The sequence below is a fragment of the Sturnira hondurensis genome, unplaced genomic scaffold (assembly GCF_014824575.4).
Source record: "Sturnira hondurensis isolate 20B ecotype Veracruz unplaced genomic scaffold, ASM1482457v3 Scaffold0019006, whole genome shotgun sequence".
NCBI classification, from domain to species: Eukaryota; Metazoa; Chordata; class Mammalia; order Chiroptera; family Phyllostomidae; genus Sturnira; species Sturnira hondurensis.
Window position 1 is genome coordinate 7,456,684 of NW_028091637.1, and position 72,089 is coordinate 7,528,772.

At 39.4% G+C, this 72,089-nt stretch overlaps 1 long non-coding RNA gene across 1 annotated transcript; it reads right to left on the minus strand.

Moving 5' to 3' along the window:
- Positions 1-23,044: 23,044 nt before the first annotated feature.
- On the minus strand, positions 23,045-29,950 carry LOC119004109 (uncharacterized). Its single transcript, XR_005070114.1, has 2 exons — positions 29,439-29,950; positions 23,045-23,251 (listed from the first exon to the last, which is right to left on the minus strand). It is a non-coding gene; the product is annotated as an uncharacterized LOC119004109 (long non-coding RNA).
- Positions 29,951-72,089: the final 42,139 nt, after the last annotated feature.

The window sequence follows — 72,089 nt, forward strand, 5'->3', positions numbered from 1 at the left end:
ATTGAGTGCTGGGCTGCAAACTAAGGAGTTGCTGGTTCGATTCCCAGTCAGGGCACACGCCTGGGTTGCAGGCTGGGTCCCCAGTAGGGGGCACTAGAGAGGCAACCACACATTGATGTTTCGCTCCCTCTTTTCTCTCTCCCTTCCCCTCTCTAAAAATAAATAAATAAAATCTTTTAAAAATGTGGCTAATATATTTTAAATCATCTCTTTCCTGACTTGGAGGACACCCTATATTGTTCAGGCCTGCACCTTTCCAAATTTTAAGTATGGTCACCATTAAAATGAAAATTATCCAATAAGGGACATGCTTAATCATATATTATTCAAATTCAATTGAAATCTGGAATTTGTTTTCTTATAATTTTCAAAGACAAAAGTGAGCCATTCGAGGAGGCCATGTTGAGGCTGTTCATTTTCTGTCCTTGAAGCCATGGGCTTCAACTATGGGACTGTGAAGGGATTAGTGACACAGACTGGGGATCCCCAGGTCCTTCCAGTGGTTTCACACTGGCTCCCCTCTTCCCACCTTTTCTTTGCTGGCCTAGCCACCCATTCCTCCCACCGCTCCCCTCAGATGTCAGCACTGGAAAAGTGCAGGGTCCCATTCCGTCCTCATGACATTTTTTCCAGAAGCCATTCTGTCCCCTCACAGATATCATACGTGAAAGGAAACACAAAACAGAAAGCATGCCAGATAGCAGCTGTCCTGAGGGGAAAGTATACTTCCGCACAATGAAAATAAACGAGTTTATATTTTGATATGCTTTGATGTTTTACAGAACAGACATAGATTCTACTTAGGGTTCCAGTGCCCCTAGGCTCATCAAATAAGGGAGACAGGCAGTTAGAGGAGACACCATTAAAAGGGGACATTAATGTGCTTTTTAAAGTAATGGGTTAGACATATAAATTGTTGGAGGAATGTAGTACAAAACAGTGGATAAAATATTTATACATTCCATTGAAGCTTAGCGTCCATTCCAGAGGGAGATGTCCTGGAGAGATGGATCTTCCCCTTTGTTCTGATTCTATTTTTCCAATTGCTCTGAGCAGCTGTTGGCTTCACATCCATTCTGAGGTTGATTAGATCAGAAGGCAGAGGCTTGCCTGCCCGGCATGACCAATGACAGCCATCAAGGTTGTGGGCATTCTGGGCTCGTGGCGTGTCTGTTGAAGTTGTCTGGGGGGTTCTGAGTGCTTCCAAGAGGGTCTCTAAATTTTAGTGCTGCCGTGTTTGTACGTCATGTGTGTCCCAAACAGGGCAGCACGATGTGCCATGCATACCGCTTGTATGAAATGTGCCGATCAAGTTTGAAAATGGCTGTTAGATTTATGGAGCATAGCTGTAATTACATTCACATGGATGCTCTGCTGAAAGCAGAAACGGAGCCTTATTACCTTTGTTTTGCTTGTTTTAACAAAAAAAAAAAAACCCACTGACTTTAAGGATATAAATTGTTACCTATTGAGGAATTCTTCTGACTTGTCAGAATGCTTTAAAGTTTCTAAGACATAGGCTGTAGGCGAGCCACAATGCAGATTCTTTTCTGTCTGAAGGTCAGGCAGGTTAAAAATAGCTAAAAATAATAAGATGCTATGTTATGTGCTTTTAACCACTGTTTCGTTTAGTTATCAAAAAATTTCAAGGAAGGATGATTTTCAGTGTCCATTTTAGCAACGTGGAGACGGAGGCTTAAGGAAGTCTTCCCCTGACCTGGGTCGGCCCTCAGCACATGTTCTGGTCCCGGGTGGGTCTGAGCACACAGCATATGCAGCATAGCTTTTGGTGGGCATTGTCTTCCTTCAAAGGGAACTCCCCTGGGGGAGTCTTGGTCTCCAGGTGACAGTGACTATGGGGATGGCCTGCAATGATCTGGGGCCTCTTCCCTGGAGAAGTAGAAGTGGCCTTTTACCAGCAAAGTGATGCTTTCACAGGCCTTCGTCAAGTCACATGGCTAGTCTAACTCCTTAAAAGCTTTCTCTGGTCAGATGTACCTGCTCTCCAAATATAGGATCCAGAGCCAATGTCATTTACACTATGTCATCAGAAGTAGTCAGCTAAATTATTGAGTCATATCTTTTAGAATTGGAAATGACCTTAAAGTTCATCTGATCCAAAGCCATCACTCCCCAGGTGACGAGGCTGGCATCCAGGGACTTGGATGAGTTTGGCTAAGTCAACAGGTGGGAAGAGGTGGTTTGGATGAGAAGCCACATATATGCATGTCCAGTTCTGAAGTCTTTGACCTGTGCCGAATTGTCAAAAACACACCATACCATTTCCCTCAGCAATGGATAGAGTGTCCTTTTTACACTTTATAGAACTATACTGATATTATATTATAGACATACAGATGGAAGAGCTGGAATATAATATATATGTTTGGACAAAAGTAGGTTTACAGTTGGGAGTACATGAAATACAGAGTTTATTCTTATATTAGTATTTATTAATTAGTGTATTATTTTTCATATGAACAACTATAAACCTACTTTTGCCCTGTCCTGTGTAAGACTTTATTTCTTTTTTTTTTATCTTTAGGGGGGAAAGGAAAGAGAGAGGGAGAGAAATATCAATGTATGGTTGCCTCTCATGTGCCCCCTGCTGGGAACTGGCCTGCAACCCAGGCATGTGCCCTGACTGGGAATTGAACCGCAATCGTATGGTTCCCAGGCCCGCGCTCAATCCACTGAGCTACACCAGACAGGGCAACATTTTATTTCTTAATCTTTACAGAATAAAGCTATTTTTCATTTATGGTTTTAAAATTTATACTGGAAAGTTGTTTATCATCTTTTATCAAGGAGAGAAACTAAGAATGAAGTTGTCTTAGAAAATGTAATGATAAATTATGCTCAGAGGAGACCAAGACCTGATTTGCTTACTTTATTCATTCTCAAGCTACCTCTCTGTAGGAATTGTGGCTGAGAATCCAGAAGCCAAATCTGTATGCGCAGTTTCTTTAAACTGATATAATTGTAACTCCCCTCCCAAAATGGGGAGGAGGCACTGAGGAAAATATCATATCCGAGATATTGACATTTCAAATAACATTACTTTATTTATAAGTGTAGACTCTACCCATAATACATTCTGAGACTCTAACATTGGATTTCTTTTATAGCTCTGAAAACAATTTGATTTATAACCCAAAAAAAAATAACTTTAGAAAACATACCCGTCTTTTATTCCTGAGGAGGCTCAGAGAGACTGCACCTTACACGTGTTTTGTAGTTTCCGGAGGCATTCTGACCGAATATGATGATACGTAGGAGTCCTTCTCGTGCGCCAGGGAAATAATCAGATTATGTAAATGCCTGGATGTATGTGGCTCTTGTATTATATTTACTTTTGAAAACCTGTGTATTCAAATAGCTTTCTACCTAGAAAAAGGTTGTTTCAGCTAAGTGATATATCTAAAGCACGTTTAAAAAATGATGCTGTTTTTGTGTTTGGAAACAGTTAGAGTGGGGTTTGGAAAAAGCAATGAGTATTTCAAGGGACTGAATTATAAAGAAGCAGCCAGAATACAAGATACCATGCAAACTGAATTCAGTCTTCCAATCCCAGTCTCTGGAGATTAGGTTTGGAGAAGTGAATGGAGAGAAGGTACAGGGAACATTTCCACCAATTTGTAATATTGGATCAGGCCCAGTTTAAACTGTGTTAATTTATTCTTCATTAAACCATAGAGATGAATTAATCTTTAGTTTCTTTTTATTAATGAGTAATCAATACCCCAAAAGGGGAAAGAAAGGAATGATTTCTTCTCAAAGAACAGAGCATTCAGGTATCCAAGCTATTTTATCCTTTATGTTTACAAAGCATACCATGACCAGGATAAAAAATGCGTGGCATTGAAGATTTGAGCTTTTTTTTTTCTTTTTCTTTCTGGTTAACTAAGATATCCTGGGTGTGTGGGTTTCAGAAGGATATAGACCATTGGGAACATGCACTAAAGTAATCAATGCATTGTGTGTGTATTTTGGTGGCCTCTGCTCTTTCCACAAAACTTAAGTCAATATTTACAATTCTTTTGATCCCCTCTCCTGCTAGGCTGTCCCTAGCCACCCATCTAAATCCGACCATCCTCTTGCCACCAAACCAGTCTCTCTCAACCAACTTATCTCACTTATTTTCTTCCCAGTACTTATGAGAATCTGAAATTGTGTGGTCTATTTATTTACCTGCTTTTTGCCTACTCCACTTATCCACCACTAAATATGAGTTGAGATTTTGCCAGTTTTGTTCACTGTTGTATTCATGGAGTCTATCTGGTAGCCTTGCACATAGCCACCAAGCAATAAATATCTGTTCAGTGAATGAATGAGTTTGCAATGGAATGGACTTGATCTGAAACCGCTTCTAGGAGAAAGACAGAGTTATGTGAAAGGACGGGTGCCTGAACTCAGAGCTACCGGTTGTTCCAGCACAAAGTGAGATATACTGAGAATGTCATAGCACCTTAGAACCTGCATTTGGTCTCCAGAATAACTTGGGTTCTCCGCATTTCCATGGATCAGGAGCTGTCCTGCTAAGAATTACACAGAGGCGCTGGTCTCTTCTTTGCCTACCTAGTCCAAGCACAAGCATGCAGGGTGGGATGGAATGTTGGTGCTGTGGGGTGCATGGATGGGGGCCCGGCTGGAAGGGGTGCTCCGCTTAACTGTGAGAACCCTCCTGGTGCTGCTCGGGGTTTGCTGCCACCATATTAATTCCCACTTGGCAGATCAACAGTAGATATCAGGTCATATGCTGTGGAATAGCATATTGGTAGCTTTGTAGGAATTTATCTGTAATCAGCAGCTCGGGGGTATTCTTCTATTCTATCATCATACAGTTATAATTCAGCAACCCAATTAACATTTATATTTCCAACCTGAAACATAGAATGCTAAAGTGTCATGAAGGGGTATCTGAAGTTTTTTTTTTTTTGCATGTGTAATATATTTCTAGTGTAAAAAGTGTTTAATTAAGATAGGTAACCATTTGCATCAAAACTGGCCAGTGATCCTATGAAACAAACATAGATTTATGAATAATCATGATATTGGCCCCTTCAAATAAAATTGGAAATGCACTCTTTATTTGCCTTTTCCTTGAACCATTCTACTTTAGACTGTGAAGTCCTAATTCCATCTTTTAAGTTTTTTTGGAACTATTAGATTTTCAAATTTACGAGTCATAGTAGGTAGGGTCCTATGATGGCAGACAACAGAGACTGTCTCTGGCTAACTGCAAGGAAAGCCATTTATTGCAAGGGTGGGCAAATTGAAAAATCAAAGCCCTCTCCAAGACCCCAACTTGAGATATCAAGGAGGAAGAACTAAGGAGGACTCTCTTTAGGGCATCACTGCAGTGAGGAAGAAACACCAAACATTTTCCACCCGGAGGTCATTCAGGACAAACGTTTTTGAGAAATGAATCTGATTGGTTTGATTGAGTCTGATACCCATCCTCACAGGGGTAGATACCATCTTTAAAAAAAATAAAAAATAACATGAGAGTGCTCCTCAGGGATAAAGTAAGATGTATTGCCAAATAAATAAAAAATAAAAAGGATGCTGAGCAGGCAAAAACACACACAGCCAAGGCAGGGAGTTAATCCCATCAGTTTTTCTCATTTTGTTTTCCCAAGCACGGGAACTAGTCACTCATATGAATCACATCACCTTGAGCAATGATAAAAGAATAGACCAAGATTAAATCTAGGTGTTCATTAAGGCCCAATACAGTCAGTGCATTAAAAAGCAATATTAATGGACGGTGACAAGGTAGGAGAGGGTAAGGAAATGGATATTTGGAGGGAGCCAAGCACGACGCTAATGGCTTCGTGGGAGCCTCTCATTCAATATTCATGATGATTATAGGAGGACAGCATTCATAACTTTCCTGGTAGGAAAACTGAGGATCAGAGAGCTCCAGCCACTTCTTCTCAAGGTCAAATAGTTACTGGCGGTACAAATGTGGTACAAATAGTGGTACAAATGTTGTGTTACTGCCAATACAATTCCAAAGGAAAACAGCGTGCAATGGTTAGTCTGTTCCGCTGATGTGATGTCGCCGTTGTCACGGATAATTGCTGTGTAACTCCTCTCTGTTGGATCATCATGTTATCTTGAGACCTAATAAAATGTAAGCATCTCTTTTTTTCTGCCAGTGTTGTTAGGGTGATAAATATCATCGCTGAGGAGCGTTCTCTGTTCTTGGTAAAAAAAAATCTCAGCTCTCAGTGTTTATTTGGAACCAGCCATATTGTTTTTAATTCATTTGTCTTAGGTCGGGTTCCCCAGAAGCAGATCTCAAGGCAGGGATTTGGGGTTAAGTGATTCATTGCTGGACTGTTTTCCAGGAAACAAGCAAAAATACTTTAAAAGAAGTGAGGGAAGCAGAATAGGGAAGGGGAAAGAGTCCAGGAAGTACGTGTTCTTAGGTGAAAATTGACCTCTGTCCTTGTCATCAGAGGACTGTGAAACCCTAGTAAAACTACAAAGTACAGGACAAAAGTACACTTACAGTTATTCATATGGGCACTAGCACAAAAATTATTAAATAATAATATAAGAATAAAGTCTGTGTTTGACATACTCACCCCTGTAAACCTACTTTTGCCCCACCCTGTATTTTTCCCTGGAAAGTGGGGCTGTGGGTAATTATCCAGAAGCCAGCAATTGTGGGCCTTTAGCAGATGATATAAGCACAGAAGCTGGAGGATGGGTTTACCGGCTCCATATAGGGGAACTGGGCCAACCATGAACAGCCTAATCTCATTTGACATCCAGGAGTTGGGTTATTGCCAGGCACATCCCTGTGGTCAAAGGGAGAATAGGTCTTTGCTTTTTTTCTTTCTTTTTTCTCCTTGCAAGAAGTTTCTACTCTTCAGCAAACCTCCTTCCTAACAGCAAGACACAACTCACAGCTGAACCATCTCATTTTTGGCAGGAGGGCATGTGTCATTGGACATCTAAGACAAGGCTGAGCCACTGGCTGAGTTTGGACCTGCTTTCCCTACTGTGATGGTGCAGTGGCTTCGCTAGAGGAGCGGTACAGTAGCATCCACACCAGGCAGCTGTGAGCCATGGCCGTCCTTAGCACACCAGTAGTTTAATGATAAGATCTGGTCAAGGAAAAACAGTGCCTTTTTTGTTTGTTTTCTTAGTTTGCCGATCTAGGCTAAATGTTCATATCTTGATTTTACAGGTCAGGTAGGTAGCTTTTGTTTATGTCACTATATCCCTTTTCCTTATCTGCCCTTCTTGAATTGAGTTTTGTGAATTGATACACTTGGGCAGTTTAACAAAGCTCAGGCTCTTTAATAGTATTTTAGTGTGTGCTAACACTGAGGCATTTCTAAGCATGAGGATTTTTAAGGTGGCATAAATAGGTATTTTCCACTTTCTTCTGTCTTCCTTCCAAAGGATAGCCAATGTGCAGTTATTTTATTATTTACCAAACAAATTGTGCAATGTTCTTCCCATCCTCCTGCCCTTTTTCTTCCCCTAGATTATTGTCTTACTTTAGACCCTTATTTCTTCTTTCCTGGTGTATTCCTTGTAATAGATTGCTATGTGTTTGTCAAAAGCATAGTGGTGATTTACAAAAAAAAAATCAAAGAATACATGTCCCTTTACTATAATGAAAAGGTATAAGAGATCGACTCATTGGGAATGACTTTAAGAGCTGGAGGCTCTTCACAGAGGGCCCTACCGCAGAAAACATGGCCTGGTGGATGAATGAGCTCATTACTGCCTTGAGAATTTACCCTTGTCTGTTCTCAGAGATGTTGAAATGTAAATTTTGAAAGGGTGTGTGAAATTTGGACATTTATTCATATTGATGGCCAAATGACAAGTAGGAAGAAGTTTATGTTTGGAATTTTATAATATTAGGTTATTAATGAACTTCATCTCTTTGAAATTAGTTCTACAGTGGGATATTTTAAATGATTATTACTAACTGTAAAATTCATATAGCACTAGATGGGTGAATAAGAATTACATGTACTTCTAGTCAATCACAAAGATGGACTTTTCACAGAAACTTCATATGCTTTGACAACTTCATAGAGTTGTCAAAGACAACTCTATGATGACCTCATACATGATCATTATGTATTGTATCTAAGAATTGTTAATTACATTTATCAGTAGTTAATGACTACTGTGATTTTGGAATGATATATACAATATTGGAAATAGTGTTCTCTTGTGCATATATTTTTAAATCTTCAGCATAAAACATAAAACCAGTGAGTCTACTGATCCTTTCAAAAGATTTTTAAATAGATGGGGCCAGTCATGCATGGTTTTGTATTTCACACTGTCCTCAAACTCTACCCCTTGCTTCTCTGGCACGTTTCAAGAGGTACAAAAAAAAAATCCAAACAAAAAACACCACCATTAACTTGATAAAAACAAGATTTTTGGTGGTGTAATGAGCCATTTGATTATAGATTGATGTTTTTCTAATTCACCAATATCAGTGTGAACATTATAAATATTAACACTACAACTTTTTAAAATGAACTCTTTGAACAACAGCCAAATGAGATATAATAGTCAGACTCGTTATGATTTGGTTCAGCCAGTTAATTGAAATATGAGACATTTCTCTAAGTAATCTGTGTTAAAAGCGCTTATTGCCTTAGCCAGCTTTTTGCTATTACCAAAGTTAAGAACTATATAAATTATACAAAATTATATGCAGAGGCTAGCATCTGTCCCTGCGGAGACTGGTTGAATTTCCAGATACAAGATAACAGTAAGAGATTATTTTTTTTCTGGGCTATTATTACAGGGTTAAAAAAGGGTTCCAAATCTCTATTTACCAGATTCACTTTCTCTTCTATAATGGGTTTGGTTTTGCTCGGTTTTTAGTTGTTTATTCCGGAGAATATTGCTGCAACGTTGAATAAAGCTAAGAGTGATTAAGAAAACAATTCCAGATTTATTGTTTTTGTATGTTGGTTTGGTTTCACCTACTATGGTTAGAGATTCAGTTGTGAAATATTTTAGAAATTATCAAAATTTTCCATTGGCCAATGCCTAGACTGATTTTAAAAAATACTTCAAAGCAGATTTAAAGATAGGTTCAAATACTTGAAATCATTAACATTTTTAGAACTGAAAGTCTACATCTTCAGAGTTGTTTCCCCCGCCATGTGAGAGTAAGAAGAATTGGTAAGAGAAAGAAAGTTTTTATCACCTAGTTTTGTCCCTAGATATAAACTTCAATTTTTCCACAGTCTAAAAAACAATATCTCTAAAGAAAGCCAACCAGATAACCTTTTAAGAGAATGTGAAAGCATTTCTCTGTTGGACTGTCTGTCTTGGCCCATGATGGAATTGTATCACAGAGAAATTGAATGGCTTCAAATATTGTAAAATTGGGTCATCTTCCACCATCAGGACTGATTGGTAACTACACCAAAATCAGTGAGAGTGGCAAAAGCCATGGAAATAATGGAAGAGATTGGATATGTTTTATTGAGAGTTTGACTCCCCGAGAACTTAAACAGATATTCTCCTTGATCTTTAGTTTGAGGTGAACAGAAATGTATTTTTCAGGCTAAGAATAAGAGGATTACAGGGAGCAAAGTTATGCATTTTCACTTTTTATAAATGGGTCTGGTTTTAATAAATAATAGGGAAACAATAAATCCTTGTAGAATAAAATAAAAGCCACTTTTATTTCTAGCATCCTGTGATTCACTCAGTCATCAGCATGTACTATGTGTCAGGCATTGCTCTAGGAACTGAAGGTAGAGCAGTGACTGAAATAGACATTTCATGTGTGTATGTGTGTATACGTGTCTCAAATGGAAACTCCAAGTCATACAGTAACTTCTTACGTAGCTGTTGAATGATCACAGAGTTGACAGTCTCATGGGTGAGACAGACAGTAAAAAATGTAAATGATACAGCATGTGATATGTTGTTAAGAGCTATGACAAAAAGTGAGGTCTTCATATTGCATGCAGTTTTAGAGGGTATCGTTTACATTCTATTTCACAAGACTCTCATTCCCTGCAACTGTGCCACATGCCCCTCAGATGGAGGGCTTGAAAATCTCGGCGAGAGTGGAGGAAAGAGGGGTGTGTTTCGGTGCAATAGTTGGGTTGCTCAAGGAGGTGACATTGAAGACTTGAGGGTGCTGCTATTTGAAGGAAGAGTGTTCTAGGCAGCAGGAACAGCCTGTGCAAAGCAAAGAGAATGCTTGGTAAGTCTGAGGGCTAAAAAGAAGGCCAGTGTGATTGGACCAGAGATGGTACAAGGACAGTCGTAGGAGATGAAGCCAGAAAAGTAATAGAGAGGCTTGTGAAGTGGGTGTGATATGCAGCCGGCGGAGAGTTTTGAGCAGAGAAATCTGACTTACAATTTTTTAAAAGTTTACTCTAGCTGCTCTGTAGAAAATAGACTATGGGCCACAGAGTGGGCAAAAGCAGAAGGCAGGAGGCCTGTTAGGAGGTTAACGCAGTGAGCTAGGTAAAAACTCACTGTGGTTCAGACCACAGTGGTAGCGGTGGCAGGTAATGTTTAAAGTCTGTATATATTTGGAATAAAGGGACAATTAACTTTATTTTCCTATAAAATACAAAATACAAAGAAGAATAGAAATAACAAAGTTGTTTGGTCCTATTATGTGTGTCAAATAATTTAAGATTGTGATCTTATAGTACCTACTAATGTGTGCATCGGCCCTTAATATACATATGTCATGACATAAGAATAGTCTGTGTGCCTAAATATTAGGTGGGGATATGCTATTTAAAGCAAATGTTATACAGCATTTCATAAATAGGCTATGTTACCCAATACACAGAACAGGGGATCAGGTGGGTTCTGTCCGTGATGGGGTGATGGCTGCCTTCAGAAGAGAAGGGCCTGGCTTCGGTTTGCTGTGCTTTCACCTTGCCCCTTCAGAACTCCTTTGCCTGAAAGATTTGCTGAAGAGTTTATGCACTGAATTTGGTGAGGAAGACAAGAGTTAGCTGGTCAGAGCTGTGTTCTTGGCTAGGCAAAGGTACCCTTGTTCTAACCTAGAAGTTACCCTGACCCCCATCCCATACTCACTGGGCTCTGCTTATCTCAAATACACTTAGATGGGCTGTTCATTAAGGTGTCCAGTATCTTAACAGTCTTCCCAGAGATCACTGGGGGACCCAGGTATTCACTCACCTCTACAGTCCCCACACAGTGGGGATTACTAGGTTCTAAAGGAGTCTCTTTCATATTGATCTCAGATAGTCTCTTCTCTTACCTGCTTGTCACTGTGCTCTGGTTGCCTTCCTTGCCATCTGGTATATTCGTACCATGACTAATAGAATTGTTCTTGTTTTATGGTATATATGTATCATTCCTAGGGTCCTTGTCTGAACTCTAATGTAGGCTTTTTCATAGTTTCATGTTGGCAGTTGTGTTCAAGTGTTCATTTCTCCATTTTGCCTGAGAGTCTCTGAAACAATTTGTGTGTGTGTGTGTGTGTGTGTGTGTGTGTGTGTCTGGGTGTTTTGACTACAGCATCCAATGGAAACTCCAAGTCATACAATAAGTTACTGTTGGATTATTATATCACTTTACTTCCTCCAGGCTTCGAGGCAGGTTTTCATGGCCATTTATGGCATGCGAAATAAATTTTAATCAGATTTGAAACATACTTTATTAATTAGATAGTATTACAAGTTATATGATATGTCTCACTACTCAAAGTTGGGACTTGTCTTTTATTTGGTGTTAGATAAATGCTGTTTAGGTTTCAACATATACAACTCATCCTAGACAAGGCTTGCTTAGAGGAAAGTAGGTGCGAGAAGGAAAATATTAACTTAATTGGACTCACTATGGGTACCACTTGGTATCATAAAGATATTTGCACAAGATTAGGTCCCACTTAAATTTTGCTGTGACCCAAGTTAAGCAAGAGGAAAAGGACCATTTATGTTTCCCATTGGCAAAATATCCATCCACCCATCAATCCACTGTAAACACATTTCTGGGCTGCCTATGATGTATTAGGCACTTGTTCTAGGCCCAAAGAAACCAACAGCAAACAAAACGTAAACACTGATTTCATAGAATTTACTGTCTACTTAGGAGAAAAACAGGAGAAACATTTGTATCCCAGCAGGTGGTTGTAAGTGCCGGAAACATGCATAATGTGAGGTAATAGAAGAAAGAATGAAATGAGGGTACTATGTTATATAAAATTATCAGGGAAAAATTCTTTGGTAATACAGCTTATATGTAGAGTCCTATAGAAAGTGAGAAATTAAGTCATGTGGATGTCTGAAGTTAGCGTGTCTTAGGCAGCCGGAAGTAAATTACAAAGGCTCCAAGGCGACAGGGTGCTGGCCCACGGGAGGCAGCCAGGGAGGCTAGTGTGGCTGGAGCAGAGTGAACGGGGCAGCGTGCTCGGGGGTAAGGTCGGGAGGTCACAGGACCCTGGTCCATGACTGCTTTGCTTCTGGAGATCTTAAAGATGACTTTATCTTCTAGAACTCCCTTTTAGAACAAACATATCCCCAGGGAGAGACAGAATCTTAAACTCATTATCATGGTAATGTTAAGTTTTAGTTGTCTTCTTAGAGATTCATGGAAAACCAATGAAAATATGGTGGGAAAAAATGTCTAGATGATGAATTAAGGAGAAAAGGATATTTTTATTAGGGAACAATTGAATATGATAATGTAGGAGAGAGGGTAACAAACCAGGTGTATTCGATATTACAGGTCGCTGTGTTTTGTCTACCCCAATTAGTTTCCCTCTAATACCCCCTTTCTTTCCTGAAGGGCTCCAGTTTGGTCAGTAAACCATGCTTCATTCCTCAGCCCGTGCTGCCGTTTGCTCTGAGAAAACGGTCCTTCCCCACACTCAGAAGGGTGGTATGTCTTCAGGGATCTAAGTCTGTCATGAAAGCTACATTGCTTTCATGAGTGAATGACTTAGAAAATTGAATGTGACCTGTGCTGCCCAATAAAACTCAAGGAGAAGACTAATAGGTGCAGGGACTCTCAGTAAGGGTTTCTTACACTTCTCGAAGATACAATAGGAAAGGTATCTATTTCCAGATATTGGTGGGCGAGGGTAACGTGGCCAAAACTGCTGCAGCCACTCTGTGACCATGAGGGTGGATACTGATGCACTGAGGATGGCCAGCCACGACGACGTGATTGGTGTCACCTGCTGATGGGCGCTCACCTCTTGCTGCAGAAAGGAGTTGCAGAATCCACACCAAAAGGGGAGATATCCCAAGACTCATAAAAATTATAGATATATACATATATGATGTTATAGTTGCATTTGTAAATGACCATAAGAAACAAGGTAAACATAGCATATCCATAGAGAGTCCTAATATATTATTATATGTTCTCAATCAATGGCATTTTCAAAGAAAAGGATCATGATATGTTGTCAGAAGAAAATATACAAAAATGTAAGTAAAATTTTTATTCAGATCTCAAATATATGGACAAAGAGACAGAGAGAGAAGAAATATTCATAGACTCATAGGAAAAAATAATCAGATACGCTAAACATTAAGAGCAATTAACTCTGGGGGATAGGATCAGATGGAATCAGATGTATGAGTTTTTGTTTTTATACAATTTTACATGTCATTGTTTCACAGTGAAAAAAATTGGAGCTTTTGATAATTAAATAAAAATTATTCATTTTACCTATATCAGAGAAGGATGATTCAGGTACCTCATGGCTCTTCTCTAATACAACATTTAAAGTGTTGGTGTCATTTCCACAAACTGGAAGTCTGCACTCCTCTGTCCGTCTTGGCCCAGCTCCGCTGCTACGTCGGGCTCGGGCCTCCGTTTGAACGCCTCATGCAAGTCAGAGGTCTGAACACCAGAGCCTTGAGGGACCAGGGAGAATCCCCTCGCCATCCCCTTCTTCACTGCATTTCTCTACCTCCGGTGGCCAGCAGGGGGGCGCCACTGTGAGTAGGGGACTGTCAGCTCCAGGGTGGCCTGACCTTCTTCTGGGGCGTCCTGCCCTCGATTTCATGAACTTGATTTTATTCATCAAGTGCTCCTCTTAGGCAGGGCACTGCCCATTGATGATCTACACAAAGCCAGGATGGCAGCGACAGGCCCTCCTCCATAAACATTTGTTTACACTCCAAGGGCCAAGGCAGCTTGAGACTTAAGCATGCAGATGGCATCGCCAGGATTGCCGCATAGGGCAAATTAGGATTCAAGTCAGCCTGAGTCGTACAGAGGCTTGGGAACTTTAAGTTAATTTATGGTGACCTGCAGAGGCTAAAATAAGGCAGAATCTGGACTTTTCCGTTAGTTATGAGACTCTGGGAATGACTCCGGAGACACTGGTAAGACAGAATACGGCTAAAATAATATTTCAGAATACACATCAAGGCACAGTCTTAGCTTCCTCGTGCTCCCCCCTGCCCTTCAACTTGGTGACAAGACATATAATCACTCACTTATATGAAGGCCTATCCAGAAAGTATCCATCCATGCAATCCTAAAAAATAGAGACATTTTATTGAAGAAGATATAAGATATAGGAAACATTGTACATAGGACAATGATACCTCAGTTCCCTTCAAAGTAGGCAATTTGGGACGTCACAAAGTTCTCCCAGTTGCTGTCAGCTACCCCATCCTATTTTCCTGAATCTCATTGATGGTCTGACATCTCTTCCCTTTCAAAGGTGGTTTTAGTTTTGGGAAAAGCCAGAAGTCACAGGGAGCCAAATCTGGGCTATAGAGGGCTGAGTCACCTGGGTGATTGGATGTTTTGCCAAAAAACTCTGCACAGGATTTGATGCATGAGGTGCGGGGGGAGTTGTCGTGGTGAAGCTGCCAATCACCAGTTGCCCATATCTGTGGCCTTCTGAATCACCTGAATAGTTTCTGCAGGGGAATGTCCAAGCTGAATGCAAAACTGGATGCAGAGGCATTGCTGTATTCGCTCGGCCATTTTGAATGTGACAGCCACACAGTACACATGGTCACTCAGTGGGATCTATTGCCCCCACTGAGGGCAGTAGATGAAATCATTATTCCCACATGTACTTACCAATCCACCCTCCTTGGCTGCTAGGTTACCTCGATGTCTCACAAGCCATTCTCCTTATATTAGTAGTGGCTGGATTTTTTGTATACACGCCAGATGTGTTGCTTATTTGTCCTGTGACTGAAAAAGGAAATGAGTGGTGGATGAACTGCTGTATGCTTATATGTGGATAGGCTGCTGGTGTGCCTGTCAGTGTGGTGGTTCCCCAAGTTGTCAGATTTGGGGTTCTCCCAAATTCAGATTGAGGCAAAGGCTCAATGGTTGCAGAGAGTGTGTTTGTGTTGTGATTCCCTGAAGCAAGAGAGAGGGGTGGGGAGAGCTGAAGTTAGGACGTTCCATATGATGGCGTGTTACCAAGGGCACTGCTAAAGAGGTGGCAGAAAAATGAAAGAGCTGAAGTTGGTCAGTGGGCTTCAGTGGCACACAGACATCCTGAGAAGGTGCCACAGGCCCTTCAGAGTTGTCTGCTGGGATTCTGGGGGACAGGAACACTTACCCGCCTGCTCCGGCTCTCCACGGCTTGAGCACTGCCTTGGTGCAATCGCCATGCACCTCCAGGCCCCACTTACACAGAGCAGCTCTTGAAGCCCCCTCTGGCGCATGGTATTGGGGCCTTTGCTTGAGGAGGGGCACCCTATGCAAGGTGAGTGGGTGCTGTGTGCAACCGTTCCCTGGAGTGGAGGTGGCCAGGTAGCATGTATCCAAGAAAAATGTACCTTCAACAGCAGCCCTCTGAAATCGCATTTTTGGAGCCAGAGCTTAAAACTAACTAGGTTTGTCCTGTGTATTTTAATTCATTTGTTGAGTGCCTGTTCTGTTCTACGTGTGCTGAGGAAACAGAAATGGATAGGGTATTTTAAAAATTGCTGTTTGGGGCAGGAAATAATCCCATCACAGTTAAAAGGGTTACTCAAATGAGGTATTGGTAAGATACCTACTATAGTTTCAGGGGGAAAGTTGCTTTTATTCCCAACTGAGGAAGACTCGCTAGAGGTAGGTAACAATCAGGACACACACACATGTGCACAGACATGCAATGTACACACGTGTGTGTATGTGTAAAAACCTATTTCTTTCAGAAGGAGAATGGTTGTCTGCTTTATGTGAATTATTTATCCTATTGTCAGAATTCAAATCTAGAAGCTTGGTAAGATTTACAGAGTGCAATGTGATCACACAATAGACTGGTTTTAGGGACAGTGTATTTATTTCCCTCCCAGTTCACATGTATGCTTTGGATACGTTTGTGTTTTGGGTTTCCTGGTAGTTACTTATGTTCTTTGAAAAAAATAAAAAGCCTCCATGAAGCTTATTCCCAGCTTAGAATTTGTATTCGGCCAAAGAAAACCTTTGCACCTGCCACTGAAATGCATCCACTTCTGGGCCGGAATGTACCAGCTGTTCCCCAGCCTCCAATGGCACACCAGGCCATTCAGGACTGAGAATGAGGCGTCGGATCCCGGGCAGATGAAACTGGTGGGGAAATTTCAAGTCGACAGAATGCAATTACCCAAATTGAAATTAGGCCAGGGGCATATCGGGAGGCCCTTCCCATCTGTTGGGGAAAAGGATCACCGGATACTGAACAAGGGCAACTGGTCAGGATCTTCATTCTAGGAGTCATTTCAAAGGCAGGCACTTAAAAAAAAATACTAAAGGAAATTTGTACCTGGAATAAAATTCATATCTCTTCAGTGGAAAATAAATAACATTAAAGGCTTGAGAAGCTCAGTCCTTTCCTGTTCTTGGAGGGAAGAAATGTTTATGGATGGGAGCTTAAATATTTCGATATCAGTCTCTCCTACAAGGACATAGTATAATGGACAATCAGTTATCTGGGAACTGGCAAAAAAAGATTTCCCAAACCAAACATACCGAATCTGATACATTTATCCTCGGTTATGATAGATAGACCCTTTCATTACAAACTTGTGGAACAATGCTGTCCAGTTTTTCTAGGGGCCTTGACACAAGTGTTGTTTCTTTACAAAGGAACTAAACTGATCTTCAGCATTTGCAGCAAAAATAAGTGAGATGGGGCTGGGCAGTGGCCTTTAAGAGCTATTGCATGTGGGACCCACAGTACCTCTAGGCAAAGCCATCCCCAGCCCACAGTCCCTGTCCCCGGCAACGTGCACCTCTCTCCGAGGAGGGAATAGAAGAATCTCAGTCTCCAAGCCCATATGCCAAGCCAGTGCAAACCAAAACACTGGCACAAGCTCTCCACAACCCTCGTCAGGGAGGGACAAAGAGTGAGGTGCCCCGTACCAGATCACAGTTTGATGGGAGCCCATCACACTGACTAGCTGGCTGACTTCCCTCTGGTGCGCTCAGTAATGCCCCCCTTTTGTGGACTGAAAACTCAGCATTTCCAGCCTAAGGGAGGAATAATGAGAGGCGTCTCTGGGCCAGATGTCTCCTTTTCCCACTGCTGATGTCCCTGGGTTTCTTTGTGCCACTCCCCAAGGCAGGGCACCAAGGATGGGGAGTCTTCTCTGTGCCCTGCCTGCAAAGGGCTGTTTCCTGTCTCAGTGCCAATCCTGAAAAGCACCCACTTCCCTTCCCCACGGGATGTAGAAAGAAAGGAAAAGAGATGAGCTTGGTTAGGAGTCTCAGGCAGCATCAAAAAAAATGTGCCTTTGCAGGGATGGTTCATGGGAAATTTCTTTGCCTGCCAAGGCAGCAATTCCAGGCACCCTGAGAGAAAGGCCTTGGCCGGAGCGGGTGAGACAAGATCGCATTTAATGTAGCTGCCCGCCGTGGGAGGAAAGGAGCCACAAGCGGGCCACCTACATGCTGAATTATAGCATCTCTGTCCCCCTCCCTGCCCCACACAGATAATGACACCATTTACCTGTCACTGTGGCAATATAATAGATCAGAAGTCCCAAAGTCCCAAGGGCTTCCCACTAGTTTCAACACCTTTCAGGGCCAAACCGTCCCAGGGAGTCCCCTAAGATGAGGATAGCCTGACCAATGGCCCACCCTAGCAAAAAAAGGACAGTGCTCTTAATTCTCAAGAAGTGTATTTGGTTGCACTTGCTGAATTCTGGCCTGAGCTTTGCCATTTTTTCCCACTAAGTGGCCAGTACAGATTTCTTCTTCTTTTTTTTCCTTTCTTGATCATTCATAAGTAACAAAGTTTCTCTCTCACAGAGGAAAACAGAAAGCATATTAGTTATGCTGATCTCAAGCTCTGCTAATGTTAAAAAACTGGATATTATTATTTAGAGGTTTGACTTGATCTAATTACCTTTTACTTTTACTAGCCCCTATATAACAAGCTACCTTCTGCCCATTTATGTGAAAGCTGGTTTTCCGAAAGGATGCAAATTGGCAGAGCAGGGAATGAAATAAGCACTAAGGTTTATTTCCTCCTAAATAATTCTCCTCAAGGTGGGTAAACTTTTAGTAGTTAAATTGCTAAAAATGAGGATTCTCCACTGCAAGAACAAATCTCCAAGTGACAATTATTTGTCTGTGTTCTTAGCATTTATGAGTCTCAGTAAACAGTCAGGGCATTTATGTTCCCCCCATTACCTTCGGCCTTAAACTTCCTTAAAGGAAAAGGAATAATTATGTTTTCTGGCTGCATAATGAACATAAACAAATGAACATAAGCATACTGGGAGCCTGTGGGTGGGACGGATGGTGCATCTAAACTTCCAGGGATGTGTTTTTTTTTTTGTTTTTTTTTTGAGGGAGGGAGGCGGGGGAGAGAGAGAGAGAGAGAGAGAGAGAGAAATTGGTTATTCCATTTATTTAAGCATTCCATTGGAGATCAAACCCACAACCTTGGTGCATAGGGGCCACACTCTAACCAACTGAGCTACCCAGCCAGGGCTGAATGGCTTTTGCTGAATGGTACCAGCAAAAGTGTCAGGCTACCTGTATGGCTGTGATTTAGTGCTGTTCACGGATATACTATTTCTGGAAGAGAAATTATAATTTGTATGGCTGTTTTTGGAATAGGGGCCTCCAGTACACAAATACTGAGAATGGCTGGAAGTCACATGAAGACACTGGCTGAAGAATGTCAGCCTTGTGCCACTGGAGTGAACCTTGCCATCCATGCAGGGGCCCTCCCTGGTATCTCTGTAGCTTAAAAGATGCAGTCTCAGATTACTTTGGCAAGTGCGTCCTGGCATTGTAAAGCATCAGAGGAACAAAACGGACCCCAAGTGACCGAGTGACAACCTGCATTTTGCACAGGAGACAACTGAGCCCCCCTCCCCACCGGGAATGGATTTCGCCACAGCCAATGTGGATTTCACTCACAGCCAAGAAGCCGCCACCTCTTCCTGGCTTTGGGTTTGGTACTCTTAAATATCTTCCCTGGGGTCAGGGAGGTGGCACAGACAGATTAGAGGATAAGGAATACACACAGAAAACAGGGTGAGTTAGGAAAACTAGAAAGGTACATTTGCGGGAATTAAGTTTTTCCTTTGTAGTGCATGTGGGTTTCATGTTCTTTGCCTTGCAAACAGAAAACACATCATTGCAACGTATTTACCACTAGTAACGTGCAAATGGAAATGAAAGGAAATGAGACTATTGTATATTTTCCGGATCAAGACTTTTCAAACTGTCTGTCATGGAAGACTGGTTTTTGTTCTCTTCTAACCAACCCTACCTTTTTTTTTTTTTTTTTTTTTTTTGCAGAATACACTAGAAATTCTTAAAAAAGTGAAATGCAAGAACAAATAAAAAGAAACAAAAAAATCCAAAAACCAAAAACAACAAAACAAACCCCCACAGACTTTCAAAATAGAAGTCCAAACTTTTATTATTTAGAAACAAGAGATATAAAATTCTTCTGAAAAGTTCCCGTTAAGTGGCTAGACACTTGATTTAGGTCCCTGAACTTACTGGTCATGGCCAGGCGAGAGTCTGCCGGTCTGCCTTTGTCCGTGGACCAAACTTTGGGGAGCATGGCCTTGATCCCCTTTCCTCTTGTCTTTTGCATGACTGCCTTGATATCACAAAAGTGATATCAAGGGTGATATCAAGGGTGGGGATCCAGGCATCTGTCCTACTTGACAGGCACTTTATTGTGCTGAATAACAGTTTTAGAAAAATGTTTAAGGTTTCCTTAGTGCTAAAAAAAATACAAAAACAATCTTACAATGACAACAAAAACGGAGCTCCAGGAAAACTGTATGGGTTCATACTGAGACGAGAACTGTGGTTGAACCCTCTGAAGGGAGACTTAATTTGGGGACTTCTTGGTTTAGCTGGTTTGAGTGTAAAGGGGATTAAAAATATTAAGCATGGCTAGTTGCCATTCAGTTTGAATTCTCCCAGTTCTTGTGTCCCCGGAAAGGCCCCTAAGCTGTTCAGTGCAGCCATGAGTGGTAGGCTTGCCAGACTTAGGAAATAAAAACATAGAACGCCCAGCTAAATTTGAATCTCACATGAGCAAAAAAATACTTCGAATAAGTATGGTTTCAAATAAGTAATACTTCAAATAATACTTTGAATAGTAAGTATTTCATGAGTCATTCCATATGCAATATTTGGGACATACTTATATTAAAATTTGTCTGAACTTCACACTTAACTAAACTGGGTATCTTGCATTATCTCTGATAATTCTAATTAGTAGCTTTCAGCTTGGACTTGTGCAAGTCTGGCTTTTTGTAGGGAAAGAAAAGTTCAGCCGATCAAATCTGGTCATATCGACCCAACTTCTGTAGCTATTGGCAGTTGGAAGCTGGATGGTCAATACGAAGTGATAATATTCCTTATAGGAAAATGTGTTTTCCATCTGACAAAGCATCTATTTGTCTTTTCCTGCTTGGAGACCTTTAGTTAGTTTTTCCAAAGCTCTGGTTCTTTGATGGGTCAAGGCATGGCGGAAGGTAAGCTTGTCAGAAGGTCCAGTAGAATTGTCCAGCTACATCGGGACATAGTGGAAATCTATGCATGGAAATATACAGGGAGACATAGGTAAAAAAAAATAATCCCTATTCTTACAACATGTTGTAAGAAATGTTGACAGGGATGCATCAATATTTTTAGAGATAAATTTATGAGAAACATAGAAATACAAAGGCAGAATTACTTTATGTTAAAAACAAAGTCTGGAATACTCATGCAGGTTTATTTTAATTCTTTCAAAGATATATCATGGAAGTTCTTATTCTTTCATTCAATGAGAATGTTTGTTTTTCAGTCTTAAATGAGAGTTTTGACAGTTTTGATGTAGAATTAATGCTCTTAGATTTTAAAGAAAGATTTAATTTTTCTTAAATTGATGTATGATCCAGGTAAGAAGGAAATGGCTGATTCAAATATGCATGTAATTGATTTTCATCCTGTCACCTCTGGGTGTTTCAGAATTTCCTGTCAGATAATAATAGAAACCATACCTAGAAATATACCCATATAAAATTTATTTTAAAATTGTGCTTAGTTTAAACAATAAAATATATGCTCCTTATTTATAAGGCAAACTGGAAAATATCAATATTTATCAAAAAGAGAAATAAAAATCACCGATAAACTCGTTGCACAGAAAAAGTTCTGCTGTTGTTATTTTGATGTAGTTCTTATATTCCCTTGTCTGTGTGTTTATAGTTTATTATTGGAAGCATATACAATGTTGTGTTCTTATTTCTCCATTAGCTATTCAACTTAAGTTTTTCCTAAATTGTTAAAATGTTTCTTAAGTATCAATTTAATGGTTGAATTGTATTCTCTAGTGAGTTTATTTAATGAACTAGAGTTGGACATTCAGGTTCTTCCAATTTCTTATTCCTAAACTTCTAATGAGGATCTGTTTTAGATTCCTAGAATTAAAATTACTGGATTACAAGAACGATTTTTAAGGCTATACCTTTTGTTAAGCTGTACTAAAAAGCATTATAGCTATTTATTAGGAATGCATTAGAGTGTCCATTTCACCGATCTCCATTGCTACCATATTCCTTTTATTTTATTGTTCTGTTATATTAGGGTTCTCTAGAGAAACAACTAGTAAGATGAGTGTGTATACATACACAGAGAGAGATTTGTTTTAAGTAATTGGCTCATGTGATTGTGGGATGAGCAAATCTGCGCCCCTCCCGCCCCCCAAAATAAAAGCAGGTTTGGTTGGCAGGCTGGAGCCTCAGTGGGGAGTTGATACTGAGTCTTGAGTCTGCAGGCAGTGTGGAGACAGTACTTCTTTCTTCTTGAAGGAGCTCATTCTTTGTTCTTAAATACTGATTGAATGAGGCCCACCCACATTATGGAGATTCATCTGCTTTCCTCCAAGCCTGCTGATTTAAATGTTAATTATATCTAAAAAATACCTTACAACAGCATCCGGACTAGTGTTCGATCAAACAACTGGGCGCCGCAGCCCAGCCAGGCTGACACAAGCTCACCGTACAAAGAGTGTTTGTGGAATTTGACGGAAGGCCCTCCATCCTCTTTCTCTCCAGTTGTCTGCTGTTCAACACCACTGGTTTCTCTGAAGACACGCTGACTTATTTAAGACTTTCATGTAGACTGGACGTTTTCTGTTTTAAATGTAGAGATGATCTTATCCAATTTTGGTATAAGAATTTATAATCTCTATCAAATGATGGTTACAAAAAAGCCTGGGTTTGGGCCTTGTACAGATAGATATGAGCCACAAGCAGCCCTCCACCATGTTAGAACTGGGTGTGAACTTGGATTGGGTAGTTAAAGCCCCTCCTTCTCGATCCAATCAGCAGTCAAGTCTGAAAAATCCTCCTACATTCTAGGTGGTTGTCAATTTTAACTGAGGAAGCGTTTACAAACTTCTTTTATTGTGTCACGGATGTAGCAGGCCTGGTGTGATTTTAGGTGAACATTTTATTCAGTTACTTAACAAACATTTTAAAATTGTATGTCATGTTCCATGGACTGTTCTGTGTGCTGAGGGTACGACAGTGACATGGTAGACAAATTCCCTGCCCTTGCGGATCTTAGGTATTAGTGGGACAGATATTCAAACATAGAAACCACCAAGTATAGACTCAAAGTACAAGTACTGTCTTATTAGACAGGGTAGGTTAGGTGGTACTGTGGCCTAGAGACCAAATCTCCACAGCATCATACAATAAAGGTTTATTTCTTGCTTGTAACGTATCAGTGGCTGGTCCAGGTGACTATTCGAGGCAGTTGCGTTCATCCTTCCCAGATGCTTTCTCTCTATCAGTAGGTCCTTCGGTCAGAGAGGAATGGGCTAGAGACTCAAATAACAACAGTTTAAAGCTTTTAAACATATTGCTCGACTTCATATTTCATTGGCTATGGTAAGGCATGTGGTCATGCCTACTTTCAATGCAGTGGAGAAGTGTGTCTTGGTAATCCTGGTGATAAAGGAGAACCAGATGTGCCTACGTAGTATTAAGTATGATGAAAAGAAAATGAATATAGAAAGTGAGAGGATATTATATATTTTTGCAGAGATAATAGAAACAAACATGAGTAGGTATATTATTGCTTAGAATTACAATAAAGTATGTAGTTCAGAATAAAACTGAGTCAACTTAAGTAAAATTACTTAATAACTCTTGCTACAAATTGGTACTCAGATATAAGAAAACACATTGGGTCATTTGTGAATTGTTGATGTTTGATAGATACTGAGTTGCCAAGTGTACTTGAGGACTAGGATGAGAACATTTATATTAGTATTCTCAATTATTTAGGCATATAATAGGGACTCAATAAAACTTTTTTGAAGTTATTAGTGCTCATTGCTTTAAACTATTTTTGCTTTTATACTTGATTAATCATCTTGAATTACATGATTATATTCTGAAGCTTGATATTTTTCCAAGGCCTATTTTTTCTATTTATTTAATTATTGTTCAAGTACAGTTTTCTGTCTTTTACTTACATCCCCCCCCCCCCCCCCCGTGCTCCCCACCTCCCTCCCATTTCCACCCCTGCTAGTTTTTACCCATGTGTCCTTTATACTTGTTCCTGTGAATCCTTCCCCTTGTGTCCTAAAATTCCTTCCCCTCTCCCCTCTGGTCCCTGTTCTGTATTTCAGTGTCTTTGGTTATGTTTTGCTCGCTTGTTTGTTTTGTAGTTTAGATTCCTGCTAAAGGTGAGATCATATGGTATTTGTCTTTCACCACCTGGCTTATTTCACTCAGCATAATGCTTTCTAGTTCCATCCATGCTGTTGCAAAGGGTAGGAGCTTCTTCTTTCTTTCTGTTGCATAGAATTCCATTGTGTAAATGTACCATAATTTTTTAATCCATTCATTGACTGATGGGCACCTAGGTTGCTTCCAACTCTTGGCTATTGTAAATTGTGCTGCTGTGAACATTGGGGTGCATAGGTTCTTTTGGATTGGTGTTTCAGGGTTCTTAGGGTATAATCCTAGTAGTGAAATTACTGGGTCAAAAGGCAGATTCATTTTTAGTTTTCTGAGAAAATTCCATACTGTTTTCCATAGTGCTTGTACCAGTCTGCAATCCCACCAACAGTGAACTAGGGTCCCCTTTTCCCTAAAACCTCTCCAACACTTGTTTGTTGCTTTGTTTATGATGGCCACTCTGACTGGTGCAAAGTGGTATCTCATTGTGGTTTTAATTTGCATCTCTCTGATAGCTACCGATATTGAGCATCTTTTCATGTGTCTCTGGATCCTCTGTATGTCCTCCTTGGAGAAGTATCTGTTCAAGTTCTTTGTCCACTTTTTAATTGTTTTTTTTTTCTCTTCTTAGAGTGGAGTCGTGTAAGTTCTTTGTATATTTTGGAGATTAAACCCTTGTCTGAGGTATCATTGGCAAATATGTTTTCCCATACAGTTGGTTGTCTTTTTATTTTAATACTGTTTTCTTTAGCCATGCAGAAGCTTTTTATTTTGATGAGATCCTGTTTGTTTATTCTTTCTTTTATGCCCCTTGCTCTAGGGGACTTATCAGTAAAAATGTTGCTGCGTGAAATATCTGAGATTTTCCTGCCAATGTTCTCTTCTAGGGCTTTAATGGTTTCACGGCTTATATTTAAGTCTTTTATGCACCTTGAATTTATTTTGGTGTATGGTGTAAGTCGGTGCTCGTGTTTCATTATTTTACATGTAGCTGTCCAGTTCTCCCAACACCATTTGTTGAAGAGGCTGTTTTTACTTTACTTTATGTTACTGCCCCCTTTGTCGAATATTAATTGACTATAGAGAGTTGGGTTTATTTCTGGGCTCTCTGTTCAATTCCATTGGTCTGTGTGCCTGTTTTTATGCCAGTACTGGGCTGTTTTGATTACAGTGGCCTTGTAGTACAGCTTGGTATCATGTATTGTGATCCCTCCTACTTTGTTCTTCTTTCTGAAAATTGCAGCTGCTATTCAGGGTTGTTTATGGTTCCATATAAATTTTTGAAGTGTTTGTTCTATGTTTGTGAAATATTTCATTGGTACTTTAATAGGTATTGCATTGAATCTGTAAATTGCTTTGGGTAGTATGGACATTTTGATGATGTTAATTCTTCCAATCCATGAGCACAGTATGTGTTTCCATTTGTTTGTGTCTTCCCAAGGCCTTTTTTATTGTTTGGATCTACAGTGAAATTTTTGCATTCCATTATAATTTAAATGTGGAGCTCACACATTGAATCACTGATCTCTTTTTCCTAATTTGTCTCAGGTATTTTCTTAAACCATTTGTAAGTATTGAGTAGGAGAAAAGAAAAGTCATATCATTAATGTTGGGATTGGAAATCTACCACCTTGTCTTCTTTTTAAGAATGAACTTTTCTGTTTAGCACTTCTTTGGAAGTCGCTGTATTGAAAAGGAATTCACAAATTTGAATAAAGAAGGAAGAAAATGCCAAATTAAAAAAAGTTATTCAAGAATGTCTTCTTGAAGATAGAATAGTATATGTGCTTTCAAAGATAGCACAATTATTTTTTCTTGTATCTCTTTTCTTCTTTTGATTTTTACCGTCTTTGTAATTTAAAAAATAAATCTCCCCCCAAAAGGACTCACGTTTCCCCAAAAGGACTCATGTTTTCTTTGAGTGGATAGGTCAAGGGCGTATGAGAAGAGAAAGAGAATCTCCATTCCTACCCAGCAGACCCTCATCTCAGAGCCATCCCTTCTCCAAGTACTTTACTCCTGCAAGCCAAGAACTGGTCAAGATGACTGCCTCTCTAGTTGCTGCTGAGAGACAGATGAATCTGTGAGAGTCTGTGCCCTTTGCTACAGATTGCTACTCTTTAAATTGTACAGAATTCGGTGGATTGTTGGCAAATGGGACTCAGCTGGCTTCAGATTTAGAATGTGCCGTAAACTAGTTACCTCCTACCTTAACTTGATCATATAATTGGAAGGCAGTGCTGCTTCAACAGAGCGGATATGATAAAAAAAAAAAAAAACTATTTGCAACATGAGTATCTTTCCTCTCAAACTGCCATGGCTGCTGGTATCTGGAGAGACATTTTTAAAAAATATGAATAAAACATGGGTTTTACAATTCCTACAAGCGTTAAACTGTCTTTGCGTTATTTAAGAAAAGCTTTAAATGTTCAATGAATGGTTTTCAGCTAATGACAGTTGATGCACAGAACGCAACAATAATCTGATGAAATAGAAGAAATAGCCTTTTGAAAAGTGGACATTTGTACAGACATTGTGACAGCACCCACACGTGCTGGGAACTTTACAAGTAAGTGGATTATAGCTTGGGTTGAGGAGTCATTTTGCCTCTCATTTGTAAATAAGACAGGATTCTTTTCCTTTCAAGGAGTATCTAGATCAGTTATTAATAAAAGAATCCCGATGTCTTTTGTCACTGGTGGCAAACTTGGCATGGGCGATCTAGGATCCTGATGGTACAAGTCTCAGAATTTGGAAGAACCATGATAGGCCACTTAGGAGGACTGTGTTCTGTAGTTGAAGTTGTCTAGAAGTAGCGTTGGAACAGTTAGATACAGTCCTGGCTGTGGGCTGTCAGCTATCCCATAGCAAGTGTTCACCCGGGCTTTTCCAGTACGGCCCCAAGGTACCTCTCTAGCATCATTTTTATAGTCTGTACTCCCCTCTTGCTTCATTCTAGCAACTGCACCATTTCTCACACATTCCAGAGACACACTCTTGTTGTCAGGCTTTCTGTACTTGCTGTTCCTTCTGTCTGGGATGCTCTTCCCCCCCCTATGCAGGCTGACATCTTCTGAGCATATCCAACATGTTCTACGGTATTATAACTACTTTACATGTTTATTAGGTGACTTCTCCTGGTGACTGTATGGCGTGGGTTGTGGCATAGACCGATGGGAATAAGAGGGGGCACAGTGATCCATTAGAGGCAGGACTGGAACCAAGGCAGTTTCGGTGTGAGCCAGGGCTTTTGAGATCTGTATTCTCCCAGGATACACCACCCAGGGCAGGGTGACGCCCTTCCTCTAACCCCAGAGCTCCTCCTCCGAGAGCAATTCCCGTTATCCTATTGAAGGTGGAATCCCTGTGATTCTGACTTTCTTTACTCAGCTTTATATTTAGTAGCAGCATGAATGTCATGTGATCTTATATTGCCCATTTATACCTTGCTCACTCCTTTATCTCCCTGACTAGAATATACAGTGTCCGAGGGAAGGGCCTTGTTCTGATCCACGTATTCCCACACCTCCTGCACCCAGACATGCACTGTAATGGACTGAAAGAAGGTCATGAATGGTGTTGCAATTACTATGTTTAAGATTTCTTATTCGCCAAACATTTATAGAGCATCCATTTATGCTGGACACCACACCAGTTTGGGCAATGGGACAATAAACCAGCATAATGGGAACACCTACATCCCTGTTTTTCCTGATGCTTTTCAAGTATCATAGAAGCAACTTGCAATTAACAGGAAGTTACATAAGACAAGCACAATATTAGGGCAAATACAAGGTGCAGTGGGTAGCAAGGGTTCAGGGAAAGCTACTAGAGGGGGCTGATACCCGTGCTGAGGCCTAAAGGCTGAGGTGAAGGGTAAGAGACATGGAGGTGGATTTGAGAGAACACTCTGATTAGAGGGAACGACAGAAGGCCCTGAGTGAGAGCACTTTTCAGTCTTAGATGCAGTTCAGCGTGACTCAGGTGTAGCAGGTAAGGTGCAGCGTTCACCATCGGAGTCAGAAGGAGGAATTGGGGTTTTCAAGTCTCTTGAAAACTATTCCAGGAGTCAGGCTCTATAGCCCAAGCAAGGAGATGCCACTGAAGGAATTTTAAACCAATGGGATATTTATTTAGTATCTGATGTAGTCCACCACCTTCATTCAGGTAAGTCGTCAGTATTTTCATTTTCCAGATGGGACAACTGAGGCCCAGAATAACACATTCAAACATCAGAGGAGTTGATTTCCCTCCCTCAGTTACAGGGCTCTCAGGGCTCCAAACTCCTACCCTCCCATCCTCTCTCCTTCCTTCCTTCTGATTGTTGTCCTTGTCAGCAGTCAAACACAAAACTAGTTGCTCACCACCCTTATCTTTCTCCAAGGAACAAGCATGCACTCACACGGCTTCCAGAAACCAGACCCTCAAGCGGAAGCTGATGGCCTCCAGGCTTGTATGTGGATGAACACCATATTGTGCATTGCGCTTGAATGCCACTCCTGACTAGCAAACTGGATCTGTACCAAGAACTTTCTCTCTAAAAGGCCGACTCTGGGCTGGGGAGAACAGAGCCGGCTTGACAAAGTAGAGAGCAGCTCAGTATTGGCCTGCCCACGCTTTGGGCATGCGTGAACACTCACAGCAAAACACAGCTGGCGAGGCTAATTTTAGCTTCGCCAGCCTTGAAAAGAGACCCTTTAAGGAAATTTATTTTCTTGGAAACAATTCATATTCTAATGCAGCTGCTGATTGACATGTCAGAATATCACTTACTATTGGTGGGGAAAACTTTGCCAAGTAATTATGATTTTTGTTCTGTGTGTATGTATGTGTGTGGGTGATATCAGTAAAGTGATTAGAGCATCCATGATCAAAATAATCATAAAGAGACAATGAGAGAACCAGTGCTTTTATTTAAAAAGAAGTTCACACGCCCAAGGAAACATCTCTTTTGATATTTACAAATAGGATGGAATGACTATTGAAGAATGACTATTTCTGTTATGGTAAGTTGGTCACTGCGATCGGTGAAGCATGGTTTGTTAACAGTAGTCCTGGTGTAGACTCAGAATTTCTCACTACTTAGCATCCTCCACATCCTCCAGGAAGTAAAACATGAGTTTCTAAACCAGGTCTTGGATTCATCTGGCTTTAGTGTGTTAACAGGTTTTGAAAGCACCCAGGACTTACTTTTTGCATTTTAACCAGCAGGGTTAGTCCCTCTTCCTTGATCTTTCCCTGCTTCTCTTCCTTCCTCCCTTCGTCCTCTCCTCCCTCCCTCCCACGGTCTTCCGTGTTTTGTTTAGCAGTTTGGCTTACCTTGAAACTTGGCACGGAGAGGAAAGAAGGCAGCTCTTCCGTGGAGTAGATGGAGGGAAGGATAAGAAATAATCCACCGCCCGCATCTGAGTTTCCCGGTTCAGTTCCAGAGGCAGCAGCTTTCCTGCAAAAATCGCTTTGCTATTCGAGATAGCCAGCAGAGGGAATCGGAACTTTGCTTGCAGCAGGGGTTGAAGCAGCCTTTTTTTTTTTTTTTCTTGGAGGAAATACTGCAGCCTTCTGGACTGCGTACGCTGCTCCCTGGAGAGGCTCTCTCGGTTCCACCCACCGGCTGGAAGGAGGGGAAGTGAATGAAAGGACAGGACGAGCCCCGATCACCATGTCACTCTGGGAGGGAGACAGCAGCAACTAAGCTGTGCAAGGTTTTTTTTTTCCTTTTTCTTTTCCCCTTTCTTTTTCTTTCTTTTTTTCCCCCTGTATTCTTTTCCTCCTTTCTTTCTCTTTCTCTCTTTCTTTTTTTTTCTTTTTATTTGCTTTTTCTTTAAGGTGAGAAAAGAGACAAACAGGAGACAGGAAGCTGATCTGCAAGGATTCGGAGTTATGCTGAAAGGACTTTGATTTTTTTTTTCTTTCCTTTTACAAACGCTGGCAATTGACATCACTACAGACAGCCTGGTAGGGAACAAACTGCCTCATCCCAAGTGGACCCTGGCAGCTGGGGGAAGGCAGACAAGATCTGGGGAAGCTGTGTGGATTTTTTCCCCCTACCGATCCCCATCTCCTCTTTTTTTTTTTTTTTTTTGGTGTGTTTCTTTTTTATATTCTGGCTGTGTTGGAACTAGCGAGTGGTGGAAAACAGGAATCTCGGAAGCCTCATCAGTCATCGGGACTGTCAGGAATAGTGGTTTAAGAGGAAGCTCGGCCTGGGGCACTATACCCTGTCATCCAGTTCCCTGCCTCGGAGATAAAGATTCCAGCTACATGGGCAAACGCCTGGATCAGCCACAAATGTACCCCCAGTACACTTACTACTATCCTCATTATCTCCAAACCAAGGTATGGCTCGACCCACAGTCTGGCATCAGTGTGGTATCCTCCTGCACTTGGGATGGGAAACAGGCATGTGAATTATTATTTAAGCCCCCCGCCCCGTCACTTCTTCCTGCTTCTTTGAAATTAGTAACATACCAATGGAGGTAATGAGGCAGCGGAGACTAGGAGAAGAAAGGAATTGTGGCTTTCTCTTTAAGGAGAGATAATAGTTTCACTGGAGTTCCTTTGTTGTTATTTGGCAGCGTAAATGTTCCCGGGATCTGTACAGTCCTCTGCAGATGGTCAGGCTTGTTAGAAAGGAGATCCTAACAGTGATAATCAGGCTAAAGAGTACAATTTGGGGGGCTTTTCCAGAGAGCTGTTCTTTGTTTGTGACTCCAAGAGGGTTTTTCCCACTGGATAGGACACACCAGGGTGGGGGGTAACTCAAACTTTTAATTGCTGAGTATAGAATAAAAGAAGGTTATGGAAGGTAGAAGACAGTTAGGTAAAGTCTCTTGGAGTTTGTTCGGGTGTATTTTTTTTTTAATTTGCCTTATGTTTTTTATTTCATATCGTGGATGATCAGGGCGCTAGAGACTGAATTGTGAAGGTTTACAATAGATGCTCTTGACTTTCAGGAGCTCTGTCTGTGTTGGCTGCCATCAGAAGGCCTGGGTCGTGAGACGGGGTGAAATGTAACTGATGGTAACTGGATGTGAATTGGTTAAATACTTCAGGCTTTAGTGTGTGCTCAGGTGATCGTTAGGGGGCCAGTGGCAAGCCCGTGGAACTGAGCAGTGGGCAGTGCCAGCTATGAACTTTATCCTGCAGTTCACACATGAAGGGCTTCCAGGTGTGATATCACAGCCCCAATTTGTCAATTAAGTTGGACTTGATCTGGGCGGGGGGGGGGCGGGAAATGTCTGTAGAGTTCCCACCTTGAATGCATGGATTATATTTCTTTACAGGTCATATTATTTTGTGTTGCATTAGCCAGACTCCACAGTCTTCTTAGTTAGATAAATATGCCGAGAGTGCACAAGGCGTGCCTGAGTGATCTGGGCTGTCACCAGGACTGGCTGATGTGATTAGGCTTTAGTAATTCATGCTGTAGTTATCTCTCACTTATTCTGTCTCATCAAACAATGCCTATTCTCGAGCCAGACCAGGCTGCAGACTTTCAATATTATATTAAAGGTGGTTGCTTTTTTTTCCTTTCTTTTTCCATCGCTCTATGATTTGCCCTGCCCCTCCAAGGTCGACTCACATTGCTTTTTGCCTTTGTGAGCATTTAGTTTGTGCTGCTGCTGCTTAAATAGACCAGCTCTTCTGCTCCAATGCCTTGAGTTTTAACTCTTTGGGGATTGGGAGGAGAACACTGCCTGCCTTCCTCGAGGAAATGGCAAAGCAAGGACAAGTTGAAAGGGGGAAATTTACGATCATTTCTCATCCCCCGAAGAAATAAAAACAACAAAATCAAGGGTTGCATGAAAAATATCGGACATTCCATCCCTTTTACTCATTTGGCTAAATTTTTCCAAATGTTTCAAAATTCACACTCTCGCTTTGGTCCTTGTTTTCTCCTACTAGGCAGTGTATTTAGAAAAGAAACTTTAGATCAAAATGAATGGAATAATTGCTTTTCTGCTTGAGATTTCTTTTAACCTATTCCTACCAGGAAATAATGTCATGCACATTATATTAAAGACACAGGGTGCTGGATGAGCCCCACGGGTGGAAAGTGTGTGTGTGACTACGATAAAGGGGAAAGTGGAGTGGTGAGGGAGGGAGGAGAGACTGAAAAATACAGAGGGAGTTTTTTTTTAAAGCTGTTTTGGGGTCCTATGTAGTTTAGTGTTGTGTAGACAGGCGGCATCTGGATCTTGTTACTTTCAAGCTAGTCAAAGCCATCAACTTCTGGAACATTTTTAAAGAAGGTAGATCCATTAGGCGACCTAAGCTGATATTGGGGTAATCAGATCAGGGTGGTAGGGAGTATAAGATCAGCTACTTCGGCTATCAGGGTAATTCCTATTGATTATTGTGTTGTAAAATTTCGACAGTGCTGTGAAGTTGTCGAATATGGTTACGGCGGCTCTGAAACGACAGACATTAATAACATTCCTGGAAGCTGAGGATGTGAACACGTGCCCTATTTTGAAACTCGGTCACACAAGAAATGGGAGGAAGGGTCAATGTGCAGTTGTATTTTGGAAGGCGGAGACCTTCTGACAGCCTGAATACTCTATAAAAAAAAAGTGCTCTCATGCCCTGGTATATTGTGAAAACCATGGGGCTATTTCAATACCACTTTTTGGCCTTTTTACATTTATATCTCAAAATATACCCTGTAATAATTTTGAAGGATCTACATTCTGCTTGTATTTATTTGTAAGGGGAGGTGGAGTCATAAAATCCACTGTGTTCTAGACTTAGCTTGTAGTTTTGATCTTATTTTAAAATCATAGCTGTTTAAAATGATGCTGACATATAAAGAATACTAATGGTTGATGTGATTAGAAATCTATAGTTGATAATTTTACTCTGGTGATATCACTTTCAATTGTCTTCTAAATTCAGGTGATTTCTTTTTTTTTTTTTACTAGCCCACAAAAGCTATTTGTTGACATTAGTTTTGGGTGGAAAATCTTCAGGGGATTTTAAAGAACTGTAATGTCTATTGTATTTATTCAGAAAAGGCAAAAGTACTGAACCTTTTCAATTTACTTAAGTATGCGTGTCAGGCACAGTTGCTATTTTCTTATGATAAAACAAAGTGAAAATGAGATTTCAAAATAAATGCAAATGTTTTTCAAGTGTAATTAAAGTTTTAAAAAAGCCTGGGATACTTCCCTGCCTTCCCTGCTCCTCTCATTTTCCATTACATTAAAGGCAATCTCTTAACTTTGTTGCTTAAACATTTTAAAAAATAGAAATAAGATATTTATGTTTTTGTCCCTTTGAATAATTTTTCCGGGAGCTTAAAATGTTTTGTTAGAAAAATTCACTTGTAAGGTCTATAAAATGGAAACTAAGGGGCTGACTTGTAGCTATTACCTTGTAGCAATATTGTCAGATATGCTTACTCTGCCAGACCTCACATTAAAAGTTGCCATTTGTTAATTTTCCTTTTGATCAATTTTTTTCCTACCAAGAGGACCAATTTCAAAAAGCCAGTGTTGCTTTTGATTAAGAAGTAATGAAGATATCTTGGTGACATTTCGTGATATTTAAATAAGAGACATAACTGGATTAAACAGCATGACTTTCATTTAAAGAAATTTGCTGTTGGGAATCCACCCAGAATAATCAGCAGGTTTCAGAGAAAGGGGCTCAAAAAATTGTTCATTAGCTTAGTGATAATTTACATAATGATATTTGATTGAGTTGTAACCTAATATTTCTCAAGAATTTTGTCACCACCCATTCAAAGCAACTGACCTGTTGCTTTTGCATTTTGAGATCCAGGATGAATTTCAGTCTGATTTTGAGGGTTTTTTGAGGGGGGTGGTGTTCTTGGAAAAGCAAAGTAGTTAAACTAGAAAAGCTAAAAAGAGTAAAAACATGGTCACAGCCTGGTGAATTGCTACTTTGCAGAGGAGAAATGCGATTTCCTATGTCTGTGATATTTGGAAAACTTTAATTATCTTCATAAAAACTTTAAAATTTGTCGAAGCACCCTCAGCAAACTTGTCTGTCTTCCTACCAGTTCACTGTGTTTCTACCCATCCCCGGACCCAGTTTCTAATCATATTGCTCTTACATCAATCCAGTGCCTCCCCACCTGCAGCCCAGGAAGATCTTGAAGCAAAGGCTTCAGACTCTGGGACCCTGACAGAGCTTCTCTGGCTGGTGATACTCAGATTGTGTTCAGAGCCTGGTGCGAAGTTGGGGTCAGGTGTAAGGAGTGATTGATCCATCAAGAGCACACTGATTTCAGGCTGAATTTCCAACCCTCTGCAGCCTGGACTGCCGCCCGTCTCTAAAAGTCTAGCTGGAGTCCAGTGGATTGTGCCATAGAAAGAGCAAAACACTTGAGAACAGTAGGGCTGAGGAGAAGCAAACGGAGGCGGACACTCCTGGGGGGCAAAGGCTGTTCTTAAAGATGTGAATGTACAGATCCTTCAAAAACAAAACAACCCTTTAACACACTTCTTGCACATGAAAATGTAGAAAATCTTGCCGAGGGAGGGAATGAGTTTAGAATTTCCTTAGTACTTCCTGCCCAGATTTGCATTGATAGCCAGAGTTGGGAACCTGCCAGGTTTAGAACAGCCTTGAAAACTCCCAAGTTCTGTTTTCCTTTGAAAGGCTGAAACATACAAAACTGGTTTGCTAAAAATCTTTCAGCAATTGAAATTTTAGGTGCAATTCCAAATATTTCTTTCACTTTAGGGTGTAATACGATAGCATGAAACTATGATAAATCTTGTTTTTCTCATTTTAGAATGTATACCATTTTCATTGTGTTTGATTAGAGAAAAGCAGAAACAGGGGGCCACCCTTCCTTTTTAGTTATTTTTCTTCCTTCTTCCACCCCCCTGGATCTTTATTATCACTGAGATTGCCTTATCATTTCTCTAATGTACTTATTGTTTTCATAGCCCTGAGTTTAGCGCCTACTGAAAAGGAGTAGAAATGTAAAAGGTTCAGATTTTTTCTCCAGGATAATTCCAAACTTCAGCAAAACACCATGTGTATTGCTTTTAACAGTATCTTTCTAACACCTTTTTCTTTCACTTTCTCTCAATTTGGAAAAAGAGGAACAGAAGGATAACTTGAGATTAGTTTCATGAAGTAATACAATCTATCTGAGCGTTGGAGGTTGGGGGGATTTGTAGGAAAGGAGGCACAAGAAGAGAAGGGAGCATGTTAAGTTCATTCCAGGTCTTTCTGGCTCCAAGAATTCTGGAATGCTTCATTTTTGCACTAATATGATTTTTACACAATTCTTTCTGACATTATCAGTCTTTTTGGCAGAGAGAGGGCTCCGTCACCATTATGCTTACGCCAAATTCTAAGAAAACCACTCTTTCCCTTAAAAAAAATCTTTTTAGTGTTGGACTTCTTATTCAGAGTAAATGGTTGATGTTTATCCAAAATTGGCCTTGAGTACTACATTAAAATTGTGTTTTGTAACAGTCTCATAAGCCACAGCTGTATGTGATTAAATAGTGTAATATCAAAAGCATGTGAGAATAGACATTTTTATGCTATAACTGTTGCACAGCAAGGCTGCAGATGGACCTGAAGGGAGACCAAGAGCAAAAATATATTCATGTGTGGCTGAGGATATATTTTGCTTTTTTTCCCCAGTAGTTGGAAAAATGCTGAACTATTTCAGATAGGATTAAAAAAATATACATTCTTAAAATGAAGACAGGATTGTAATACCAATTTTTATGTCATTTTGTTGTTTTTTTTCAAACTTATTTATTTGTTTGATTGATGTTCAAGTTCAGTTGTCTCCATTCTCCCCCCACCCATCTCTCCCGCCCCACCTCCCCTTGACCCTGCCCACTTTGCTTTCGTCCATGTATCCTTTATACATGCTCCTTGATGACCGAAGTGCCATTTAATTAGAAAACACATAGTTACTGAATGGGCCTGAAACCAGTGCAAGTAGAAAGATTAGAATTATTCCCGTGGAACACACATTTAAAGAGCAAAAGCAAAATTTTCATTTCTCGTTGGAAATTATAGAAGTTTTTTTCCCTGGTTTTTGCTACTTTCTGTGGAACTATTGTAAGAAAACCTTCAGACCATTGCATCCCTAATGAAAAAAGTGATAGACAATAAAAATCAGGAACTTAGAGCAAAATAGGCAGCAGTATGATTCTTTTTAAGATATTTGAAAATATAATTATTATTTTTATGAAAATTGCCCTTTTTTGTTTTTTGGCCAGTGTTAAAAATTGCGTAGTTACACCAGGAGACACAGCTTTTGCTTTTATTTATACCATAGTAAAGAGGTTACTATTTCTTATGGGATGTTTTAACTACAATTTCTTAAAATAATATTTATTCATGAAATCTATGATCTTTAGCTTTTTTAGAGATTGTAAACCTTTAGAACTAATATATACAAATGAAAAATACTAGTAAAATTTTGTCAATAAGTCCTTGTCTTTCGTGTCTTGAAAAAGCCTATGGAATTGACTATTAATGTTTAGATTTTAGGCACTAAAAACCAGTTTTTTGAAAAAAAAAAGGGGTGGGCAGAAGTAAATTGGAGCTTGTTTGTGTTTTTAATTTTCCTTTTTCATGTTGATACTGACAGAAGATTCATTTATATTTAAAATGTTTGTTTTTCCATGCAGATTTATTAGTCGGACAATGTTTACCATGTGGAATATCTGGATAAAGTTTTGTAATTCAGAACATCCATCTCTAGTAGACATCAAATTTCAAGAGTAGGGATAATAAATGACAAGATGCGGACTGTTTTCCTTTGGGGAAGTTCTCTGATTTGTGTGTTGACAAAGTGGTTTCTAGTCAGGTTCTCTAAGCTCTGTTCCAGGCTTCGCATCTGTGACTCTCACTTGGAGACAGAGGAGCCGGCTGTGATATATTAGTGGCGTAGGGAAGTGACCTTCATTGTGTGCCACTGCTGAGTTCTTGTTCGGGTCCCCAATGCTTTTTACAGAGCAGATCAGATACTGCTTTGTCGACTCTGGTGATCTGACAAATTTTACAGTCTGTATCCTTCCCCCATCTAAATCGGGTGCACCCAGAGCAACACATCCATCACCTAAGGGTGGGTGCAGGACAGTTCCCAGGGGCGGGGCATGGAAACAGGCATCGTTTAATCATCATCCTCGCTGACTGTGTTGTGGTGCTAAGTTTTCTCTTTGAGTCGGTAACGTTAGGGCCTCCCAAAAAATGTATAATGGCAGTGTGATGCTTACTTTTCCTCATTTAACTTTCTCTCTACAGATGGTATAATTGCTGAATAGGCATATGTTTGGCTGAGCCAGTTGAGATAATAAAGGAAACAGGTTTGTCTCATTAAGATCCTGACAACCCTGGTTTTATGAATGAACCTAGGACTTGTGTAAATATGGAAATACACAATTGATCGATGAGATACTGTTTTAACTGGCGTTTGCAAAACCTTGAAATTCCTGAATTTCTTTATAGTAGCCTTTGAAGCATGGGAAAGAAATGCTATAGTAATCGTGGTATATGATATTATAGGAAGAAAAATATTAGCTTCTACAGGGCATACACACAAGATCCCTCTTTTTCTTGCTAGGTGCCATTCTGGTTCTCCCCAACACCGCTGTTAGCTGAATTACTGAAAGTAAACAGAACCTGGAATTTGGCTGTTATGAATCATAAACAAATAGAAAAAATAGGCTATATACACAGTCACAGCAACTATGATAATGCCCTTTCCTGTTGTGTGAAAAGTAAAGTATAATGGAAGAAAAATAAATCTTAGGATATTCTAATTGTTAGTAGTAATCATTTTAGTAACTGATTTTTAATTTTAAAATTAATTTCTGTATCATTATTTTGTAGGGTTAAGCAATTAGTAGATATGGCACTTAATATGGTACAAGCAAATGATCTTTTGGTTATCTGCTTCTAGGATAGTTTTCAAGATGAATATGGATCATGCATAGCACTTAATGATGATTTTTGAGTGGTCTTTCTATTTTTATCTAGTATACTGCTGTCTATTTATCTTAGTTAATTTGCTGATTGATGACAATTTAATGAAAAGGAAAATGGAAAACAGGATGCTAACTATCTGATTTTCTGGAACTGGTTAAGATAGCTTAAAAGCTTTTTGTATTTATGCAAGTTATATTTGAAGCTTTTACCAATGTCTGTTAACTCTCAGGTTGCCTCGTTTAAAACGCATCATGAACTTAAACTGAATGGTGGCACCTTGAAGATAATACTAAGGTAGCCTGAAATTCAAGCAAATATGCTTTTGAACTCCCCAATACTTTTGAGTAAATGAACTATTTGAAGAAGCATGTGCAAAGCTTGGAATAAAATTTCAGAGATTGTTTTCCAGGATACCACACACACACATACACACACGCGCGTGCACAAAGCATATAATGGTATGTTTAATTTTTTTGTAAGAGATGAGAAAAACACTTAGTTTTTAACTTGGTACTAGTCCCCTGGAGGATTGTGGCAGCTCTTGGATTCAACCTTGCTCTTGGCATTCGTCCCCTCGGTCTCTTGTCCTTGTCAGGCAGACCACATTCTACTTCACTTTTACACATAAGCAGGTTGTGTTTTAATGGAAGGTAGGAAGGGAATTTTGAAAACAATAAAACTTGGATAGTTTTTTTTCAGTTTATCCCCCAAAGTTAACCAATGCCTTTGGACTTTATTGTTTAACTGTTAAGACTATTTGACTATATATATATATGTGTTAGTGATGAGAAGTTTTCCTTTTCTGGCTTGTTCTTGTAGGTAACATTGTTGATAAGCTTAAAAATGATAAGAAAGGAGTCAGAAGGAATAGATCAATGAACAGAAGGGGGTTCCCCCCAATTTTAGTGACTTCCTTTAACAATGGGAGAAGTTAGTGGTCATGGCTGAAGCCTCTCTATTTTCTGGGTGCTCACGGAGGCTCCCCATTCTGCATTCCAACCAGCCTGTTAAAGTGCACTCAGATTTCACATATCAAATTAGATTTTTTTGCACTAGAATATTGAAAGAGTTTTTATAATTTTGCTGCCTAACCCTCTGAGTGCAAGTAAGTTCATTTATGTGTACCTGTAAATCTGGGGCTGTTGTCTTGCATATAGGTTCTTGCAAAGAGAAAAAACATACAATCTACAGGTCCTCTTGAGGTACAGAGAAAGGTTATCAGGGAACTAAGTGTAACAATGAATAGAGTGGACAGTGCATTATGTTTTGTAGGTATGCAAACAGATGTTTATTAATTTACGGTTCACGGTTTTCATTTTAGTTTGGAGGCAATGCATTTTTCTCATCTCATCCCTGCTTCTGTGAAACCCTCAAGCAGTCAGAGAGCCTAAAAAGCCAGCTATCTCTCTACCTATTGTGGCCTTTTGGCCTTCGACATATCTCTGTATTTTAGTAATCCCAAATTTCCGGGGCGGAGCGTGTGGTAGCACAGCAGAGCATATCGGAAAATGTCATTAACATTCTTTGGCTAAACTATGTCAAAAGCAGACACATTGGATTGACCTTTGGCAGCGAAAGCAACTGAGAGTTCCCAATCTGAGTGCCAGGTTCACAGAGTTTTTTCATTGTGCAACTGTTGGAATTGTTTACCAATTGGAAAGAAAAAGAGGTTGAATGTAACAGGTGTTTCCCTGGGCTCCCAGCTTGGGGGTGCAAGCAGCAGGCAAATCAGTGGCACAATATTTATTTTATGGATGAATCTTTCTAAATCCTTCTGTCTCTAAGTTGGGTCATGGGTTTACTACATGTGTTAAAACTGCTACCTCCATCTGATCCTCAGAGTCCATGTTATTTATTCACCAGGGATGACTTCTCTTGGTATCCAGGGGTCCTCCTCAGCCCTACAGACTCTGTGTGCCTCTTCAAGAGCATATGTCTACATATGTATGTACACTTGAACTAGGCTCACCATTACTCTTGGAGTATTTGAGCATCTGGAACAAAGTACTTTCTAGCCCTAAGCCAAGCATGATGGCTTTCTTCATTTTCATTGTTATCTCAGTTATTCAAGAAATTCAGGACTCTGGGCCCAAAGCATAATCACCTCCTCGGATCTTAATCAAGAAGTTTTCTCTGACTCTCTAGCTCCATGCCCAGCTCATATCTAAAAATTCACTCCTCTCCCCTCATTTTAGAGGGAGCATTCTCATAATCACCCCATATTTTGATTCTCCATCTAATTGCCCACTTTTCCCTCCCAACCCTCTAGCCAGATTTCACTGAATTTCATCTGCAGGTTCAATGCATCATCTTTGACTTCTCCCTCTCTCATACATAAAGCATATACACACACTCACACACATGTACACATCTAGAAATTTCAGTGGCTCTGATTATCTCAAAGGCTAAAAGACCACAGAGATGTATGGCAGGGCAGAGTGGCCTGAAGGAGACATACACCTTTTCTTTTCAGTCTTAATACAATTATTTTTCCTGGTAATTGATATCAAAAGAGAAGAGTCTCACCAAAATAAGGGTGACTAGTGATTTTTACTTATTTCCAAAAGTGTAGTAGCTTTACATGATTGAAAATATATTGATAATATATTATGCAAGTTAGATATTTAGTCTTTTTCCTGTTATTCTTCATAACATCCTTTAGAGATATTGATAGATTGATTCTAATCCCCCCCTTATAATTTCACAATAATTGTAATACTGTTGAGGTTCTAATGATCCTCAAACTTTTAGTGATGAGCTTGTCAATAGCATGATGGGTAAAATAATACAATTTTACAATTTTAATTAGCAAGTGATTTGTGAGAAGCACCCCAAAAGATAAAGCAAAGAGAAAATGTAAAAAGGTTATTGAGTCGTAATCTACTTTTGAAGGATGCTGAGGGTAGCAGGTCTTAATCTACTTTTGAAAATTTCTGGAATTTGACTTTTTGTTTTTCTTTCCAGTGCAAAGGTCAGGAGCTATTTGGTGAGGAGTAGATAGTTTACAGATTGAAGACCTGTCATTGGGAAAGAGTGTAATGTGAATATAAAACTTGATATGGATGGAGGCATCATATAGTGGAAGCTTTTGGTGTCCAGTGAAAAGAAATCAATGGTTAGGAGGACAGGGCAGGGCTTTGTCCTGTTCAGTCACGTGCCTGAGCACTGAGTCACTCCAGCACTTGCTTTCGTCGTTCTGGTTTACTCGTCACTTGTTCCCAACGAGGACCTGGACGAGAACATCATGATGCTTTTCACTGGAAATGGCAGTGTTTTTCAGAATGTCTTTGGAATCAAATTTTGATACACATTTTGGAATTTCTGTATATGAAAGGTCCACATAAAATTCATGTATGCTCAAAAATACAATCCTAAGTGAAGCTATATTGTTCTGTGTAGAAAGGATCTAGCATTGGAAAAGGGAAACCAATGGCCTAAGTTATAAACCCAGCAAAGCTGATTTGACTGGAGAAGCAAACGGTGCAAAGTACTACCTAGATTGCAGTGATGCCAGGAGGCCACTAATGTGCCTAGGGACCCATGGTGCCATGGAATTGAGAATATGTGTGCAGTTGTCATTAATGCTCTGAACTCTCAGCACATGCATATATGAGAGTGTGGGACATGGTGAAAGAGAGTTAGATTTCAACATGGTTATTGAGAAGTTTAAGTCAATAGAGGTCCAAGAAAGTGAGCTATTAATGTTGTTATTTATGGCCCAGCTGTTTTACCAGGTTCATGTTACACTCTATCCTTATTTCATTTAGAATGGCTGTTCGAAGTGACCTTGCTTTTCCATTTCATCTTCTCTATCTCCCTGCCTTTCCCAGACTGTCCTTCCTGGGGAACTAATTCTTTTCTTTCTGTGTCACAGCTTCTATTCCCCTTTTTCTTTCTTGTTCATCCCTCTTTCTCCTGTCCTCAAGTTTTCTTCTATGGATTTTACATCTTTTTCTCCTTGCCTGTAACTCCTAAACCTCTGCTTCCTCTTTTCTGTTCTTAGCTTTCAGCCCCCTCTTCATGTTTTAGTTATTGCTTTTTACTTTTTCATTTATTTGCAAGGTAGAGAGAGATTGGGTTTCAACTTTCTCCTTTTGTTTTCATTGTCATGTTTATTTTTTGACTCTTTGAACATACTTTACTCATCAGGATCGTATTGGTGTCGGGATTATTCTGTCAATCCCCCGAAGGCCTGTGCCTCCGGGTCTTCATTTTTAATGCCCTACAGTGTCCAGTAGAATGCCTGGTGCAGACCGAGTGCATAATGAAAGGTTTTCTCAATGAATAATCTATTTGTGTCCCTCATACATCACTACATCTCTAAAGTCAATGGTTTTGAAACTCGAGTTGTTTAAGGTCCCCCTCACTTCAGTGATGCTTTATGTCAAAAGTCATTTGGTGTATCTTTCTTCAGTACAAATTGATGCAATATCTCTCTGTCTCACCTTTGCCCTTCAACCCCCAAAATAAGTGGGCTACTGGGCTAGGTACTTTAGGACTGTTGGCTGGAGTTGGGTTACATCTCTAGCTAATGGGATACACTATGATAGCAGAGGTGAGCCAAATCAGAAACTGCAATAGAATGAGGGGAGGAAAGGAAAAGGCAGAAAAGAAAAACTGCCACAGTGTTGCATTCCAAGATACTGGCAAGAGCTCAGGACAGCATGCCAACTCAGGGAGGGACAGAAGTGGATTTCAAAGACAGTCTAAGTAGCTAGTATTTGGAACTTGGGGATGAGAGTAAGCAAGTAGGTCAGGGCTGAATGGCAGTGGTGGTGGTTTGGAGGCCATTCCTGAGCAATTGCCAAGAATATCAGCTTGTATATGTGGCTTCCCTTCTTGGGTTGGCAGAGAGCTGGGAATATAAGGAAGTGAACTTAGTTTAAGGAGCTAGGAGATGGGTTGGGTGTTAGACCCACTTTTTGTCTATTTTGCTTATTCAAGATCTAAGATCTTGAGTGGCATAGTAATATGTAATCTATCTATGCCATGTAATGGTACACAGCAATACTAACATGGAATTTATTGACTGAAAATCTTGAAAGTCAACTTCAAGTTCATGTGAGAATGGCAAAATTTCTATTTCAGAAAGATAATTCTATACAGTTTCCCTGTACAATTAACTAAGCAGGTATAAAGAGATGTCTAAAGTAATTATAGATGATAAAAGATGGAATTCTGATGTTAACTTCAAAGACTTTCTCACTAAGGAATGTATGAAAACAATAACTCAGTTGTGGCTAAGGAAACATACTGTGTTTTTGGTTTGGGTGCCTCTTGATTTTTCCAAGTTGTACTGATTCTTCTATGTTTGTTCCCTTATGTTTGCATTGTTTTCTCTATCATGTTCCTTTTTTTTTTGCATCTAAGTTCTTTTACCATTTGTAGAAAATATAATTTATATATGTAATTCCACAACATTTATTAAATTTTTCTATTGCAAAGTAATCCATACTTATTGTATGTAGTAAAACAATTCAAGATATATAATGAATATACTGAAGATATATATTGAATACATATTGAATATGAAAATATTAATAATCTTCTTGAGCACACCCCATCATTGTGTCAAGATCTTTCATAAATACCAATATTAACAATAAAATCGTGTGTCTTGTTGCATTTTTATGCTCATGCAAATATATAATCAGATCTATGGCATAGGAGATCATACTAAATAAGTTATTTTGCTCCTTTATTCAATGAAAAGGATACTTTGTGGATTCTCAGCAGGACTTTAAACATATATGTTTTTATTTTTATAAAAAAATAAAACCAGAGCAATGGTTTCTAGTGTGTTTGCACCATGATTTATGCAAGCATTGCCTGTGGATGGGCATGGATTGTTTTTGCCATTGTTTTCCATTATAAATAATGCTATAATGTATGCACACTGTACTCATTTCAATATTGAAAATTGAATCAATCATATTCTAAGCAGGTTTGCTTCTTTTTAAATGCTTGAAAAAAATGCCTTGCTGAGCTTCTTATTACATAAGGGTTGACATCTCTGCGTGGGTTCCTAACTGGAAGATTCAGTGTCTGGCTGGATTCACTTGCCCTTCATGTTTCGGTTCTAAGGGCAATAGTCTGCTGCTTTTGAGGTCTGAGCTGAAGGGAGCCCCTCATATGTGGCAGAAGCAGAAAAGTCCCACTTCTTTTGTGACACTGTCTTTGGGATCCTAACAGATGTTTGGGGTCTGTGGTGCCCCCGTGTCATTGCTTCTCAGCCATTTTGTGGGGGTGCGCTGATGTCCCAGTGGTTTTCCTTTGTCACTTCAGATGCCAAGTTGGAAGAGCAACAACAGTCAAGGACAGCTTCAAGACACCCAAATCTTCCTAATTGATTGGAATCCCGCTGAGATATTATTTTGTCCTAGATTAAAAATTTGGTCCCAAGGGTTTGGGCAGCAGAATTTTTCTCTTTCCATTATTATCCTGGGAATACTGAAAACTTGTGTTTTGTGAAAACTCTCATCTGTTGAACTCGGTTGGCACTGTCTGACCATAGGGACAAACATTAACTGAGCGGAACAAAGAAGGAACTCTTTAAAACCCAAGGACCTTGGTGAAATCTGATTGCATTTCTTTTCTCCTCCATGCTTATCCTGTTCCTCACTCTCCATATCAGTTTTACTTAAAGTCGAAATGTGGGAATGAAAAGAATAAAACAAAAGTTTACCCACAGAAGGTGTTAGGCCATGCAGACACAGAAATGTTTACTGGCTAAGATCTGTCTAGAAGACAGTAGATCATCGGGGCTCAGCAGTTCTCTCTTTCTATAAGAAAAATTAGACCAACGATCCATAATTCTAACAAGACTTAATTATCTTTTATACATTCACAGTCTATAGAACTTACATTTTTCAGAGTTTGGTGGCTGTGTTCCATGTCCTTCTTTGGTAATTCAGGGAGTTTCCCTAAACATGAACTTTTGAGGATTTTTTTTTTTTTACTTTGATGTGTGTGAAATAGGACAGGGGTCTTAGTGCAACATGCCACAGTGCAACTGAGCATTCTCTGTCTCCACAACCACACTGCTCACCATCCCCTGTGCTCGAACATCAACAGTGTGTTACACGTCACATATATTTAATATAAGTAGAAACACTTAATTGATGAATTAATTTAAAAAATGCTTTACTGTTTATGCTATCACAGTGGTCCCACTTTTCCTCCCTTTGCCCCCCTCCACCCAGCACCCCAACAGGCTATCCCCACACCATTGTCCATGTCCATGGGTCATTTTCATGTCCATGGGTCATGTCTATGTATTCTCTGCCTAAAAGAAGGTAAGTAGAATTATTTTAACAAAGTCAGGCAAAGGAATTTAAAAATCAGAAATGAAAACAGCACTTTGGCTAGGTAAAAGAACATTGAGTATGCTAAGATTGGTGGTCGGAGGCACAATCTTTTTTATTGTAGAACTTGCTTTGATACCATTTCCCCAGGGTTTCCTCACCTTTTTGCATTTCAGTTTCCTGCCATTTCTTCCCACCCAAGAATATTTAGTTATTTCATCAGAATATCTTGACAATATTAGTTGAGTACTAATATTCTATAAAGAATGCAAACATATTAATATATTATGGTGATAAAATATAAATAAGAACCTTCAAACTCCAGGAGATTGTTATTAGTGACAATGGTAAGGAGACGGTGACTGAAGGACCTGCAATCGACTTAATACATGGATATGATAGAGCACCAATCGTTGTGATAATGTAGATCAATGCTATTCACGGAAACATTTTTCTGAGCTTCCATTATGTTTCCCTGCATCCATCTCTGCAATCAGCTAGACTGAAATCATGTACAGCACTTTGCTCTCGATATTTCTTATACTCCTACATGAATTTTTTTTTATCATTTTGTTTTGGGAAGCAATGCAAGTCTGTCTCAGCCTTCCATAGAACTCTCACCTTGCAGGCCAATGGGAATCTACTGGGAAATTGTCTGGGTTACATTGTTATATTTCACTGTGCTTGCACTTTCCTCATTTAAGTTCCTAGGGTGCCTTTTGCCCCCAAAGTAACTGAATTAGAGGAGGTAAGGAGTGCCTCCCTTGCAGCCAGGTTATCCAGTATCAGCTCTCACTTTCTTAGAGCTAATTCTCATGGTTAACACTGTTTTGCCTGAGGCCAGCACTGGCTGTGGGTGTGGTGTTGGGTTTTAACTAAATAATTTTCCAGACTATTCATTGGAGTGATGAAGGAATTAAGTTTTGTTTTGTTTTCTCCAGCTTACATCGAGCTTTCAAATATCCTTCAAACTTGCTCACATGTAGCATTATTATACTTTAATGTTACCTGCCAGTTTAACTTCTTCCAACGGCAGCAGCTACCCTCCCCAAACCCTTCATCCTCAAAACACAAGAGTCATCTCGAATGTCTTTGAGCTGTGTGAGCCTCAGCACTTACCCAGCATAGAGTAGGTACTTAACAAATACCGGCTGGTTACATGGAAGTTGCTGTTTTATAGCCTCAGCTTTAATGACACTTTCTGATAAATACCCTTTAGACAATGAACCAGTATTTCTTCCCTTTGTTACCTGCCATTAGCTCTAAGGAAGAGAATCCTCACCTCCTTCTTTGTACGTTTCTCAGTCCGTACAACAATGGCTTGAATGTAGTTGGTGCTCAACAGTGTCTACGGAGTGAAGGATTCGTAGCTTGCTCTCTAAATGTCCTTTTGTTGACTTTATACACTTTAGAAAAATTTAATCAAACCTATTTCACACTTCCCTTTGCTTATTTTATAATTTTATGGATACCCTTTTAATTTCAGAATTGAAAGTATTTCAGTTTCAATTTCCAAGATACAAATAACTAGGGGAAATACAAAGGCAAAATTCACTCAAGGTGTTTGACATTTTCTTTTCCCTGTAGTGCAATTGCTTTCTCCTTGCCTATGCACGTGTTTACTGTGAAGCCAACCCTGACTTACCAAGAAAACAGGTATCAGAGAGCATTGCCTTTTCCCATAGAGTTGTGTGTGTTTGTCTGGAGACATTCTGGGAAATAAGAAATAAGGTTTTTCAGTGTTTGTGCACTATTGAGTTATAATACCTTTTAAGCCAGTATGTGCTCATTTATATCATATTTTGTGGTAATTAAGAAGAGATTTGGAACTTGGAATTTTAAAATGCATGGATCAATGCATGTTTTGGGGGTCTCCTTGAGGTCAGCACTGAGTGGTGTGGACAAGACTGAAAGAGGTTATCATGTGATTCTTGGTCTTCAGAAGTTGGTAATTTACTTGAGGAAGCAGAGATGACATGTGGAACAAAGCAGGGCAATTCAATGCTTTGTTGTGTGACATTGACTTGCAGGGAGAAGAAGGGATGAGGCTGTTTGGGCAAGAAGAGAAGAGCCTTTAGTGAGGCAGACAAAAGGGCTGGGCATATTGGTTAAGTTGGGGAGAATGGGAGAATATTCCTACTGGAATAAGAGGAGAAACAGATCACAGGCCTAAAGACGGAATTATGCCGAGACAGGATGATGAGAAGACATTTAGCTGAACCAGAGAACCAGAGGGAATCAGTTGGACAGCCAGGGTGCAGCAACTACTCAAAGGCCTGAAGAGGTCAGGAAAGAAAAAAGTGAGTAATTGTTTAATCTTTGTGCAGGGAGTGGTTTTCTAAGCTTCATTCCAAAGGCATAAACCATAAATGAGGACAATGAGCGAAAATGTTTTATTGTTCTTATGAAATTCCCCTATTTTGACTGAAGGATTATTTATAAATCTCCATCTAGCAAAACTCAACCATAATGTAAACTAAAAACCAAATAAATTCTTATTAAAAGAAGGATTTTCAGCATAGCATTACAAAGGTTTAAAACTCTAGATATAAAAATATGCTCCTAGTACAAGTAGGAAAAGAAAAAAGAGGAAGCCACTCCTATAATAATAGGGACAAAAATGTAAAAGGTAGAAGTAGTACTAGCTAACAAGCACTTGAACTCATATCACTAATAATCAAAGAAAGAACAGTGAGATATTATTTTCATCTGCTCGATTTTCAAAATAAACATTTCCTAATGACTAGGTGAGATTGAAGTAGAGGGAAAGAGCCGCTCCCACACGATGTTCATGTGCAGAAGGCTAGCAGGTAGACAGAGTCTGTGTTCAGTTTGAAAGAAGGTTATGAAACTTTAAAAATATCTATGCCTTTTTATACACCACGTTCAATGCTAGCGATGTCTGCTAAGGGGTTGAAGTATGCATGTACAAGGGTGCTGATTACAGCACTGCTTTGTAATAGAGAAGATTGTAAGTAATCTGAAGCTCCATCAATAGAGAGTAAATCCAATAAAGGATTTCATATCCTTAGGAAGAACTACTATGAAGCCATGAAATCAATGAATGCAGATGTATTGACTAGGGAAAGTGCCATATCCTAAGGTTAGAAAAAGCTAAAAAGCAGTGCTATAATATGATTCTTAATTTGTCTTTAAAAATCTGTGCATGTGTGTGTTTATGCTTATGTTCGTGTTTGTTTCTAGAAAAATATAGGAAAGTTTTTGTCTGGGTTTTTGGAATCATAGATATTTTTAGATGCTTTTGAGTATGAACTGATGATCATTGCAAATAACTGACACTGAAAGTGAAGTTCTTTCCAAAACATAATAGTAATAGGTGAAGAAGAAGCAAGCAAACACATGAGGATCTTGATACAACTAGTAGAAGAATCCCATTATAAGCTGTTTAAATGAGAGAGAGGAATATACACAAGAAAGGAGCACTTTGCTTTGATTACTTGTATTTCACAAGATGCAGTGGAGCAGAAAGGTAAGATTTGGGATGTCAAGCGAAACCTGGGCGAGCGATAGGGAAACCCAGAACATCTAGGGCCAGAGAAAGGCCAGTGTGGTGTAGCACACCAGGACTGGGGGTAGGCCCCTGAGGGTCATCTGACCATGACGGTGATTCATTTTCAAACATGGCAACTTTGAGGTGCCAGTGGGACACCAGATGATGTGGTGTAAGGCAAAATGGAAGAAAGAGCTGAAACACACTCTGAATCCAGTGGCAGAAATAAGAACTTAGATATCATCTCCACTCCATCCAGGTAACAATTGAGTGCTAAGTGTGAACAAGATTGTCTAAATTTAGGACAAAGGAATGACCGTAGAGGATGGTTAAGACAGCTTTGCTCTTCTCCCATCCTGTCTGAGCCATTTGTTTGGTTTGAGATTGTGCTTAACACAATGAAGCTCTTTTAAATGTTAAGAGAAGAATTTGTTACTAGCAAGAGTATTTGAGTGATACACCTCACTCAACACTGGGCTAGAAGAAGCTTAACCCATCTTAATGTCTGAAATTTTGTTTTCCAGGTTTAAATTGTACCCTTGTGTGCAGTTGTTCTCAGTCATTCCCTTCCTATTTGATTGCAATGAATCTTGTATTGCAGTGGTTCTTTTGTATGGAATGAGTTTTGAAGTTTTATTTAGAAAGAATGAGACAGATGGATATGTTCCATTTGTTGGTAAGCTTGTTTAAATGATTGTTTTTTCTTTCTGTATTATTTGTTTGATTGACCAATTATTTTGGATGTTTTTTTTTCTCAAGTTGTATTTTAGGGCATCGGTTTTCAAACTTGGACACAGTAGAGAATTCTCTAGAGAATTCTCTGTGCTAAGACATTGATATACTTGTTTGTGTTTTGAGATTCTGACTCAATAGGTTTGGGGTGGGGCCCGAGGCATATTTCTCATGTCCTCCGAAGTGATGCTGATGCTGCCAGGTGCACACCAGGGCATAAATAATTCTGTTGTGGAAAACATTACGTGGAAGCCGTTTGCATTTTCATGGAACCTGTATAAACGAAGACATGTCCAACTGCATCACCAAAGACTCTTGGAAAGTAATGGGTGATGGCTCTTTCTGGTTATTGTCATGTACTATTTAGCCATTTATCCAGATTTCAATTTGGCTGTCATTTAAATAATTGAAATAGTTTTTGTGGCTTTATGCTTCTTGACATCGGTGTCTTCAGACTTTCACGATACAGTTTGAAAGAGACTTCGAGGGGCGCACAGTGAGTTGTCCCCAGGATCTTGGCAGAAAAGAAAAATCAGTTTGCCTTCTGAAACTTAGAATTAACTGACTTTATCAGTACATGCCTGCAAACAGTATTTTCCAGAAACATATGAATATCTAGTTTAATCAGTGATTTGTCAAGCTGGCTAAGGAAAGAGTGCATCAGACGTGGGTCCAAGGGAAAGGAACTTTGAATGCTGAATGAAAGTCAAACATTCTTGCTAATAGAAAAGGGGTAACTGCTCTGCGATGAGGGTGCTTCATCATGTCTCAGTCTCATCTGGGGGTAACAATTCCTTTTGTCTGTCTATTTGCCTGTTTTATTTTTTTAATTGCATTTTATCAGCAAGCTCCCTATATTTTCATTTCTGCAAAATGTGAACAATTGAGGATAAGGCTATCTGTTGCCTTTTGATAAATTGGCCACCTTATTTACACATTAATGTCATGTGAATTGACTTAGGTTGAATCTATCTTCAGGATTCTGCTCATCTCAGCATGTGCTGAATAAGTCCAGCTCATAAATCTGCAGAGTTAGGGAGACAACATGCACCACCAAAACAGCCCACACCCGTGCCGGAATGGAGACTCATCTGTTTTTCTGAGAACTTTACCTGCTGTTTGCTAGTTCACACACTAGGAAAAAGAACTAGAAAATTTTATAAAACTGAAAGGAATTTTAAAATCATCGGGGCCAGACCTTTCACTGTGAAGTTGAACCATACCCTTCCATCAGAATCTGACTATCTCTTGAACCTGGCAACTGACATGACTCAAAAGGCTAAGTTCATTGTTCAGAAATATTCCACAGCCTGGTGGGGGTGTTTCTACTTTGTGATATCTTCCTCTGAAGTGCGGTGCTTGACCCTGGCTTCACATGCTAATGCCAGAGTGAGAATCCATCAAACCGTAACCCCTAGGCCCCTTCTTTGGTTTAATTTAAGAAGTCCATATCTGCGGTATAAAACTTGTCTGTTTTGCTTAACTTTAAAAATGAACTTCTCTTTCATTGAATTTCTCTTTTTAACCTTTTAGCACAGGGTGACACTTCTTGATAAAAACCTCAAAGAATAAATCCTGTTGACATGAACATGTTCTTAACAACATATCAGAGGAAAAATGTGCATCAGAGCTCCGAATAAGGTTGAATAGATTTTGGACTTACTGTACTAGGACCGTATATTTGAGAACATTCATTCAAATACTCATTAATTTATAAAGAGAAATAAAAAACATTTTTAAAAATAAAGAACTCATGCCCTGGCTGGTATAGCTCAGTGGATTGAGCGCGGGCCTGCGAACCACACGATCGCGGTTTGATTCCCAGTCAGGGCACGTGCCTGGGTTGCAGGCCAGTTCCCAGAAGGGGACGCACGAGAGGCAACCATACATTGATATTTCTCTCCCTCTCTCCTTCCCTTCCCCTCTAAAGATAAATAAATAATTTTTTTTAAAAAAAATAAAGAACTCATTATTTATTTGTTTTTATGTATTAACTGTTATAATGGGAAAAGTGATAATAAAACTTTGATTGTAATCATTTTCTATTATTTTTGGGTTTCATGTTTTCTATTCTAAAAGAGTTGGCTACCAGGATAAGGGATAATACGTGCAGCTTACCTGATATATGGTCCTTGGAACCTTATATCAGGTAAGTATTGGTAGTTATTCTTCAGAAGAATATTTAGAATGGGTGGCAAGACTAAGCAAAGATGGATTTAAACACATTCTGAGAATATATCTGGATTCCCTATTTTTTAGCCCTTCCTCTGCCTTCTTCAGCTTGTTCACAATGGATCTGCTGAGATCACTGTCCTGCAGACGAAGACCCGCCCCAATCTTGACTCATGTAAACAGGCTATTACAGCTCCAACCTTACTGCCTGGAAGATCCCAGAAATAAATCACCCACCCAACTATGATATGTGGTAAAGTCATCACAGGTGCTGGCTGTGCCCACCACTGTTCACAAGGCCACCTCTAGGTATCCATGTGGCTCTTTGGTTTTGTAGAATATACTTCTCTCTTAACCCTTGCTCACTATCTAGTCAGTTCCTCCATCCGACATACTATCTTCCTGGTGTTCTATGCTATTTTGTGGTGAAGCCCTGGATCCTAGTAACGGTCATATACACCTTCTTCCTCCTAACTGAAGTCTAATCTACTGCTACAACCAGTGACCTGAGCCCTACCCTGCCCCACTCCCCAAATACCCACATATAGCTCTTCACTGACTGGACTTACTGCCCTTGCCACCAAATTAATGCACAGCCTCAGTGACTGCTTCTTGAACCATTATCTAAGTCTGCCCTTTAGAAACCGCCCTTACTACCAACCACATATATGGCCCCTGCCCAACTCTATGACCTCATCTCCTACCACGCTCTTCCCCATCCCTCTCACATTCCAGCTGCAATGGGCTTCTTTTTGTTGTTCTGACATGTCAGGACCTTGGCAAGAGCTGTTTCCTTTCCCTTGATTCCCCTCTTCACCCTGCTCAGTGTTAGCATAAATAGTTTCTTCTGGGCTTTCAAATCCCAGTTTAGATGCTTTTGCTGGGCACCCCATTTAAAAGCAATCCCCAAGCTAGTTCCATTGCTGACTATATTTCAACACCCTGTAATACATGCAGCTGTTATTATTACTGGATTTTTTCTTGTTTATTTTCTTATTTTCTTACTAAATGCCTTCCCCTTTAAATATAACCCTACAAGAACAGAGATCTGGTCTATCTCATTCACTGCTGTAAGCTAAGAACCTAGAACAATGATTGGCACATTGTAGGTGCTCAATAAAGATTTGTTAAGGACCTAGCTACCCCTCAGGTTTATTTTTGTACCTGGAAATTCTCCCAATTTCTATTCCAGATCATATGCCAAGATCATGCTTCCTTTCTTTTTGGCTACGATAGTGAACCTAGTTATCTCAGATGCACTGGCCAGATTCACCTACCTCTGCTGGCTAAGAAGACATCAATAACAGCTAGCCATGCCTGCCAGAGCCTTGGAATCCTCCTAGTGTTTTAGGAGACACCACCAGTTTACCTGGACATAAAATCAAAATGGGATGTTCATTTTTATCTGTAAAGGTGTTTCTGAGTGTCCATCCTACTGGGGTTGGATTGATGGGAGCTGCCATGAATTATCCACATTCTCTTTTCAGATAAAGTAGTTTTTCAGAAGACTATTTAGGGAAATTTTGTTCTTCATTTTAAAAACACTCAGAGGAAGTCACCAAAACAGTGGTGGTGTAGATCCAGAGTCTGGAGTCCACTAAAGCCCAGCAGTCGGCACAGTCAGAACGGCCGTGAACCTCCGTGGACCGGGGAGCGTTCCTCAGTTGTTCTAAAAGCACGTGAAAAAGAAGTGGTACACACCCACGTGGGCACATTTTTATGCCCATGTGTTATTTGACACTTCTTTTCTTTCTTTTCTCTTAGGCTTTTACAAAACTTCTGTTTTAAAATTTGCAGGGCATGGACCTCTCATTTCACGAATCCATCATCCATTCTCCCTTGTTTTCACAAATGCAGTCCAGTTTCCTTATTGGGAGTTCAACTTGTTATCAAAGGGCCCAGAGCACGGACAGAAGGTAGATTCTTAACCCAAGCTAAGAAAAGCAAGTGTTCTTTCTTAAGAAGATATATCTTTTTTTTTTTTTTTTTTTATTTATTTTTATTTATCTTTAGAGGGGAAGGAGAGAGGGAGAGAAACATCAATGTATGGTTGCCTTTCGTGCTTCCCCTGCTGGGAGTTGGCCTGCAGGGAACTGGCCTGCAACCCAGGCATATGCCCTGACTGGGAATCGAACCTTGATCCTCTGGTTCGCAGGCCCGCGCTCAATCCACTGAGCTACACCAGCCAGGGCCTTAAGAAGATATATCTTGATTTAGTCGTGTTAACTTTAGAATTTAAAAGATCCTGTCTCTTAACTCCCTCGTCTTAGATTCCCACAGCTTCTCAGACTCCCATCACACGCCTGCTTCTTCAGACTTGCCTTTGCTGTAGTTGGCTAGACTTTTTTGCTTTGGTTTATAAGAGTCAATTACTGTTATTTGCAGACATGAAACCCTAACACATATGGAGTATTTAATAAGTGCTGAATAATAATAAGATGAAAAGTATTTTAGTATTATGAAGAAATACAGTAGAACCTTAATTTTTCCCCTTTCTTCATTCTCTGTTTCAGCCGTAACCAGACGTGTGTGATGTGAGTGTTTACGTAAGGAGGAAGCAGTGGTTACTTCCAAACGATGTAGCCTTTCTTCCCAGAGGGCCCCCTTCAGTTGATCAAGTTGAGGGTCTATATCCTTGGCTTTGCTTATGATGTATTCTTTTTTTTAAAATATTTTATTTATTTATTTTTAGAGAGAGGGGAAGGGGAGGAGAAAGAGTGGGAGAGAAACATCAATGCGTGATTGCCTCTTATGTGTCCCCCACTAGGGACCTGGCCTGCAACCCAGGCATGTGCCCTGACTGGGAATCGAACCAGCGACCCTTTGCCTCAGAGGTCCGTGCTCATTCCACTGAGCTACACCAGCCAGGGCTATGATGTATTCTTTTGAACCTTCCTCAGGTCTTCCTGCCCCATCTCCATCTTCCATGTCCTGTTACTATCTTATCTGCTATAATTTTATTTTCAGAGATTAAAAATGAATCCTTTTCTCTTGCTTTGTCATTATGTCCACTGTCCCATTGAGTTTTACTCATTTTTTGGCTGTTACAGTGCATAGCGAGGTTGTTGTGTCTTTTTGCTAGACAGAAAGCCACATTTTAATTTAATCTGTCAATGTAAAAAAACACACATTTAAGAAGAAACTCAGTATTCTAAAAATCTATTTTCTGATGCATTTGCCAATCTTGTTTAAAATAGTGATGACTTCTGCCACTATTTCCATTTCATTCATCAAACGTGGGTAGCCTTAACCATCCTCTCCTCTCCATCTTTCCTCCACTCTTCTTACCAAACATCTCCACCTATATTAGTGTCCATTCCACAACATATCAGAGAGCCAACCAATGAATCATGGTTTGTCTAAACACATCCTATTGGAGAATTGGAAGAAGATTGAACTCTCTGCGGCACAAATGTTTTACGTTGCTTATAAGAAATTATGTGTGTATGTTAGTCCTATTTTGAGGAATTCATTTATAGTTGGGGCTGCAGTAAGTAGGCATATGATTCTCTATTTATAAAGTGGCTCCTACTCCCTTCCCATGCTTATCTGGCTGGAAGTGGTGGTCTATATTGGGAGAGGGGATTTTGTGTAGAGCAGGATTTCGCTAGGAACCAGCAGGGAGACCCAGGAGGATTGAGGTGGCTCATCACAGTGCACTGCTTGTGTTTCCTTGGGATGTTGGTTGTTCAGTGCGGAGTTGAAGCCTGAGCAGAACCAATGGGAAAGCCCATGTACACTTCTGAACAGGCAGACAGTGGCTGCTCCTGATGGTGGGACTTCAAGGGAAGAGAAGTGGAACATGCCCTTCGTGGGGCGGATGCTCACTACAGTAATATCAACGCAGTTTCATTCTGCCAGTGTAGAGAATAAAAGCCTTTGTAAATGGATTGCTTGTCTGTGATTTGAGGGGGTACAGAATAAGAGTATAAATAAATTATTGGTTGATGGACAATTTTGTTATTCATATAAGATGTTTAATATTATGTATAATACATGTTGTTAAAAGAATAAATATTCACCGAATAAATATTCGGTGAATCAATATAGAAATTTTATGAATCAAAAAATTACAACTTGCTTTTTGCCTTAGAGTTAAATTTACTGAAAATATGCCAGATTCCTTACTGCTTAAAAAATATGAGCCTATATATAGTAATTTGTGTAACAACATTTTTGTAAACCTGTAAAGTAGCATAAACCTTTTTAAAATAGCTGTGGGATGATATGTTCTGGCAACTGAGATGAATATTTAAAACTGATAAAGGTTGAGTTTAACTCATCATTGAGTTCTAGCTCATCATAGATATGTGGAAAACTGTTTGAATTCATGGTGCTTTTATAACATCTGTGAGTTAAGGGAAAATTTTATTCTGCAAATATTTATTTAGCACTCACCTTGTGTGAGGCACTCTGCTAGGCTGGAAGCATTGGCTTATTGCAGAAGACAGAGTTATTTTCATATTGCATTTTCAGAGTCTATCATACTGTCTAGGATGTAGAGAGTACTCAGTCAACACTGGGTGAATAAGGTGGATAAATAACTAAATAAGAATCAGTATATAATTTAAGAAGGACTTTAAGACAGTAGTATGCATGCCTAGTATGTGATATTAAATATGTTTGGTCCTAGAGCAGGTAGAGAAACCTGCCAGGGTCAGAGTTTAGTGACAATGTCAGTGCAGAGTCACTGGTGAAAACTTCGTGGGAGATACATTGTTTGAGATGTAATTTGGAGATCGTGTAGAATTTTGTAGCAGTGTCTGAAGGGATGGTCTGACCAAAAATCTGGAGTTGGAAAGTATACACTTTACAGGTGTAGAGCATAGTGATTGAAAATCGGGAGAAAAATCTGGAAAAGAAAGTTTGATGAGAAATCAAGACAATCTTGAATGTCATGGTGGGGCTGCTATATCGTTTCATTAAGATCATGAACTCTAACTTTTTTCCAGCGTGGGATGTTATTATCAGATAATAGTTTTGAACATCTGTGCTAGTATTAATTAGGATGGGGATGCTGAAGGCGGAACTTGGAAGCGAGAGGTAAGGTTAGAAGTTGTGGAAATAACCCAGGTAAGAGATCATGAACTTCCAGCTGTGAAAAGTCCCTTTGGAAGTGGAGAAGAATTGTAGAGGGAGCATTTGTAGGTGCTGGGCAGTAGTCTGATTACTCTCAGTGAGGGGTAGAGGTTTCAAGGTGAGTCAAATGCTTCATCCTAGATTGACACTGAAGAAGGAACATGGTCACGTGTGAGATGAAGTATAGGGTGAAAGAGCCAGATGTGAGGACAAACAATGAGTTAAGTTTTGGATATGCAAATTTGGAAGTGTTTGTTTTCTTGGCAGCGTGGAAAATGGTAGAAATTTATACTGAGGGTTATAATAAAGATCTGGAATGAAGAATCAGATTTAATCACATTAAGAATAACAATAATATCAACAACTAACACTCTTGGAAGGTTGGTGTTGTACTGACTCATTAAATTGCTGCAACAACCTGTGAGGTAGGTGCTATAGTTGTCATCATTTTGCTGATATTTAGACGTAATTAGCAGAGTTGTTAGAACAAACAAGATTAAAATGGAAATTGTAGAAATAGAGAAAAAAATGCAGGACACAGTCCTATAGAGTGTTAAGGAGCTGGTCAATGAAGGCACAAGAATTAGAGAAATAGAAGAAACAGAAATGAGTATTACGCTAGCAAAGAGAATATGAAATATCATAACAAGAGAGGTATTTGGTGATTTCCTGGAGTGGAAAAAGTTTAAGATATTTGAGCATATTTGTGGTCTTAGTCGAAGGACAAGGTGGCATTGAAGGGTTGGAGATACAAGGCGATGGGTCAGATGTCTTTGAACACGTAGCCTGCACTGGGGTTGAGAGGAGCAGGTAGTGATAGATTAAGGGCACAGATGGGAAAATTGGCCTTGGAAAACTTAAACTATAATCACTCTTTTCTCCAAGAAGGGAGGAAAAAGGGGTTGGCTGAGGACAAAGATAAATTTTATGTCAGGATGAAGTAGAAATAGATCATGTCTGAAAACTTTAAGCTCAATAAAGTAGGTCATCTTCTGAGAGAGAGCTGGGGGCCTGGGAGAGGTCATATCTAGGGAGGCAGAGACAACATTTTCTTTCTAGTAGAGCTTCGTGCTTTAGAGTTTCAACAATTAAGGAATTTGACATAGAGGAAACAATTACTAAATGCACAGCAAACACATGTAGTAGAATTGAGTCCTTTCCACTAAAATTCTGAAATACTTTGAATCCAAGATTTTAAGCTTTTTGAAAAATAAAGTCTTGATTTTTAGTGAAATTCCACAACCATGGTTAAGGACAAGAGGCTTGTAGACTATATTTGTGTGTGAGCATGTCAACACTAAGCTGTATTTGTGTATTTGTGTGAAGGGTTTTTTTTTTTTTTTTGTCTTCCTGAGGAACATGAAACAAAGGAAAGTCACAGAAGTTATCTCTTCTATCCTCTCCTTTCCTCATCGTTATTTGGCGAAAGCTGGAGGGGAAAATCATTCAAAATGAACCTTTGGAGTAAACTGATGTGATAAAAATTTACTGTCAGGTGGCACTTCGGGGAGCAGCAGTTGGCATATTTGTTTATTTTTATGGCTGTGATGGTCATTTGTTACTCTATTTTTATTACACAGATTAACAAGTGTTTTATCTCCACTGAGCTTTTCTGTTATTAAACACGAGTGAAGGAAAGCAAGGCAAAGCAAAACAAAACATAAAACCTTTTAGTTCACACAGTGCAACTCCCAGTGAGTCCAAATCTATGTCCGATGTTATATATCCACATTGCCACTGGGTTATCACTCCTGAGTGCTGCCTTTTCTGTGGTCAAGCCATAGGCATTTCTTTTCCATTCACACCCCTGATTCTGTAGGTTAATGGTGTTGCTGAGCATGGTACTGGTTGATAAACAGAGCTAATAAGCAAAGCTCAAACACTGTCTTTTATGTGCAAACAGATTTGAGGTGCATTTGGTAGGGTCTCTCTTTATCTCTAGAGAGCCCTGGCAAGAGAATAACATTCTCCAGTTCTTTAATATGGCTCTTCTCTCAATTGAAATTGAGATGTCTAATCAGTCTAGGTTTGGAAGAATCTAATACATTTCTGTAGACTTCTTTATACTTCATGCCAGGCCTCAAGGAAGGAAGGCCACAGGTAGGACAGGTGAGGTGCATGTGATGGGCACTGCCTGCCAGACTGATTGAGGAATAAATACTTCAGATTCTAAATGTGTGTCTCCTGTTATGATTTATACACCCCCAAAGGAAGATGGTATTGTTACAGGAGATATATGAAGCCACAGAATAAATATGGCATATGTTCCTAGGGTACCCGTTTTATTGAGGTATTTGGGGAAAGTTTGAGATTCTCTCTTGTAGGCAACTGGAAGCCATTGCAGGGTAATAAGCATGGGAAAAATATAATGAAATTTACACTTACGGAGATGTGCTTGATTGTGGCATATATACTTGGCTAGCAGAAGGTTAGAATAGGGAAATGAGGGCTTGAATTGGATCAGAAAGTCCTCAAGTGTACTTCCCAATGCACTTGTGCTGTGGGGAGCACATGAAAAGAAAGGACTCTGTAAACAAGTCAGTCTGGGAAAGGCTACATAGTTCATCTACTTCCTGGAGAACCCAGCGTCCATTGGGTGTGTATGAAAGGCTCTGAGAAGGTCTGAAGGTAAAAAAACCTGTTTAGATTGGGTAAGCCTGAGATATTCCAAGTTTTGTGACTGCATAGTCTGTGCAGAATAGCACCTCCAGTGTTATACTCAAAATTAGAAGACAATTATGAGGTAGTTACCATCTAAAACAACCAGTTATTGTTTCTCCAGCATCTTATTTCTTAGGTGGAACATTAGATAAAGTAATTAACTTGCACTAAAAGGCCATGTGGTTTTTTTTTTTTTGAGGACTATATGCTCTATTTTTAAAATTTGAACTGCTCTCAACTTGGCATGATGTTCATTTACATAGAAACGGAAGAGAATCAAGAATGACCAAGGAGAAGGCAAAGTAATATTTCAGGACTAGAGTTCACCCTCTGTTATAAATTCATTAGTGGAATGGTGGTGGCCGTAGTCAGTGACCACACATTTAAATCACCAGTTTGTTTTTAGTGTTTCTGTTTTCTTTATGTCTCCTTGTCTGCATTTATGCCTGTGTGTCTCTTCTCTTTCCCTATATATCTGCAAGACTCTGTCTATTACTCTTCCTTAGTCTCTATTGCTCTACCCCTTCCTCTCCTTTTTCTTCTTCCCTCTCCTTTAATTTTCTCCCACTCAGCATATCTATGAACACAGAGTTCAATTCCCGTAAATTAAATGCGCCTGTGCTCTGACTCCCTTTATTGACCTTTTGCCGAACTGCTTTTCCCGGGAAACCGTAGACACTTTATATAATCCTAAGATCCTTTCCTTGCCTTTGATCTTCACACTCCCTTCTCCTGGACCCTGTGGATTCCATTCTGCTTTCCCCCCTAACATCACTACCCCCATGATGTTTTTCTCATCTACCCCATCGGTTCAGGACAGAGGCATGAGAAGGACAAGGGTCTGCTCTTACACAAACCCCTTAGCAAGTCATTTCTGCATTTCTTAGTGCCGACCTGGAAGGCATTTTCTTATCATCTGTGGATCACATAATTAATTACTTTTTTGAAGGAATGTTCACATTTCTTATCTTGCTTGTTATGCACGTCATTTTTCAAACCTTGGAATGATGAACTGGCATTTCAAGTAAGGGTGGTCCCACAAATCAAACTCAGTGTGACTTTGGTTTCATTTCTTTGTTGAAACATCTGGTCTTGTTTAGTGCATGGCAAGAAAGAGGTGGGAAACATGCAAAAGCCCTCATTGCCCTGTCTTTATCTGCCGCTATGTTGTGAAACTTACTGCCTCCAGGAGAGAAATGAAGTTAATTCCGCAATAGCTACGCTTTCCAAGACTCATTTTCATATCCATGGGTATGAAAGCTATGTATATGACCAGCTTTTCTAAATTCCAGACTGGGATTCCTGTCTTCAACAAGGAAGGTTGAGATGCAGGTCACTGGTGTCTGTGGTGACAGAATTTCCTGGCACGCTGTCACGTTAAATGTCATGGCATTAGTAAGGGTGCTGTGAACGACCACTACCTCTCAGATTTGCCAGCCACAAAGCAGGACTTCTTCCTCTCAGGAATCCTAAAACTTCCTCCTAGGGATAATGTTCTACAGCTTACGGGTGGCAGGACTTTACTAAAACAGCACAATGACCACAGAAAAGACAGCTTTCACCTTCACCGTGGCAGTGTGTACCAAGCAGGTGACGGCACATAGCCGAACAGAATGTTTGTAAGTCTGATGTCTTTTGTAGAGATTCTCTCTTGAATGACAGCCTCAAGTCTTGGCTTTCTTCCCACCCAGGGTCTATTTGTTGACAGCTCTGGGCAAAAAGAATTCTAGTTGAGTAGAGAGTAGTCAGTCTAACCTAAAGGGATAAGCCTTGAACAAATAAGTGAAAATTCCCTTGCTTCTACTTTTTACCATCTTCTTCCTGCCTGGTCTTGGATAGATGCTCTTCCTTTGGTTCTGTATGTGGTGATGATGCCATGGTGGTGGTCTTGAGGTCACGGTAGTGATAGAAGTAGTCATAGTGACCATAGCTAGCATTATATATGCCGCCTACTTCATGCCAGGCTCCAATCTAGGTATTTTATATATTAACTTGGTCTTCTTAGTTAACTTATGGTAAAGATTAATGATGCTGTCTCCCACAAATTTGGATCTAGTATAATGGGCAGTTAGTTGTCTTTGGGGTCCTTGGAACTCTCAGCCAGCTAGCTAACACTGGTCATTTTATTAATCACACAATAATCCCTTCTCATATTTTATGGGATTGAATATTTAGGTTCTGTTTCAAAATATGACATGGGCTCACTAACCTACTAGTGTCCCCATTTTACAAGAAAAGAGATTGAGGTACAGAGTGTTTAAATAGATTTTCCAGGATCACAAAGCTAGAAGGCAGGAGACTTATTAAGTTAGCCTAGCCTCAGAGTCCATGACTTCTATTAGTACTGTATAGTCTGAGGTTTATAAGATGAAGTTGCTACTTCAGACTCAGAAGACCATGGTCCTGATTCAGGTTCAGTTGCAGAGGCCGTTACCCGCCAGACGCACTGGGGTGGGGGGACAGGCATGCTGTGCATAGAGCCTGCTGGGGAGCTGGCTTGTCAAGGGGCGTCCAATTTGAAATCAAGTTTCAAGTTTTATCTCAAAATGAGTTATGAACTGGAAGAATTATTTTAAAAGCTAACAACCTCTTGCATCAAACATGAGTGGTGTCCTGTATTGTATTTTTTTTTTCTTACATAGAGTTGTCATTTCCTAAAGTGCCACAAAAAGCCATGTGCTTCTGCATGGTGAAATGATTCTAGTAGCTGGCATGTGAGATCAGTAAGAAATATGCCAAAGGAATATTGGGTCTTCTATCCGGATCTGGCTTCCGGGAATCTGGGATGGGGAAAAGGTCTAAATGCCTGCAGTCAGAAACACGGAGCTTCGATGTGTGTAATCGGAAGCTTTCAGGCCTAGGAGCATGGCCGTCTCTGGTCTAATCACAGCCCTGGCTAAAATCTAACTCAAAATTTAGCCGCCAAAATAAAACATATAAATTAAATTCTGTTGCCACCATTGAAAAGCAATATGATGATATTTGTCAATAACCTTGAAAGATTCATCAACTTGCATGTAATTGTCTTATACTTAGAGAAGTAGGACAGTTTAATATTTAGAGATTTCTTCATTCTTTTATCTCTCTCTCTCTCTCTCTCTCTATCTAAGGACAATATTCTAGTTAAAAATAAAATGAACAGAAATATATGAAGTATCAAAATGCTCCTTATTCCAATTCCACTACCCAAGGTTCCGTCACTTTTTTTCCAGCATTATTGAGATGTAATTGACAAAAGTATTTGTAGTGTACAACATAATGTTTTGATATACGTATACATTGTAAAATGATCATCACAAATAAGAAATTTAACATATATACCCCTTTGCATAGTTATAATTTTTGTGTGTTTGGTAAGCACATTTCAGATCTATTCTATAGTGTATTTCAAGTGTACAATGCAGTATTATTATAGTCACCATGCTGTATATGAGATCTACAGAAGTTATTCACCTTGCATAATTAAAACTTTATAGATTTTGACCAACATTTTCTTCTTTCCTTCACTCTCAAGCTCATAAAATCACCATTCTATTCTTTGCTTCCAGATTCAACATTTTTGGATTCCACATAGAAGTGAATTCATGCAGTATTTGTCTTTCTGTGCCTGGCTTTTTTCGCTTAGCATAGTGTCCCCTAGGTTCATCTGCATCATTACAAGTGACAGGATTTCCTTCTTTAAGTCTGAATAATATTTCACTGTGTGTGTGTGTACATGCATATATCTCCCAATGTCTTTCTTCATCTGTCTATGGACACTTAAGGTTGTTTCTGTGTCTTGACTATTGTGAATAGTGCTGCAGTGAACATGAAAGTATCATCAAGAGACTGAATTTATTTTTATATGCAATTCCAGAAATGGGGTTGCTGAATCATATTGTACTTCTGTATCTTTTTGAGGCGTCCCCATGTTGTTTTCCACAGTGGCTGTACCAATTTGCATTTCCGCCAATAGTGCACCAGGGTTCCTTTTTCAGCATCCTTGCCAACACTTTTTTCTCTTTCCTTTTTGATAACAGCCATCATCAAGTATAAGGTGATATCTCACTGATTGGCATTTCTCTGATGATTATTAATTGATCCCATTACCTATTGTTTGCTCATTCACATATCTTTTTTTAGAAATGTCTATTCATATTCGTTGCCTATTTTTAAATCAGATTATTTGTTTTCTTGCTATTGAGTGGTTCGAGTTCCTATATATATTGAATATTAATCCCTTATTTTACATGTTGTTTGGAAAGTTTTCTTCCTTTCTGTAGGTTGTCTCCTCACTCTGTTGATTTCTCTTCTTTGCTGAAGCTTTTTTAGTGGGATGCAATCCTATATCTTTAGTTTTCTTCTATTGCCTGTACTTTGGGGATTATATCCAAAAATTGCTGTTCCCACCAGGGTCAAGCGACTTTCCCTTTACGTTTTCTTCTAGTAGCTTGACCATTTTCAGGTCTTAAGTTTTTAATTCACTTTGAGAAGATTTGAATATATGTTGTGTGCTAAGGTTCCAATTTCCTTCTTGGGCATGTGGAAACCCACTTTTCCCGGTGTCGATTTATTTAGAGAGACGGTCCTTTTTCCATTACGTGTTCTTGGCAACTTGGCTGGAGAAAAATTCCCTATGAATGAGTAGATTTATTTCTGGCCTCTTGACTCTGTTCCATTGGTCTATATGTTTGTTTTTACGTCAAAAGCATGCTGTTTGGATTGTTATACCCTTTTAATATATTTTAAATTCAAGTGCTATAATGCCTCCAGCTTTGTTCTTTTGGCTGAAAACTGCTTTGTCCATTCTGGGTTGTTCGTTAAGTCCCTCTTAACAGGATGGCATGCCCTTCTAAACCTCATTCTCATTATATTTACTTCTCCCTTTCTCATACACACATGTGCATACATACACTCATGAACACATGCACATTCAGTTATATACATATACAGAAATAAATTTTTTAATGTGGTAAGACTATATAGATACTGCTTAATAACTTACTCTTTGGTTTGCAGGCTGGTGCTCAATCCACTGAGCTACACCAGCCAGGACTTTAATAGCTTACTTCTTTAATGAAATTATCAATATATTTTTCCTGAGACCATGTAGATCTACATAATTCTTTTCTCAACTTTATAGTGGGTTAGAATCATGATGTTCTATTAGGCATTAAATAACCACTACGAATGGTTGCAATTTTGATGACAAAGGCACGCTGGAGTACCACACTGGTGACTGTATTTTGCTGCATGTGTAGAAGCCCATGATATCAAATCTTAGAAGTAGAATTGCTGAGTCAAAAGGTTATTTCACTTTTTATAAACTCTTCTCCTCTGCCACCATCATTGATAACTCACCAATTTACTTTCTACAGTGTGTGACTGTACTTTAGGTGTAGTTCTATGTTCTCTTTTCTTAATTTCTGCCATGAATGCTGTATCTTTCATTTTATTAGCAATTTATTCTAGGCTATAATATTTGTTGAGTACTCTGTGGGCTGCATCTCAGGTTTTGATATATACTACCGGCAATGACATTCAGAAGGATTAAGAACTGGAAACAACCTATCCAAAAAGGTGCCGTGGCCACTAAACAATTCTTATGGCCATACTGGTGTGAATCAGCAGGATATCAGATAGATGTGACTTTCACTAAGAGTTACTTCTTGCAGCCCATCTTCTAAACAAAATGTACAACTTGAGGTTTTCTGACTATGTCAGATATATTTTATCCATACACCTCGCATCAGTGACTCTGTTGGTCAAAATTCTCACCCATTAATCAAGGCTCATCTCAAAGTGATCTCTCCCTAGTAAAGAAGAAGTTTGTCTTCTATGAACTATCTTTTCATTTTGTCTGAACTTGTACTGGGAATTATTATCTTCACCAGGGGTCAGCAAACTTTCCTGTAAAGGACTAAATAATAGGCATGTTGGGTCTGACGGACAAAGACTCTCCATTGTACTCATGTCTGCTCTTGTAACATAAAAGCATCCATGGAAAACACTTAAACAGCCCTGGCTGGTGTAGCTCAGTGGATTGAGCGTGGGCCTGCAAACCACACAATCGCAGTTCAATTCCCAGTCAGGGCACATGCCTGGGTTGCAGGCCAGTTCCCAGCAGGGAACTCACGAAAGGCAACCATACATTGATATTTCTCTCCTTCTCTCCTTCCCTTCCCCTCTAAAGATAAATAAAAATGTTTAAAAAAAAGAAAACACTTAAACAAATGGGTCTGGCTGTGTTCTTGTAAACTGCATTTACAAAAATAGTTGGCTAGCCTCTGGGCCTTGTTTTACTGACCCTTGTATTTTGAGCTACGCTATTTAATAGTTATGGTTAACTTTTTAAATCTTTGCTTCTGCACTTACCAATTCTTGGAAATGAGGCTAAGTTGTGATGTGGCTTAAAATTTAATTCCTGCACACTCAAGAAATGTTTGTTGAATGAGTAAAAAATACTAAAACCATTGTTACTCACCTGTAGAAATTCCAGCAGTTCTAATGTGGACCATGAATACTGGACATATTTAAATACCAACATCAAATCTGTCCGACACTGCAGTTTAGTGCACCATTTATACTTCTATTGCCTTGTTCACATGCCTGATTAGTTTATTCTTTGAGATTTTCTCTTTTTTTTTCAAAATATTTTTAGAGCTAAAAGGAGTTTAGAAAACAATCAGTCCAACATGAAAAAAGTCCTAAATCAAAATGTGATAGCTCTATGCTCTTGAGCACTGTGACATTTATTCTTGTCTAAAAAGGTTTACGTGAGTTGCTAATTTGTTTTTGGCTTAAGTAAACTAAGCTATGATATATCTGAGCAATGATATATTCAGAAAGCAAACAATATGGTAAATGAAGTATGTTATTTTTTCACCCCTATATTTCATTACATGTCCTGATTGGAATATTCTTTAAGAGATCTATAGTAGCATATTGAGTTTTGCTCAGTCTCTCTCTCTCTGGGTTAGGGCTTTAACTGAACCTAAAAGCTTTAAATAACCTATAGTGGAAAATATCACTTATTCTGTTTGTAGTGTGACGGGCTCATGAATGTACAATGAATTTGAAACCATTCCAAGGCCGCAGAGGAAAAGCACATACGAGCCATTATTAATTGGATCGAAAAGACAAGAATGAAGCAGTACCTATAATATATATAACACACAAATGAATAAAAATAAAGTAGACATTTCTTATTTTTAAATAAGAAATTTAAGAAATTATAAAATTAAAATATGAAAGAGATTGTATATTTACATATTAAAGATCTGAGAAGGAATGCTTCTCCTTACTGACTATAAAAGATCAAAGAATACAGTGATGTCATATCACTTGAACTACATAGTTCACCTTTCGGAGGTAGCAGGATGATGTTTTACTCACCTTCAGTTTTTCTTCTTACAAGACTACACTTGTTTTTCTTCTCATAAGATCCACTCATGGAAAGAACAGCTTGTCTTATTACCCTCCAGTGGAAATGAGTTATGAGCCTTTTATCTGGAGTTTACAGGGTAGCTTTAACCTCTTTATAGTTGAATTTCAGTGATGAATGCAATATCTTATTTCATCTTAGTTAATTTTTTTCAAGAATTCCTTTCCTGTTCTGATTTGTAGGTACATAGAAGATAATAATGGGAAAGCTCAAATTACCCCACTTGGGATCCTGTTAAACACTTTTCTATTGTCCTGCAAGTCTTCAGTATTAATTTCCTGTTTTTGCTTCTGCTTATGTGAACCCAACTAGAAAAACCAGGCATTTGTGACATTCATAACAATTACTCTATTTCAAAGGAAAGCTTGCCTTTTATGTAATACTCATCATAAAACAATCCCTCATGTCTTAATTTGGCCTTTTCTTGGATTTATAAAATGGGCAGTTGGGAATCTCACAAACTAGTACAGAGGCTGAGGTTACGTGGGTATCAGTTGCATGTTGAGGTGGTGATTTATAAAGAGGCAGAAGGGTCTAACTTAGGTGTCATAAGCAAGAGTGATAGGGGAAGGGACTCACACTGCATAAGAAAGCTGGATGGCCTTATGTGTCACCTGGCTGATATCTGGCATTTTTAAAAAAATCCTTCAAAATATAATATAAAGTCCTCATTGTTTGAACTCATCAACTATAAGAGCTCCTCCCAATGAAATATATCATCCCCTAACACTGCTTAAGAGTTGGTTTTGAGTGATTACCTTTGGAAGATCCCATGGAGTTTTTCCTCAAGTCACAACCAGTGTAGGTTCTCATAGAATACCTCCTTTCTTGGGCACTTCATTAATTCATTCACATACTCATTATTTGTTGAGTGCCAATTATAGGCCAAGACAATATCTCAAACTTCCAGAGGTTTACAGTAGGCAATAGATATGCAAATCAATGACGATGTTTTTATTAGTGCTATAGTAGAGGCATGAACAGAATGCTAGGCAAATGTAAGGGCATCCAAACCAGTTTCAGATATAATAAAACACTGTGGAAGAGCCTATATTTCAGCTGAACTTAAAGAATGATAGGGAATGCTAGTGAAAGAAGCAATGAAGCAGCATGGTGTCCTATACAAAGTCAAGGAGACGTGAAACAGCACCAGGTATTTGAGCAAGGTCAAGTACTTCAGCGTGTTTGAGCAATGGGAGCTGAGGGGTGGGTGGTTAGGTATGGAAGGTGAGGATCAAGCCAGAGGCCACATGCGAAAGGCTGTGGTGCTATGCTAGGAAATGTGACAACACCACTTGGAACGAACAGGTCACTGTAGGTTAAGGGAAGAATCCACCCTGCCCCTTGCATAGCATTCCAGCATCGTGCCAACTCCAGGACACATTGTTGCCCCATGCAGGCCATTTCCTTAAGGGTTAGGCTATGCCCTTCAAAGTAAAGGCAGGCCTCCTCTGCCTGAATGAAATCCATCTATTGACTGAGGAGATAATATCTTCTTCTCTATCTCATTTTATTTGTATTTCCCATGTTAAGTTCTGGGGGCCTGCTCAGCCTGCCTGGTTCTTGCAAACAATTTTTCCTTGATTTATATGTGTTTGACTGTATGTAAAAAGCAGCAGAAATGTTGTCAGGGGAGGTTTAGGAGGTAATGGTGCTGTCTGTTAGCCTCCTCTCCCCATGAAACCCTGCCCTCTTAAACCTCCTGCACTACTGTCACGCCAGGGACATAGATGGTAGAGAAAATCCATTTTGAGATTCAGGAGACTGAGGTTTTTAAACCTCGTGCCAACTCTAACACTGAGATTGCACTCAAGTCAGTGAGTTACCCTCTCTGGACTTCAGTCCTTACTGTGTAAAAAGAAGCAACTGATTTTATTGGTCAAGTTCTTTTTCTCTGAGTCCATGGATTTTGTTTTCTCCAATGAGACATCCAGTTGTTTCTCTAGATTTCCCATAGACAGCAAAGACTTAATTTCAGTCTGCAGCTAGGCCACAGGGGACTGTGGATGGGGAGGGATGGCAGTTCTACAAAATGAGAGGACTTCACGCGTTCAGTGTTTCAGAAGGCCTGGTTTTGTTTTTAACTCTCAAATATCAAACTTCTTGAAAACTTTCTGAAGGAATTTTATAAAAAATATTTTCTCCAAAGGTGCAAGTGGCCATTCATTTTTGAATAAACTGAATTATCTTTCCTCTTGGAAGCATTCTGTGGGGAAAAAAAGAGACATTTATACTATCACAGAGAATATTTTATAAACATACCATACATAAGGTAGAGATGCTTAATTCCTGGAAATAATTATCAAAGAGAGTTTTATTCACTTACAGAGGAATATTTTTAAGAGAAACATTTGCCAACAAGTTGCTTTTCTCTTTTGTGTTAGCTAGTTATTAGCAATACCATGGCTTTGTTACTCAGGCAACTTGAAGTCATCAAAAATGCATTGGGGTCAGGATAGTATATTTAGTTATGAATTAAGGGTTTGAATAAATAACTCTAGCTATGTTTTTTTAAATAGGCTCTTGATAGATAATGAAACGGTAGGTAGAATACCCTTTTACTTAATAAAGGTGGGGTAAATAGAATGACATATAGAAAAAAAGTAGACATTAAAGTGAGAAGGTATAGAGTATGAATCCTACATTTCTAAGACCTTGAGGAAATCTTTGCACTTTGTCCTGCCCCCAGATACCAGCATGTTTTGAGGAATGGATTGAGGTAAGACGTAAAATATGTAGCCAGTGCAGGTATTACATGATTTCTAGATTTCCTGTTCGTGTCATGGGGCAGGAGTCTGAAGATAGAATTCCTTAGAGTGTCTCCTTCATTTACAACTTGAATGGCCTCTAAATAGTCACTTTGCATTGTGTTTTTTTTTACACCAGATACATGTCCCCCAAATTGTATTATATATTAGCCATTTTTCATTGAAATGTGTGACCCAAAGAACTTCTTTAGGTANGAGGAATGGATTGAGGTAAGACGTAAAATATGTAGCCAGTGCAGGTATTACATGATTTCTAGATTTCCTGTTCGTGTCATGGGGCAGGAGTCTGAAGATAGAATTCCTTAGAGTGTCTCCTTCATTTACAACTTGAATGGCCTCTAAATAGTCACTTTGCATTGTGTTTTTTTTTTTACACCAGATACATGTCCCCCAAATTGTATTATATATTAGCCATTTTTCATTGAAATGTGTGACCTAAAGAACTTCTTTAGGTACTAAACTAATCAATTTGACATTATCTAGTGTATAATAAAGTCAAATGACAAGACAAATAATTTTTGTTTCCCATTTGAAAACTGATGTACTCTGTTCAATGACCTCAGAGTTGAGTTGTTAAGAAAAATGTGAGAATATAATTTGGCGAACAGATCTCTAATGACCATGTTTTGTATGGCTAAATTTTATAGTTTTTATAGTGTTTCAATGTGATGAGATAAAAAGCAGTTTGTGATTTTTCTTACTCGTTACACTTGCTGGTGTCTATAGTTCTTTATTCCTTACAAAGTACCCCAAATGGGAAATATGTCAACATGTATTTTGTTCTTCTTACAGTTGACCATGACATACTAGGGTCATCTTGACGTACTTCGTAAGATGAACTCCAACTGAATCTCCGCATCAGTGTTCTGTAGGTGTTGTGCCTTTTAATTAGCGCTCCATTGTGGAAACAAATAATTAGTTACATGACTATAAACAAAAGCAATCGATACATCTATAACGGTAAAAGCCCCCAAACTGGCTGGAGATGTTTAATTTAGGACTAAATTACTTGAGCCCAAGTCAAGGGCACACTTGTCCCTGTCTTCTAACTGCTGTGCCCCTTTCCTCAGTGCCAAGTGACTCTAAATGGTTTTCCTTTTAAGAAGAAATTCTGTGTAATAATTATTTCTTGATTAAAAAAAAACTAGATATTATAATGGATTCCAATAATGAATTTGATGACAAGAATACCCAGGAACACATGAAAAATAATTAACAGTGATTTGGGGAGGCACTATGGCTATTGTTTTGTAGATTAGTCTACATGATACACCCTCTGTGAGGAGTTCTCCTTTCTTTTCTTTTTTTCTTTCTTCCTTTCCATCTTGCCTGCCTCTTTTTTTTTTGTTTTAGTCAACCAGTGATTTAGTGCATTCCCTCCAAGAGCCAAGTGAGGGACGAGGGTACGAGGAGAGTTTCCAATTGAGCAAAAATGTTTTCCGTTTCTTTGCTTTTAATTTTCCCAGAAGTTGTATTTATTTACATATAAATATATGAATTGTAATTAAGCTTTAATCACTTTGGATGCTTTAAAACAGAGTAACATTCTGGAACTTTTATCACCTAATATAAGCTCCACATGCCATCAACACAATTAAAAAGTTTATTCTTTCATATTTAAATAGATCTGGTGACTGTAAAGAGTGCATTTTATAAATAGAAAATCTTAGTCTTTGCTACTTCTGACTACAGTTCTCTTAAACAACCTAGTCCAGAGTAAGTGTGTTGGCGTGCTAATAATTTTTCATACATGGGGGAGAAAATGGCCACACTCCAGCTACTGGTCTTTCCATTTCAGGAAGTATGGCATATAAGAAAACCCCACCATAAGCAAAGGATTTGGAGATGGTCTTGGAGTTAATTTTCATGTGCATTAGAAGATACTTAAACCCCAAACCACAGAGAGGGATTATAAATGATTGTCATAAGCTCTTTAGCTATTTAAGACAGAGTAGCACCCCTTTGGCACTAAATGAATACTGTGGAGAATCTGTAGGGCTCCCTAGAACTGTGGAGCAACCCATTGTTGGAAAATTACATTTTCGACGTTTTTTGCTAGAAGTCATTCATTTACCTAGTGATATTTAAATGCCTATGGTGTGCTAGCAACTTGTCTGGGCATCTTCAGGGAGACTATCACATTTTAGTCTTAGCCCTCAGAACCAAGAAGAAGCTGCTGCTATTAATGTCAAGAGCAAGTCAAGAAAGACTGAGTGAGGCTCAGATAGCCTGTCACTCACGAAATCTCCATTTTGAAGTTGCCACTCTGATATCAAGTATCTAATGTGTATCGATGATGATCATGATATCATACAGTTTATATACAAATTATTTTTCTAAATGAAAATAAACATACTTCAGTTTATTTTTCCACACAAAGTAGAT